Genomic DNA, 72,089 nt, shown 5'->3' with positions numbered 1-72,089 from the left:
CCGTACGATATGGGCTATAGCCCATGGTCCAAAATGATGAGAAACGAGGCTAACTTTTTTTTTCAAAATTTCAAAAAACTTGGGCTATAACCCATCGTGTTTGTCATTTCGTCATTTTTTTCAAATCCTCAAAAATGATGAAACACGGCGCGCTATAGTATGCCGTACGATATGGGCTATAGCCCATTGTCCAAAATGATGAGAAACGAGGCTAACTTTTTTTTTCAAAATTTCAAAAAACATGGGCTATAACCCATCGTTTTTGTCATTTCGTCATTTTTTTCAAATCCTCAAAAATGATGAAAAACGGCGCGCTATAGTATGCCGTACGATATGGGCTATAGCCCATTATCCAAAATGATCAGAAACGAGGCTAACTTTTTTTTTCAAAATTTCAAAAAACATGGGCTATAACCCATCGTTTTTGTCATTTTGTCATTTTTTTCAAATCCTCAAAAATGATGAAAAACGGCGCGCTATAGTACGCCGTACGATATGGGCTATAGCCCATGGTCCAAAATGATGAGAAACGAGGCTAACTTTTTTTTTGAAATTTCAAAAAACATGGGCTATAACCCATCGTTTTTGTCATTTCGTCATTTTTTTCAAATCCTCAAAAATGATGAAAAACGGCGCGCTATAGTACGCCGTACGATATGGGCTATAGCCCATGGTCCAAAATGATGAGAAACGAGGCTAACTTTTTTTTTGAAATTTCAAAAAACATGGGCTATAACCCATCGTTTTTGTCATTTCGTCATTTTTTTCAAATCCTCAAAAATGATGAAAAACGGCGCGCTATAGTATGCCGTACGATATGGGCTATAGCCCATGGTCCAAAATGATGAGAAACGAGGCTAACTTTTTTTTTCAAAATTTCAAAAAACATGGGCTATAACCCATCGTTTTTGTCATTTCGTCATTTTTTTAAAATCCTCAAAAATGATGAAAAACGGCGCGCTATAGTATGCCGTACGATATGGGCTATAGCCCATGGTCCAAAATGATGAGAAACGAGGCTAACTTTTTTTTTCAAAATTTCAAAAAACATGGGCTATAACCCATCGTTTTTGTTATTTCGTCATTTTTTTCAAATCCTCAAAAATGATGAAAAATGGCGCGCTATAGTATGCCGTACGATATGGGCTATAGCCCATGGTCCAAAATGATGAGAAACGAGGCTAACTTTTTTTTTCAAAATTTCAAAAAACTTGGGCTATAACCCATCGTGTTTGTCATTTCGTCATTTTTTTCAAATCCTCAAAAATGATGAAACACGGCGCGCTATAGTATGCCGTACGATATGGGCTATAGCCCATGGTCCAAAATGATGAGAAACGAGGCTAACTTTTTTTTTCAAAATTTCAAAAAACATGGGCTATAACCCATCGTTTTTGTCATTTCGTCATTTTTTTCAAATCCTCAAAAATGATGAAAAACGGCGCGCTATAGTATGCCGTACGATATGGGCTATAGCCCATTATCCAAAATGATGAGAAACGAGGCTAACTTTTTTTTTCAAAATTTCAAAAAACATGGGCTATAACCCATCGTTTTTGTCATTTTGTCATTTTTTTCAAATCCTCAAAAATGATGAAAAACGGCGCGCTATAGTACGCCGTACGATATGGGCTATAGCCCATTATCCAAAATGATGAGAAACGAGGCTAACTTTTTTTTTCAAAATTTCAAAAAACATGGGCTATAACCCATCGTTTTTGTCATTTTGTCATTTTTTCAAATCCTCAAAAATGATGAAAAACGGCGCGCTATAGTACGCCGTACGATATGGGCTATAGCCCATGGTCCAAAATGATGAGAAACGAGGCTAACTTTTTTTTTGAAATTTCAAAAAACATGGGCTATAACCCATCGTTTTTGTCATTTCGTAATTTTTTTCAAATCCTCAAAAATGATGAAAAACGGCGCGCTATAGTACGCCGTACGATATGGGCTATAGCCCATGGTCCAAAATGATGAGAAACGAGGCTAACTTTTTTTTTGAAATTTCAAAAAACATGGGCTATAACCCATCGTTTTTGTCATTTCGTCATTTTTTTCAAATCCTCAAAAATGATGAAAAACGGCGCGCTATAGTATGCCGTACGATATGGGCTATAGCCCATGGTCCAAAATGATGAGAAACGAGGCTAACTTTTTTTTTCAAAATTTCAAAAAACATGGGCTATAACCCATCGTTTTTGTCATTTCGTCATTTTTTTAAAATCCTCAAAAATGATGAAAAACGGCGCGCTATAGTATGCCGTACGATATGGGCTATAGCCCATGGTCCAAAATGATGAGAAACGAGGCTAACTTTTTTTTTCAAAATAAAAAAAAACATGGGCTATAACCCATCGTTTTTGTCATTTCGTCATTTTTTTCAAATCCTCAAAAATGATGAAAAACGGCGCGCTGTAGTACGCCGTACGATATGGGCTATAGCCCATGATCCAAAATGATGAGAAACGAGGCTAACTTTTTTTTTTGAAATTTCAAAAAACATGGGCTATAACCCATCGTTTTTGTCATTTCGTCATTTTTTTCAAATCCTCAAAAATGATGAAAAACGGCGCGCTATAGTATGCCGTACGATATGGGCTATAGCCCATGGTCCAAAATGATGAGAAACGAGGCTAACTTTTTTTTTCAAAATTTCAAAAAACATGGGCTATAACCCATCGTTTTTGTCATTTCGTCATTTTTTTCAAATCCTCAAAAATGATGAAAAACGGCGTGCTATAGTATGCCGTACGATATGGGCTATAGCCCATGGTCCATAATGATGAGAAACGAGGCTAACTTTTTTTTTCAAAATTTCAAAAAACATGGGCTATAACCCATCGTTTTTGTCATTTCGTCATTTTTTTCAAATCCTCAAAAATGATGAAAAACGGCGCGCTATAGTATGCCGTACGATATGGGATATAGCCCATGGTCCAAAATGATGAGAAACGAGGCTAACTTTTTTTTTCAAAATTTCAAAAAACATGGGCTATAACCCATCGTTTTTGTCATTTCGTCATTTTTTTCAAATCCTCAAAAATGATGAAAAACGGCGCGCTATAGTATGCCGTACGATATGGGCTATAGCCCATGGTCCAAAATGATGAGAAACGAGGCTAACTTTTTTTTCCAAAATTTCAAAAAACATGGGCTATAACCCATCGTTTTTGTCATTTCGTCATTTCTTTTTTAATTCTCAAAAATGATGAAAAACGGCGCGCTATAGTATGCCGTACGATATGGGCTATAGCCCATGGTCCAAAATGATGAGAAACGAGGCTAACTTTTTTTTTCAAAATTTCAAAAAACATGGGCTATAACCCATCGTTTTTGTCATTTCGTCATTTTTTTCAAATCCTCAAAAATGATGAAAAACGGCGCGCTATAGTATGCCGTACGATATGGGCTATAGCCCATGGTCCAAAATGATGAGAAACGAGGCTAACTATTTTTTTCTAAATTTCAAAAAACATGGGCTATAACCCATGGTTTTTGTCATTTCGTCATTTTTTTCAAATCCTCAAAAATAATGAAAAACGGCGCGCTATAGTATGCCGTACGATATGGGCTATAGCCCATGGTCCAAAATGATGAGAAACGAGGCTAACTTTTTTTTTCAAAATTTCAAAAAACATGGGCTATAACCCATCGTTTTTGTCATTTCGTAAAAAAAATTAAATCCTCAAAAATGATGAAAAACGGCGCGCTATAGTATGCAGTACGATATGGGCTATAGCCCATGGTCCAAAATGATGAGAAACGAGGCTAACTTTTTTTTTTTCAAAATTTCAAAAAACATGGGCTATAACCCATCGTTTTTGTCATTTCGTCATTTTTTCAAATCCTCAAAAATGATGAAACACGGCGCGCTATAGTATGCCGTACGATATGGGCTATAGCCCATGGTCCAAAATGATGAGAAACGAGGCTAACTTTTTTTTTCAAAATTTAAAAAAACTTGGGCTATAACCCATCGTTTTTGTCATTTCGTCATTTTTTCCAAATCCTCAAAAATGATGAAAAACGGCGCGCTATAGTATGCCGTACGATATGGGCTATAGCCCATGGTCCAAAATGATGAGAAACGAGGCTAACTTTTTTTTTCAAAATTTCAAAAAACATGGGCTATAACCCATCGTTTTTGTCATTTCGTCATTTTTTTCAAATCCTCAAAAATGATGAAAAACGGCGTGCTATAGTACGCCGTACGATATGGGCTATAGCCCATGGTCCAAAATGATGAGAAACGAGGCTAACTTTTTTTTTCAAAATTTCAAAAAACTTGGGCTATAACCCATCGTGTTTGTCATTTCGTCATTTTTTTCAAATCCTCAAAAATGATGAAACACGGCGCGCTATAGTATGCCGTACGATATGGGCTATAGCCCATGGTCCAAAATGATGAGAAACGAGGCTAACTTTTTTTTTCAAAATTTCAAAAAACATGGGCTATAACCCATCGTTTTTGTCATTTCGTCATTTTTTTCAAATCCTCAAAAATGATGAAAAACGGCGCGCTATAGTATGCCGTACGATATGGGCTATAGCCCATTATCCAAAATGATGAGAAACGAGGCTAACTTTTTTTTTCAAAATTTCAAAAAACATGGGCTATAACCCATCGTTTTTGTCATTTTGTCATTTTTTTCAAATCCTCAAAAATGATGAAAAACGGCGCGCTATAGTACGCCGTACGATATGGGCTATAGCCCATTATCCAAAATGATGAGAAACGAGGCTAACTTTTTTTTTCAAAATTTCAAAAAACATGGGCTATAACCCATCGTTTTTGTCATTTTGTCATTTTTTCAAATCCTCAAAAATGATGAAAAACGGCGCGCTATAGTACGCCGTACGATATGGGCTATAGCCCATGGTCCAAAATGATGAGAAACGAGGCTAACTTTTTTTTTGAAATTTCAAAAAACATGGGCTATAACCCATCGTTTTTGTCATTTCGTCATTTTTTTCAAATCCTCAAAAATGATGAAAAACGGCGCGCTATAGTACGCCGTACGATATGGGCTATAGCCCATGGTCCAAAATGATGAGAAACGAGGCTAACTTTTTTTTTGAAATTTCAAAAAACATGGGCTATAACCCATCGTTTTTGTCATTTCGTAATTTTTTTCAAATCCTCAAAAATGATGAAAAACGGCGCGCTATAGTACGCCGTACGATATGGGCTATAGCCCATGGTCCAAAATGATGAGAAACGAGGCTAACTTTTTTTTTGAAATTTCAAAAAACATGGGCTATAACCCATCGTTTTTGTCATTTCGTCATTTTTTTCAAATCCTCAAAAATGATGAAAAACGGCGCGCTATAGTATGCCGTACGATATGGGCTATAGCCCATGGTCCAAAATGATGAGAAACGAGGCTAACTTTTTTTTTCAAAATTTCAAAAAACATGGGCTATAACCCATCGTTTTTGTCATTTCGTCATTTTTTTTAAATCCTCAAAAATGATGAAAAACGGCGCGCTATAGTATGCCGTACGATATGGGCTATAGCCCATGGTCCAAAATGATGAGAAACGAGGCTAACTTTTTTTTTCAAAATAAAAAAAAACATGGGCTATAACCCATCGTTTTTGTCATTTCGTCATTTTTTTCAAATCCTCAAAAATGATGAAAAACGGCGCGCTGTAGTACGCCGTACGATATGGGCTATAGCCCATGATCCAAAATGATGAGAAACGAGGCTAACTTTTTTTTTTGAAATTTCAAAAAACATGGGCTATAACCCATCGTTTTTGTCATTTCGTCATTTTTTTCAAATCCTCAAAAATGATGAAAAACGGCGCGCTATAGTATGCCGTACGATATGGGCTATAGCCCATGGTCCAAAATGATGAGAAACGAGGCTAACTTTTTTTTTCAAAATTTCAAAAAACATGGGCTATAACCCATCGTTTTTGTCATTTCGTCATTTTTTTCAAATCCTCAAAAATGATGAAAAACGGCGTGCTATAGTATGCCGTACGATATGGGCTATAGCCCATGGTCCATAATGATGAGAAACGAGGCTAACTTTTTTTTTCAAAATTTCAAAAAACATGGGCTATAACCCATCGTTTTTGTCATTTCGTCATTTTTTTCAAATCCTCAAAAATGATGAAAAACGGCGCGCTATAGTATGCCGTACGATATGGGATATAGCCCATGGTCCAAAATGATGAGAAACGAGGCTAACTTTTTTTTTCAAAATTTCAAAAAACATGGGCTATAACCCATCGTTTTTGTCATTTCGTCATTTTTTTCAAATCCTCAAAAATGATGAAAAACGGCGCGCTATAGTATGCCGTACGATATGGGCTATAGCCCATGGTCCAAAATGATGAGAAACGAGGCTAACTTTTTTTTCCAAAATTTCAAAAAACATGGGCTATAACCCATCGTTTTTGTCATTTCGTCATTTTTTTTTAATTCTCAAAAATGATGAAAAACGGCGCGCTATAGTATGCCGTACGATATGGGCTATAGCCCATGGTCCAAAATGATGAGAAACGAGGCTAACTTTTTTTTTCAAAATTTCAAAAAACATGGGCTATAACCCATCGTTTTTGTCATTTCGTCATTTTTTTCAAATCCTCAAAAATGATGAAAAACGGCGCGCTATAGTATGCCGTACGATATGGGCTATAGCCCATGGTCCAAAATGATGAGAAACGAGGCTAACTATTTTTTTCTAAATTTCAAAAAACATGGGCTATAACCCATGGTTTTTGTCATTTCGTCATTTTTTTCAAATCCTCAAAAATAATGAAAAACGGCGCGCTATAGTATGCCGTACGATATGGGCTATAGCCCATGGTCCAAAATGATGAGAAACGAGGCTAACTTTTTTTTTCAAAATTTCAAAAAACATGGGCTATAACCCATCGTTTTTGTCATTTCGTAAAAAAAATTAAATCCTCAAAAATGATGAAAAACGGCGCGCTATAGTATGCAGTACGATATGGGCTATAGCCCATGGTCCAAAATGATGAGAAACGAGGCTAACTTTTTTTTTTTCAAAATTTCAAAAAACATGGGCTATAACCCATCGTTTTTGTCATTTCGTCATTTTTTCAAATCCTCAAAAATGATGAAACACGGCGCGCTATAGTATGCCGTACGATATGGGCTATAGCCCATGGTCCAAAATGATGAGAAACGAGGCTAACTTTTTTTTTCAAAATTTCAAAAAACTTGGGCTATAACCCATCGTTTTTGTCATTTCGTCATTTTTTCCAAATCCTCAAAAATGATGAAAAACGGCGCGCTATAGTATGCCGTACGATATGGGCTATAGCCCATGGTCCAAAATGATGAGAAACGAGGCTAACTTTTTTTTTCAAAATTTCAAAAAACATGGGCTATAACCCATCGTTTTTGTCATTTCGTCATTTTTTTAAAATCCTCAAAAATGATGAAAAACGGCGCGCTATAGTATGCCGTACGATATGGGCTATAGCCCATGGTCCAAAATGATGAGAAACGAGGATAACTTTTTTTTTCAAAATTTCAAAAAACATGGGCTATAACCCATCGTTTTTGTCATTTCGTCATTTTTTTCAAATCCTCAAAAATGATGAAAAACGGCGCGCTATAGTATGCCGTACGATATGGGCTATAGCCCATGGTCCAAAATGATGAGAAACGAGGCTAACTTTTTTTTCCAAAATTTCAAAAAACATGGGCTATAACCCATCGTTTTTGTCATTTCGTCATTTTTTTTTAATTCTCAAAAATGATGAAAAACGGCGCGCTATAGTATGCCGTACGATATGGGCTATAGCCCATGGTCCAAAATGATGAGAAACGAGGCTAACTTTTTTTTTCAAAATTTCAAAAAACATGGGCTATAACCCATCGTTTTTGTCATTTCGTCATTTTTTTCAAATCCTCAAAAATGATGAAAAACGGCGCGCTATAGTATGCCGTACGATATGGGCTATAGCCCATGGTCCAAAATGATGAGAAACGAGGCTAACTATTTTTTTCTAAATTTCAAAAAACATGGGCTATAACCCATGGTTTTTGTCATTTCGTCATTTTTTTCAAATCCTCAAAAATAATGAAAAACGGCGCGCTATAGTATGCCGTACGATATGGGCTATAGCCCATGGTCCAAAATGATGAGAAACGAGGCTAACTTTTTTTTTCAAAATTTCAAAAAACATGGGCTATAACCCATCGTTTTTGTCATTTCGTAAAAAAAATTAAATCCTCAAAAATGATGAAAAACGGCGCGCTATAGTATGCAGTACGATATGGGCTATAGCCCATGGTCCAAAATGATGAGAAACGAGGCTAACTTTTTTTTTTTCAAAATTTCAAAAAACATGGGCTATAACCCATCGTTTTTGTCATTTCGTCATTTTTTCAAATCCTCAAAAATGATGAAACACGGCGCGCTATAGTATGCCGTACGATATGGGCTATAGCCCATGGTCCAAAATGATGAGAAACGAGGCTAACTTTTTTTTTCAAAATTTCAAAAAACTTGGGCTATAACCCATCGTTTTTGTCATTTCGTCATTTTTTCCAAATCCTCAAAAATGATGAAAAACGGCGCGCTATAGTATGCCGTACGATATGGGCTATAGCCCATGGTCCAAAATGATGAGAAACGAGGCTAACTTTTTTTTTCAAAATTTCAAAAAACATGGGCTATAACCCATCGTTTTTGTCATTTCGTCATTTTTTTAAAATCCTCAAAAATGATGAAAAACGGCGCGCTATAGTATGCCGTACGATATGGGCTATAGCCCATGGTCCAAAATGATGAGAAACGAGGATAACTTTTTTTTTCAAAATTTCAAAAAACATGGGCTATAACCCATCGTTTTTGTCATTTCGTCATTTTTTTCAAATCCTCAAAAATGATGAAAAACGGCGCGCTATAGTATGCCGTACGATATGGGCTATAGCCCATGGTCCAAAATGATGAGAAACGAGGCTAACTGTTTTTTTTTTTTAATTTCAAAAAACATGGGCTATAACCCATCGTTTTTGTCATTTCGTCATTTTTTTCAAATCCTCAAAAATGATGAAAAACGGCGCGCTATAGTATGCCGTACGATATGGGCTATAGCCCATGGTCCAAAATGATGAGAAACGAGGCTAACTTTTTTTTTCAAAATTTCAAAAAACATGGGCTATAACCCATCGTTTTTGTCATTTCGTCATTTTTTTTAAATCCTCAAAAATGATGAAAAACGGCGCGCTATAGTATGCCGTACGATATGGGCTATAGCCCATGGTCCAAAATGATGAGAAACGAGGCTAACTTTTTTTTTCAAAATTTCAAAAAACATGGGCTATAACCCATCGTTTTTGTCATTTCGTAATTTTTTTCAAATCCTCAAAAATGATGAAAAACGGCGCGCTATAGTATGCCGTACGATATGGGCTATAGCCCATGGTCCAAAATGATGAGAAACGAGGCTAACTATTTTTTTCTAAATTTCAAAAAACATGGGCTATAACCCATCGTTTTTGTCATTTCGTCATTTTTTTAAAATCGTCAAAAATGATGAAAAACGGCGCGCTATAGTATGCCGTACGATATGGGCTATAGCCCATGGTCCAAAATGATGAGAAACGAGGCTAACTTTTTTTTTCAAAATTTCAAAAAACATGGGCTATAACCCATCGTTTTTGTCATTTCGTCATTTTTTTCAAATCCTCAAAAATGATGAAAAACGGCGCGCTATAGTATGCCGTACGATATGGGCTATAGCCCATGGTCCAAAATGATGAGAAACGAGGCTAACTTTTTTTTTCAAAATTTCAAAAAACATGGGCTATAACCCATCGTTTTTGTCATTTCGTCATTTTTTTCAAATCCTCAAAAATGATGAAAAACGGCGCGCTATAGTATGCCGTACGATATGGGCTATAGCCCATGGTCCAAAATGATGAGAAACGAGGCTAACTTTTTTTTTCAAAATTTCAAAAAACATGGGCTATAACCCATCGTTTTTGTCATTTCGTCATTTTTTTCAAATCCTCAAAAATGATGAAAAACGGCGCGCTATAGTACGCCGTACGATATGGGCTATAGCCCATGGTCCAAAATGATGAGAAACGAGGCTAACTTTTTTTTTTGAAATTTCAAAAAACATGGGCTATAACCCATCGTTTTTGTCATTTCGTCATTTTTTTCAAATCCTCAAAAATGATGAAAAACGGCGCGCTATAGTATGCCGTACGATATGGGCTATAGCCCATGGTCCAAAATGATGAGAAACGAGGCTAACTTTTTTTTTCAAAATTTCAAAAAACATGGGCTATAACCCATCGTTTTTGTCATTTCGTCATTTTTTTAAAATCCTCAAAAATGATGAAAAACGGCGCGCTATAGCATGCCGTACGATATGGGCTATAGCCCATGGTCCAAAATGATGAGAAACGAGGATAACTTTTTTTTTCAAAATTTCAAAAAACATGGGCTATAACCCATCGTTTTTGTCATTTCGTCATTTTTTTCAAATCCTCAAAAATGATGAAAAACGGCGCGCTATAGTATGCCGTACGATATGGGCTATAGCCCATGGTCCAAAATGATGAGAAACGAGGCTAACTTTTTTTTTCAAAATTTCAAAAAACATGGGCTATAACCCATCGTTTTTGTCATTTCGTAATTTTTTTTAAATCCTCAAAAATGATGAAAAACGGCGCGCTATAGTATGCCGTACGATATGGGCTATAGCCCATGGTCCAAAATGATGAGAAACGAGGCTAACTTTTTTTTTCAAAATTTCAAAAAACATGGGCTATAACCCATCGTTTTTGTCATTTCGTCATTTTTTTCAAATCCTCAAAAATGATGAAAAACGGCGCGCTATAGTATGCCGTACGATATGGGCTATAGCCCATGGTCCAAAATGATGAGAAACGAGGCTAACTTTTTTTTTTGAAATTTCAAAAAACATGGGCTATAACCCATCGTTTTTGTCATTTCGTCATTTTTTTCAAATCCTCAAAAATGATGAAAAACGGCGCGCTATAGTATGCCGTACGATATGGGCTATAGCCCATGGTCCAAAATGATGAGAAACGAGGCTAACTTTTTTTTTCAAAATTTCAAAAAACATGGGCTATAACCCATCGTTTTTGTCATTTCGTCATTTTTTTAAAATCCTCAAAAATGATGAAAAACGGCGCGCTATAGTATGCCGTACGATATGGGCTATAGCCCATGGTCCAAAATGATGAGAAACGAGGCTAACTTTTTTTTTCAAAATTTCAAAAAACATGGGCTATAACCCATCGTTTGTCATTTCGTCATTTTTTTCAAATCCTCAAAAATGATGAAAAACGGCGCGCTATAGTATGCCGTACGATATGGGCTATAGCCCATTATCCAAAATGATGAGAAACAAGGCTAACTTTTTTTTTCAAAATTTCAAAAAACATGGGCTATAACCCATCGTTTTTGTCATTTTGTCATTTTTTTCAAATCCTCAAAAATGATGAAAAACGGCGCGCTATAGTATGCCGTACGATATGGGCTATAGCCCGTGGTCCAAAATGATGAGAAACGAGGCTAACCTTTTTTTTCAAAATTTCAAAAAACATGGGCTATAACCCATCGTTTTTGTCATTTCGTCATTTTTTTTTAATCCTCAAAAATGATGAAAAACGGCGGCTATAGTATGCCGTACGATATGGGCTATATCCCATGGTCCAAAATGATGAGAAACGAGGCTAACTTTTTTTTTCAAAATTTCAAAAAACATGGGCTATAACCCATCGTTTTTGTCATTTCGTCATTTTTTTAAAATCCTCAAAAATGATGAAAAACGGCGCGCTATAGTATGCCGTACGATATGGGCTATAGCCCATGGTCCAAAATGATGAGAAACGAGGCTAACTTTTTTTTTTTCAAAATTTCAAAAAACATGGGCTATAATACCCCATCGTTTTTGTCATTTCGTCATTTTTTTCAAATCCTCAAAAATGATGAAAAACGGCGCGCTATAGTATGCCGTACGATATGGGCTATAGCCCATGGTCCAAAATGATGAGAAACGAGGCTAACTGTTTTTTTTTTTTAATTTAAAAAAACATGGGCTATAACCCATCGTTTTTGTCATTTCGTCATTTTTTTCAAATCCTCAAAAATGATGAAAAACGGCGCGCTATAGTATGCCGTACGATATGGGCTATAGCCCATGGTCCAAAATGATGAGAAACGAGGCTAACTTTTTTTTTCAAAATTTCAAAAAACATGGGCTATAACCCATCGTTTTTGTCATTTCGTCATTTTTTTTAAATCCTCAAAAATGATGAAAAACCGCGCGCTATAGTATGCCGTACGATATGGGCTATAGCCCATGGTCCAAAATGATGAGAAACGAGGCTAACTTTTTTTTTCAAAATTTCAAAAAACATGGGCTATAACCCATCGTTTTTGTCATTTCGTAATTTTTTTCAAATCCTCAAAAATGATGAAAAACGGCGCGCTATAGTATGCCGTACGATATGGGCTATAGCCCATGGTCCAAAATGATGAGAAACGAGGCTAACTATTTTTTTCTAAATTTCAAAAAACATGGGCTATAACCCATCGTTTTTGTCATTTCGTCATTTTTTTAAAATCGTCAAAAATGATGAAAAACGGCGCGCTATAGTATGCCGTACGATATGGGCTATAGCCCATGGTCCAAAATGATGAGAAACGAGGCTAACTTTTTTTTTCAAAATTTCAAAAAACATGGGCTATAACCCATCGTTTTTGTCATTTCGTCATTTTTTTCAAATCCTCAAAAATGATGAAAAACGGCGCGCTATAGTATGCCGTACGATATGGGCTATAGCCCATGGTCCAAAATGATGAGAAACGAGGCTAACTTTTTTTTTCAAAATTTCAAAAAACATGGGCTATAACCCATCGTTTTTGTCATTTCGTCATTTTTTTAAAATCCTCAAAAATGATGAAAAACGGCGCGCTATAGTATGCCGTACGATATGGGCTATAGCCCATGGTCCAAAATGATGAGAAACGAGGCTAACTTTTTTTTTCAAAATTTCAAAAAACATGGGCTATAACCCATCGTTTTTGTCATTTCGTCATTTTTTTCAAATCCTCAAAAATGATGAAAAACGGCGCGCTATAGTACGCCGTACGATATGGGCTATAGCCCATGGTCCAAAATGATGAGAAACGAGGCTAACTTTTTTTTTTGAAATTTCAAAAAACATGGGCTATAACCCATCGTTTTTGTCATTTCGTCATTTTTTTCAAATCCTCAAAAATGATGAAAAACGGCGCGCTATAGTATGCCGTACGATATGGGCTATAGCCCATGGTCCAAAATGATGAGAAACGAGGCTAACTTTTTTTTTTTTAATTTCAAAAAACATGGGCTATAACCCATCGTTTTTGTCATTTCGTCATTTTTTTAAAATCCTCAAAAATGATGAAAAACGGCGCGCTATAGCATGCCGTACGATATGGGCTATAGCCCATGGTCCAAAATGATGAGAAACGAGGATAACTTTTTTTTTCAAAATTTCAAAAAACATGGGCTATAACCCATCGTTTTTGTCATTTCGTCATTTTTTTCAAATCCTCAAAAATGATGAAAAACGGCGCGCTATAGTATGCCGTACGATATGGGCTATAGCCCATGGTCCAAAATGATGAGAAACGAGGCTAACTTTTTTTTTCAAAATTTCAAAAAACATGGGCTATAACCCATCGTTTTTGTCATTTCGTCATTTTTTTAAAATCCTCAAAAATGATGAAAAACGGCGCGCTATAGTATGCCGTACGATATGGGCTATAGCCCATGGTCCAAAATGATGAGAAACGAGGCTAACTTTTTTTTTCAAAATTTCAAAAAACATGGGCTATAACCCATCGTTTGTCATTTCGTCATTTTTTTCAAATCCTCAAAAATGATGAAAAACGGCGCGCTATAGTATGCCGTACGATATGGGCTATAGCCCATTATCCAAAATGATGAGAAACAAGGCTAACTTTTTTTTTCAAAATTTCAAAAAACATGGGCTATAACCCATCGTTTTTGTCATTTTGTCATTTTTTTCAAATCCTCAAAAATGATGAAAAACGGCGCGCTATAGTATGCCGTACGATATGGGCTATAGCCCGTGGTCCAAAATGATGAGAAACGAGGCTAACTTTTTTTTCCAAAATTTCAAAAAACATGGGCTATAACCCATCGTTTTTGTCATTTCGTCATTTTTTTAAAATCCTCAAAAATGATGAAAAACGGCACGCTATAGTATGCCGTACGATATGGGCTATAGCCCATGGTCCAAAATGATGAGAAACGAGGCTAACCTTTTTTTTCAAAATTTCAAAAAACATGGGCTATAACCCATCGTTTTTGTCATTTCGTCATTTTTTTTTAATCCTCAAAAATGATGAAAAACGGCGCGCTATAGTATGCCGTACGATATGGGCTATATCCCATGGTCCAAAATGATGAGAAACGAGGCTAACTTTTTTTTTCAAAATTTCAAAAAACATGGGCTATAACCCATCGTTTTTGTCATTTCGTCATTTTTTTAAAATCCTCAAAAATGATGAAAAACGGCGCGCTATAGTATGCCGTACGATATGGGCTATAGCCCATGGTCCAAAATGATGAGAAACGAGGCTAACTTTTTTTTTTGAAATTTCAAAAAACATGGGCTATAACCCATCGTTTTTGTCATTTCGTCATTTTTTTCAAATCCTCAAAAATGATGAAAAACGGCGCGCTATAGTATGCCGTACGATATGGGCTATAGCCCATGGTCCAAAATGATGAGAAACGAGGCTAACTTTTTTTTTTTAAATTTCAAAAAACATGGGCTATAACCCATCGTTTTTGTCATTTCGTCATTTTTTTAAAATCCTCAAAAATGATGAAAAACGGCGCGCTATAGCATGCCGTACGATATGGGCTATAGCCCATGGTCCAAAATGATGAGAAACGAGGATAACTTTTTTTTTCAAAATTTCAAAAAACATGGGCTATAACCCATCGTTTTTGTCATTTCGTCATTTTTTTCAAATCCTCAAAAATGATGAAAAACGGCGCGCTATAGTATGCCGTACGATATGGGCTATAGCCCATGGTCCAAAATGATGAGAAACGAGGCTAACTTTTTTTTTCAAAATTTCAAAAAACATGGGCTATAACCCATCGTTTTTGTCATTTCGTCATTTTTTTAAAATCCTCAAAAATGATGAAAAACGGCGCGCTATAGTATGCCGTACGATATGGGCTATAGCCCATGGTCCAAAATGATGAGAAACGAGGCTAACTTTTTTTTTCAAAATTTCAAAAAACATGGGCTATAACCCATCGTTTGTCATTTCGTCATTTTTTTCAAATCCTCAAAAATGATGAAAAACGGCGCGCTATAGTATGCCGTACGATATGGGCTATAGCCCATTATCCAAAATGATGAGAAACAAGGCTAACTTTTTTTTTCAAAATTTCAAAAAACATGGGCTATAACCCATCGTTTTTGTCATTTTGTCATTTTTTTCAAATCCTCAAAAATGATGAAAAACGGCGCGCTATAGTATGCCGTACGATATGGGCTATAGCCCGTGGTCCAAAATGATGAGAAACGAGGCTAACTTTTTTTTCCAAAATTTCAAAAAACATGGGCTATAACCCATCGTTTTTGTCATTTCGTCATTTTTTTAAAATCCTCAAAAATGATGAAAAACGGCACGCTATAGTATGCCGTACGATATGGGCTATAGCCCATGGTCCAAAATGATGAGAAACGAGGCTAACCTTTTTTTTCAAAATTTCAAAAAACATGGGCTATAACCCATCGTTTTTGTCATTTCGTCATTTTTTTTTAATCCTCAAAAATGATGAAAAACGGCGCGCTATAGTATGCCGTACGATATGGGCTATATCCCATGGTCCAAAATGATGAGAAACGAGGCTAACTTTTTTTTTCAAAATTTCAAAAAACATGGGCTATAACCCATCGTTTTTGTCATTTCGTCATTTTTTTAAAATCCTCAAAAATGATGAAAAACGGCGCGCTATAGTATGCCGTACGATATGGGCTATAGCCCATGGTCCAAAATGATGAGAAACGAGGCTAACTTTTTTTTTTTCAAAATTTCAAAAAACATGGGCTATAATACCCCATCGTTTGTCATTTCGTCATTTTTTTCAAATCCTCAAAAATGATGAAAAACGGCGCGCTATAGTATGCCGTACGATATGGGCTATAGCCCATGGTCCAAAATGATGAGAAACGAGGCTAACTTTTTTTTTTTAAATTTCAAAAAACATGGGCTATAACCCATCGTTTGTCATTTCGTCATTTTTTTTAAATCCTCAAAAATGATGAAAAACGGCGCGCTATAGTATGCCGTACGATATGGGCTATAGCCTATGGTCAAAAATGATGAGAAACGAGGCTAACTTTTTTTTTCAAAATTTCAAACAACATGCCGTACGATATGGGCTATAGCCCATGGTCCAAAATGATGAGAAACGAGGCTAACTTTTTTTTTCAAAATTTCAAAAAACATGGCGCGCCGTTTTTCATCATTTTTGAGGATTTGAAAAAAATGACGAAATGACAAAAACGATGGGTTATAGCCCATGTTTTTTTAAATTTCAAAAAAAAAAGTTATCCTCGTTTCTCATCATTTTGGACCATGGGCTATAGCCCATATTGTACGGCATACTATAGCACGCCGTTTTTCATCATTTTTGAGGATTTGAAAAAAATGAAAAAAACGATGGGTTACAGCCCATGTTTTTTGAAATTTTGAAAAAAAAAGTTAGCCTCGTTTCTCATCATTTTGGACCGTGGGCTATAGCCCATATCGTACGGCATACTATAGCGCGCCGTTTTTCATCATTTTTGAAAAAAAATGAGGAAATTACAAAAACGATGGGTTATAGCCCATGTTTTTTGAAATTTTGGAAAAAAAAAGTTAGCCTCGTTTCTCATCATTTTGGGCTATAGCCTATATCGTACGGCATACTATAGCGCGCCATTTTTCATCATTTTTGATGATTTGACAAAAATGAAAAAAAACGATGGGTTATAGCCCATGTTTTTTGAAAAAATAAGTTATCCTCGTTTCTCATCATTTTGGACCATGGGCTATAGCCTATATCGTACGGCATACTATAGCGCGCCGTTTTTCATCATGAAAACAAAATTTGTATGTCTACTTCGAAGTTATGCATATTTTATGATAGGCCACTCCCATTGCATCTCCCCCACCCCTTTTAGCCAATTGGTCTGAAAGCACATGACCTTCATGCAACATTTCAGTCTTCTACAGCAAATATTGTAGCTGCTAGAGGGACGTTTAGGAAGATTTGACAAAACCGCTGGCGGCCATTTTGAAAAATGGCTGCCACACCCACCAGAATAAGAATTTGGGATGGCCCAATATCCAGTTTCGTTACCAATATATCTGTCAAAACTTCTGCCAAATTTGGCGCTTACGTCATAAAATGAACGATAGGTTAGCTATGCCGCCTCACTATGGAACGAAAATCATTCCGAGACCATGGGCTATAGTCCATGATCTTGGAATGATTAGTCTATTTTTTCAAATCCTCCAAAATGAAAAACGGCATACTGAAAAACGAGGATTTGAAAAAAAGTTCCATGACTTCTAATATGGACCCCCAACCCCCAACTGACTGCCGAGTGTGACCGTGGACTGCCATTTTTGGTGGAAGGAGAAGAGAAAACCAAGAGTACCTTCGGGCTTGTCCCTGAATAGACTTGTAACCCAAATGTAGAGAGTACAAACGCAGTAAAGAACCTGGGGGTTATCATCTCTGAAAAGGCAACAATGAGCAGAAAATGAACCATGTAAATACAACAAATTGAGGGCACCGCAGGGAGTTGAACCCCATTCTGGTAAACCAGTAGTACCACACCAGTGCCTTAGTTTGTTTTGTTGTAATTTACAGGTCCAAAAGCAATCACATTCATAATAATTTGAATCATAATGGACTATAAATGATAGCCATGATTATGTCTTACAATTGAAATCGAGAAGAAGACTAAGGAAAACTCCTCAGACATAAACTAAGAAAATATTTTATTTTTCCGTGCTCATAAAGAGCTGCAAAGTGCTAAAAGTGAAAAGTGCAGCAGAAAACCTTTGGGTCATAGGCCCATCGTCAATGCCTCGCCTACTGACCGGCATGAATTAAGTTTTAGCTGCAAATGGCAGCATAAATAAATCACATCAATACACACCACATAAAGTGATGTGAACTGACACGATGAAGCTTCACTCGCACATTATAAAAGACATACATCACATCAATCCACATCACATACCTAACCCTAGCCCTAACCCTAAATTCATCATGTGATGTGGGGATGACGTGATGAAGCCTTACTCACCAATGTGAAATGATACGAGACATAAACACACATCACATACCGGGCCTGTGTTCATATGTGATGTGGGCTTAGATGAAGCTTTATACTCACAAATTGGATCTGATAATATAGCACAAACAATGCTCTTATGACCTAGAGGTTTGCTGCTGGACTTCTCACTTAAAGCACTTTGAGCGCTTTATGAACATGAACAAAACAAAAAGATTCTTGGTCTCCGCCCAAGCAGTTGGCCGTAGGTTTGTGGCCAGTCTTTCTAGCCAGTTGTCCCACATTTCTATTTTAAAATCTACATGTTTTCAAAAGAATTGCCCACATTTAAATATACATTACAATTTATGCCATTTGTGGACGATTGACAAATTATACGAGGTGCAAATTATGCAATGGCAGAAGCATTCTTTGGACCCCAGTATTTGTCAGCAATACTATGAACATGAGAACACAACATACATACAACACTGAGGATGACATTAGAACACAAGAGCAATGAACAGAGTGCATGGCGTGCAACGAGCTATCCGCAATTTGTGAAATAATCACATAAAAATATCACATAAATGCACATCACATACCGGCCTGTGTTCATATCTGATGTGAACTGACGTGATGGCGCTTTACCAGCAAATGACACAACGCAAATGACGTGAAACGATACAGCTCCAATCAAATGATTAGAAACTGTATGAGAGACACGACCCGACACACGCACCACATACACTAGTGAAGAACTAGTGATAGATAGGAAAGAAAGAAATTACTTATGAAAAATAAAGCAAAATGCGATTAAAAACTCTGACCAGAAAAAACAATAACTTTATTAAAGCAAAGAATAGAAGAGAAGATGAAAGGTCGGGGTAGAAACCGTGCATGTTCGATACCAATAGGTTATCAATAATGGATGATCTTTGCATCGTGAGCTTGTAGATCAGCTATTTGCTACTTTAGTGTGTGACACTGTAGCATGACCAAGTAAGGAAATTAATTTACAAAAGGTTGAACTATGGAGATACAAGGTTTCTGCCCGACATCAAAAGATAATAAACTACGCCCACTTACCTTCAATATCAGCACTAAACAAAACAAACTAACCAACGAAGAAAATCTGCCATAATTTTCTTCCTGTTAGTTTGGACAGATCTACAGCATAGAAGGCTGTAAACAGTGTTAAGCAGGCTACATGCTACCATAATGATACCGGAAATAAGTCGCATGACGCCAAATCACATTTTGTACACACAGTCCACTAGTGAAGAACTAGGGCAATGGGCAAGGAGAAAAAAAAAATACTTTTTTTTATTAAAAGAGAAAGGAAATAGAAATTCTAATAACTCGACACAGAAAACAGCACAGAAAGACTACAACAGAACATACATAATGTGATGTGACGTGACGCGACAGCTTTACCCGTAAATTATGTTAAACAATACATAAATCACATTGCGGCATGTGATGTAGAGTGGCATTATACACAGATTACGTGAAACGATACACGGTGCGAATGACAACCTATGGTATGGTAGCATGTAGCATGTAGCCCACTTACACAAGCATCAGGAATCAAAAGGTTCATTACTAACCTTCACTGCCAACAGCACCCAGGAGTGGCAACAGCACTGTACCTTCAATACCGACGTCGCCTTGTCAGCTTCACGTTCTGAAATGACAAGAAAAAAATATATCTATTTAGTTGTCGGCCTACAGGATGACATTTTGTAAGTCATAACAGTCACTGAAAGCTGTGTCACCAATATCTTACTTTATTATTGTCACAAATTGTGATTAAAGCTCCTATAAGCAATAATGTCAATTTTAATGATTTTTATTTCATTCAGCAATGAGTAAAACACACATGATTTAGTCTCTGCGATACATCTAGGGGCCACAATCTGCAGTCAAAGATATTCCTAGAAGCTTTGTCATTGGTCAGAGAAAAAAAAAGAACCCGGTCAAAATGACTGACCAATCAGGAAGTAGACAGGCAACTCGACCAATGACAAAGCTAGGAACATCTTTGAATGCAGATTGTGGCCCCAAGATGTGTCAGAGACAATATTGTGTTACCCATTGCTGGCAGTCTGAATACCAATTTTTTTTTAAGTAATTACATTTGACATATTGCTTATAGCAGCTTTAATGATTCAACCCATTAAACGGCGACTTCACCCCTTTTGCAACCAGAGCTTATTTTAATGATGTTTGGGAGACAAGAAACACTTTCCTGGGTTTTTTATGTGGGTAATCGTCGTTTTTATATATGTAGTATTTCAAAAGTGTCCATGGGCTCCATGATGTCATGGACAATGGGCTCACTTCCTCCCTAGACTACATGTTGTCTCAGTAAGACAGCCCTCCCCTATGCACAAGGAGAAGTGCACCAAAGCATTATGGGAATTGTAGTCTGGGTAGGAAGTGTCCATGAAATCATAGACACATTGAAATACTAAAAACACATAAAAACCTCAGTAAGGCAATGTATGACAATGAATGGTCAACTTGACATGTAATGGTGACACTGCCCTTGTTTCTACTACAGCCACATGTAATCCAGGTACATACCATGGGGGGGCTTCCGTCGCTCAGTTGAAGATAGCCGGTATTAATAGAGCCGCGTAGGTTGTATGGCACAATACGTCCCGAGCACCGTACGCCTCGTAATCTCAGGGAGCGTTCGTTGACACCGTTATACGTTTCAGCTCAGCCGAGTAGACACTCTATTATCAATACCAGCCATCTCCTGATGACCCCATCCAAGGTCACACATGACACCAAGGTCACATGATTAACCTGCAAGACATAAATAAAAACAACATTACTCTTTATCCAGATTTCATACATTGTAAAATTCATATAATATTTCACTTTATCGTCTACTCAGGCTTATGTGAACACTGCAGACAGCTTTTAAGTTGCTTGATTCAGTATTTAAATATTCATTTTAGCATTTTAACTTAAAAACTGTCTGTAGTGTTCACATAAACCCGAGTAGATAATACAATGACAAAAAGTTAGTTTTTTAAAGTGAATTGTCCCTTTAGTTGGTAAAAAAAAATCTAAACTTCAAAATCTACATTATATAACTTGAGTCAAAGTTAAAAGGTTTTGGCATCAAAATGTACTTAAACATTTCAAATGGGACAATCTGCATACTTGGTCATTTTGAACAGAAAAAAACCTTTTGAAAATAGCAGATCTAAAAGCTCACAATGTGTCACATCACATTCACAATGCATTGTGAGCTTGTAGATCAGCCATTTTCACAGACAAGACAATGCTTTTGTTGCGATCAAGGCCCAAGGCCTCAGTCACACATAAGCATATGTTCTGGGCTCTGCCTGCATGTGTTTGATTGCCCCCCAAAATCAAACACAAATGTTTGGTCAAAGCATGTGCCTCCCATTGGAAATGCATTGGGGCGGCCATTAAACAGACAAGACAAATGTTTTTTTTGTGTGATCGAGGCCCAAGGCCAAAGAACGAGTCCTATAAAAGGACAAACATTGCTGACATTGTTGTCCATTTAGTGTCACAATAAACAACAGTCTTATAAATACTCTGTTTAAACAATAAACAGTCCTATAAATCATCTTAATGTCTAAACAACAACAGTGCTCAAGGATAAAACCGTGTTTCTCAAACAAACGCTTCTTACCTTGGAACAAACAGCTCTGCTCACAGACAGCATGAAGTGGATCCCAAACCAAACAGCATGCTGGGAAAAAACATGGCCGCTCCTATTTAAATCCAAAGCCCCGCCCACTGGATCCGGTCACCTGTTCAACTAGTCCGTCCGTCATTGGTCCGTTAGTCAGAGTGATTTGTGTTTGAATCATCCACTGTTGATGTAACTGCTGTGTGCACCACACACACACACACACACACACACACACACACACACACACACACACACACACGCACTCATGCACTCACGCACGCACGCACGTGCATTATTTCACCCTTTGGTTGGTTATAAAGGCTTATATTAATAAACACAAGGACGTGTGTGTCTGTGGCTGTCTGTATCAGCCTTTATAGGTTTGTTTATTCCGCCATCTTGTTTGATATTTGTTTGAGTGTCACCACCATCAGCCTTTAACAGGTGTTCAATCAGGCAAATGAGCACCAGCAGCCATCTAGCAGCTGATGCACTCTGGGAGATGTAGTTGTTGAGACTGTAGAAGTTGTCTGAGGTGTCTTGTAGAAGATCCATGCTCCATTTATGAGTTTTAACTCAACAATAACGATTCATTATGAACTAATAACCTATAAGCTCATCAAGTGTGGTAGGACAAGGTGTCAAATCTTGAGGTCCTGCAGAAGTGTGGTCTACCCAGTGTTGAAAGCCTGATCATCAAGGCCCAGTTCCGGGCAGTAATGATACTGCCTGTGATACTGACATGATACTGATACGATGTAAAACTTTTCTCAACAATATGACCCGTAATTACATTATTAACTGTGAATTGAGCGGCTACATGTAACACATTATTACATGATTACATTATGCAAAAATCCATTATTATGTTATGCTCTCATGATGTATTACATTGTGACCTTATTAGCCTACATTATGGGCCTTTACTACATTTAGGTTATCACATTATGAACTGTTATTACATTATGTGCCGTTATTACATTATGAGTTGCTATATTAGACTCAGTATAATTATGATATTCTAACTACCATAACATCCCTGAAACTGGCACTGCTGGGAAGGCAATTCCCAGCTGCCTTTGGTCTAGACCTCTGGGTTTAAGTAGAAGCGTTTATGACTGATTGGACTTGATGGCTCGTGCTGTTCTTTGGTCAAGAACTGGGGGAACCACCTGGAACTCTGTCCTGTAGTGTGAATGCAGTGATAAAATCTTCCCCGTGTCAGGCTAGTTCAGGATAAAATGCAATTATTTCACATAGCCATCTTTGTGTTTCTTTTAATACTCTAACCCAGGGATACTCAAATAGATTTACCTGTGGGCCACATTACAAAAATGGCAAGGGGCCAGGGGCCAGTAGATAAAATTACGACATTAATGATACTTGATAACTTCTCTCTTTCAATTGCTGTCTGTCTGCCTGTCTATGAGTAGCTGTCTGCCTGCCTGCCTAATTGTCCATGAGTAGCTGTCTGTCTGCCTGTCTATGAGTAGCTGTCTGCCTTCCTGCCTGTCCAATTGTCCATGAGTAGCTGTCTGTCTGTCTATGAGTAGCTGTCTGCCTGCCTGCCCAATTGTCTATGAGTAGCTGTCTGTCTGTCTGTCTATGAGTAGCTGTCTGCCTTCCTGCCTGTCCAATTGTCCATGAGTAGCTGTCTGTCTGTCTATGAGTAGCTGTCTGCCTTCCTGCCTGTCCAATTGTCCATGAGTAGCTGTCTGCCTGCCTGTCCAATTCTCAATGAGTAGCTGTCTGTCTGCCTGTCTATGAGTAGCTGTCTGACTGCCTGCCTGTCCAATTCTCCATGAGTAGCTGTCTGTCTGTCTGCCTGTCTATGAGTAGCTGTCTGCCTGCCTGCCAGCCAGCAAGTTGGTTAACAGAAAATAAATTGTTATGGCTGAGTAAAATAAAATACAATAAACACAATTTGCCTGAAAATAGATTACCCAGCTATGACCTTTTTCATGAAAAAAAATGAGTAGTGATATGGCTGACTGAGTAAAATAAAACAATCTACCTGAAAATAGATAGCTATAAGTGAAGAGCAATTTCCGCAATTACCATTTCCGCAATTTCCTCAATTTCCATTTCCGCAATTTCCACCATTTCCGCAATTTCCATTTCCACCATTTCCGCAATTACAATTTCCGCAATTTCCATTTCCAACTATTAATGGCAGCTGGGTTTCATCATTCAAATAAAATAGAATTCTGTCCGTTTAGCTATAAAATTATGTCAGGGAATGGGGATACACAGTATGTCTTTCATTTGCATTGCATTATTTTCGTTCGAGTAATAGTAAAACTCTAATAGTATTACTTATAATAATGTAATTAAAGATAACTTCATTCAGATTTATTTATTTTTATTTCATTTTCCAGATTTTTTTTTCTTCTTTTTTTTAGATTTTCATTGGTGGGCCAGTCATAATGGTCCCGCGGGCCTGATGTGGCCCTCGGGCCTGAGGTTGAGTATCACTGCACTAGGCTACTGCAATGTTACAGCCGTAACGCTGCCCAAAACAAAAGTATACGCCGAGTTTAACTTATGCATTTACATTTTCGTAACACTATATCTTCCAGCACTGTAAAATCTAAATGTTGAAAGTCATGCAACAAACATCCAATTTACACAAGAAAGAACAAACACAAATACAAAGAATATAAAATGTAGCCTACAGTCAAGTTTAATATAATACAAAGATGTTGGCATATGACACTGATGTGAACCTGTACTTTATGAACAAAAGCACAACATGTCATAATATACAATGGCTGAAAATGAGATAAGATTACATATTTATATAAAGTGCAATAAAAATAAATGCAACACAGTGAAGACCTGAACACTTACTAGACCCCAACGTACAGGGGTCTTCAACAGGGGGCGTCCTCAGGGTGTCAGAAATTCTGGGGGATGGAGTTTTAGACCAACCATCCCGATTCTCGGGGGAACATTGGCAGGGAATAGCAGATCTATAAGAGCAGATTTCAACGTGCGGCGCCATCCATGTTTTGGCTATGTCGTGACGTCATTTATGCATCCTACCTGGGTCAGTCCCCCTCCCCCATTCTGAATTCCCAAAGACAATAATTTAATAAATAAGAACTGTATTCCAAATTAAACCAAAGAGCATGGCGGTTTGATTAATATGGATATGAAGTATCAACTGACTGCGAAAAAACACTAACACTAATATTACACACCGACAAATTAGTAAACATTTCGCCAGAAACGGACTGTATCAAAAATGAATGACTATCGTAAACGATACAGAGCCACGTACCTGACAATATCGCCAGGACAGTTTATTTTTGGATTTCTTTTGGATTTTTTGATTCTGAGATGATCCAATTTTATTGACGTCTGGACTTCGGTACTCTATTGGCGTAGCAGAATTGGCTCAAGAGACTAAAAGCCCAATATCTCACCAGACCCATGGCGGAAATTACCCTTTAGGCTAGTGGATAAGATGCTTCCCAGCGTACGTGGGAGACCTGGGGTTCGAATGCCGGGTGTTGCATAGAAGAAAATGGTGTCCAGGCTACTGTGCAACATAGGTACAGAACACACCTCTTCTGCCTACACCAAACTATCAGCTATGCCCTTCCTAAAAAGGTCTGCATATAAAAATAGTAATAAAACCAGTCACCCTTCAGTCTGATTTGTGACAACACCTCTGGATCCCTGTAGATTCTTTCTACAGAAATGTCTTCTTGCGCACACACAACAAAGTCACACCAATGCAAGCCTGACATTAGGAGCTGGCCTTGAACTTGCCAGTAGTAGGCATGCTGTTTCTTCAAGACCGGTGAGCCATTTTTCATGGTCATGTACTTGCAGTCTACATAGCTAGATAAATTGGGACACTTGAACTCTACCAAACCGAAAGGTGGGTACTCAGAAGGATCGAAAACCTTGCCATCAGGAGAGGCTGCCAGCCAGGGAGCATCAGGGTGAATCACAAGGCCACACGGGTGATAATTGATGTTCTTCCTCTTGGCATACTCCATTGCTGCCTCCATCTCCATCGCCAGGCCCCTCTTCATGTCAGCTGTTTGTACGGTGCCCCTCAGAATTCTTGTAGCCAAATTAGTAGCTGAAGTCTGCCCCCTAACATGGCACGCCTCTCGAAACCTGTAGGTAGTGCAACAGTTCATATAATCACAGGGTCATCTTATGAGCTTGTAGATCAGCTGTTTTTGGTATTGTTGTGTAACGCGTGATTTCTTTATACGTCCGTGATTAGACATGGTAACGCCCCGCCTGCCTCTGAGGTGGTGGAAAGCCTGGGTGAGGCGATATTATATAATACAAGAGAATGACAGCTTGGCACGCGCAACAGTAACTTTTATTTTTTTTAGAAGAGGCAAACATTATTGTACTGTAAAAAGGTATCTTTTCCCTTGATCTTTATCTTTTTAGTATTAGTACTATTAGACAGAAATCATTATGATTATTATGATCATCCAAATCAAATCATAGTTGTTCAATCAATTATTAAATCAAAGCAAACTGTACAAACAATACTGGTTTGCCTCTTAGTTAAAGTTACTGTCGCGTAAGTTACTGTCGCGTGGCAGGCAGGCGTTACCATGTCTAATCACGGACGTAGAAAGAAATCACACTTGATTGAGAAAGTATTAAATAGGGCTTAGAAAGAAATATAGTTCTTGGTATTCTAATTTAAAGTAAAAAAACGTTAAGCGTTAATAAAATATTCAATAGTTTCCATACCTGGAAGAGGTCAGTCTTTGCTTGCGCAGCGTCTTCCACTCCAAACTGGCACTCTGCTCCGTTGTTGCTTCCTCAATTTTCTGAGCTGTAGGAAACGTGACCTGAAGAGACTTGATGTGAAGTTCTTCATGTTGCAAACTGTTAATAAATAATTCAATCAATCAATCAATGGTCATAGTCCATAGCCCGGACGGTATGTTCAGGGCAGTGCCAGCATGTTGTGAGCCTCCAGAATGTGGTGTGTGTGTGCATGCACGCGCCTCAGTATGTGTGTGTGTGTGTGTGTGTGTGTGCACATGTTCAGGGCAGCTCCAGCATGCTGTTGGCCTCCAGAATGCAGTGCGTGTGCGCGTGCACGAACTCCTCTTGGCCGCGCGCACACACGATGTCCAGGAAGACCTTCCGCTCTGGCAGAGTGATGAAGACCACCTCGGCCATCTGACGAATCAGCCAGGGATGGTGAGGGGCCAAGGCTACGAGATATGCCTCTCTGAAATACACACACACACACACACACACACACACACACACACACACACACACACACACACAGTCAGTCACACACACACACACACACACAGGAGTGGTTGCACCGCTCAAAAAGACCAAACACCATACAGATATGAACATGAACACGCCCTCCTCCACAGTGCTTTGGCACCTTGCTAATCAACAGGATTACCAACACTGCAGATCAGACAGGACGGTGACCCACACATAATCTAGCTTCCGCACAGTGTCAATAAATTAACACATTTAACCCATTTTGGGGCGGGAACCCCTTTTGGTGTTTCATTATGTATAAATAGCAGATCTAGAAGCTACAATAGCAGATCTACAAGCTCATAGCTTGTAAATTTTCAATTTTTTGAAAGATCGTGAAATTGTAGTGAAAATCTTTTAATATTTATATATTCTTTCAAAGCGAACGTTTTTTAACTGATATCTTTGCTTCTGGGAGGTCACTGGAACAACATATTTTCAGATGGGGGTCAGCGGCCAATTACATAATAATCTTGGGGGTCGTTGACATGAAAGTGTTTGAGAAGGACTGACATAGAAACATATGGTTTTTCAGAAAACTGTCAGGATTTAGAAGACATGTAGAATCGTTCCCAGGTCAAAATGGGTTAAACATTGATCTATATGTTGTACACAAGGAAACTATAAAATATCCAACACAACAGTCACTTCCAATCCAGCTGGTGATGTCAATTAGCCTATAGTCTGTCCCAAATCACAATGTTGCACATTTAGCAACATCAACTGTGGACCCAGGGGGAAGATTTGTATGAAATGTATACAAATAGCAGATCTGCAAGCTCACGTGTCCAAGTAGCCAAACTAACACACACACACACACACACACACACACACACACACACACTAGTGCATGGTAACCAAATGGACCCTTATTAGATATTTAACTCTTGAGATAGTAGAATGAAACCAAATGGACCCTTATTAGATCTTTAAGAATGAAACCAATGGACCGCAGTCGGGCTAATTAATTTAATACCAGAAGTCTACACAATTAGATGTAAAATGATTGTCATTTTAATCAATGTTTGCCTGTTATCTCTAATTGTACATTTGTACCTTAATTAACATCAATAGCCTACACTGCAGCATGGATGGAATTGTGGACAAAATAATTTATAGAAGTGTATATTTGTTCATCTCAGAATGTTCTGATGAATTGAACATGGTGGACCCTGTTGTAAACAAGTGTAATACTTTATCAACGTACCGTCCACAAACAGTCTTTGTATTGAGTTGTGCTTTCATGTGAAATTAACCCTCTGCAAACTGTTAATAAATACTTCAATCAATCTTATCCAACGTCAACAACATATTCTAAATATCATGGTGGTCCGTGGCTCAGATGCCGAACCATAGAAACACAATTTAAATAAATGTTAGCTTGCCAGGCCCAAGTCTGTGCAACATTTGAGCCACGGACCACCATTTGACGACATTGGACCCTGTGACGGTCCATTTGGTTACATGTAGGCCTATATACTATCAGAGTTACAGAGCTTTAAGGGTCCATTTGGTTCCATGTGTCACATTCTTTCTCAGAGGTACAGAGAGAAGAGTTACAGAGTTACAGGTTGAAAACCACTGAGCTAAATAAGCGAACACCTGAAAACACTCACTGAGTTTGATAGACTGAAGACTTCTGTTTCCACAGCTTACTGTAGAAGCTTTTTGTTGTTTTTCACCAGCCTGGTAATAAAAACACTGACAATTCTATACTCTACTCGATGTCCATGTTGTCTACAATATGTTACATTACGAGTTATTTATGAGAACAAACGGCTCGTTGTAACAAACAAACACGTGTGTTGTGTGTTGGCGTTTTTTTCTACCAAAAGCTGGCGTGGTGAGTCCTGATGACTTAAATACATGCACATGCGTATGGATGGTAAAACCACTCTCCCTGCTGGACAACATTTTCATCACCTCAGGCAGAATGAAAAATCTGGCGAGGGGACGCCAGGCAGTATCCAGCACGCACCTCACGCACAAACGCACGCGCACACACACACACACACACACACACACACACACACACACACACACACACACACACACACACACACACACACACACACACACACACACTTTATGTATGTCATTTCATGACAGTGTCTGGCTACCTTGAAGTGTATGATTCAGCTTCATGGTATCAAACAAATTGTTTTAAAATGTTAGTGTTAATGTTAATGTTAGTGTTAAATAGTGTAGTCATTTTTTAACTTAAGTCATTTGTAACTTAATACGTCTTCTTTCTAAAAAAGAAAAAGTATAAACTTTTTCAAAACAACTTTTTCACCAATGAAAGTTGGAAGATGAAAGAGTAATAAGAGCTCAAAAAAGTTAAATGTGAAAAATGGGACCTTTCTTCCATCGACTCTCATTATAAAGAATGTAAAAAAAGTTAAAAAGTATAAAACTTTGTAAAAAATTAAAATACAAGCACACATCACTGCAAAGAGCTGAACAGTTTGAAGTTTGAACAAAATTTCTAGCATAAAGTATGTGGAAGTAGTTAGATGACGAAAAAAGTGGCGGAATAAATAAAGAATAAATATAAACTGGCAGTAACAATAGTGTGCTCGCTGAGGCGAGCCCACAATAATAATAATAATAATAATTTATTGTATGGATGTTGTCTTGAGGGTTTTTTTAAACACCCAGTACAATTTACGTCTTGTCCACTAGATGGAGACTCTTGACCATAATTATGTGAATACCATCGCTCCATGTGATTATCTCAGCACAGGTTCAAGGGGTGCATAAATGTACTTGTTATTGTTAAGGCCACTCTGAGTCCCGTAGATTATAGAGTAATACATCAGGATTAATCCACACAGTTTTTGGTTGTTTTTTTTGTTTTGTTTTTTAATGACAGGATCATTTCCCGGCCAGCAGATGCAAATCATCGAACGGCAGAGATGAGTGTCTGCGGCGCGTATCTTTTGTCCCCGGTCAGTTTCCGTAGTAGTCGGTACTCGCTCGACTGTGTACAAGGAAAGTTTGATCATAGAGAGGTGTTTTATCAACCATGATCTGCGATAAATCATACTGTGGCATCGGATGGACATAAACAGGAGGCTCGTGACATTAGCCTACACAAGGTAAATATTGCTACTATAGCTCGCTAGCGGAAGACATTACAACAGCAACTTGGTATTCCGTTGCCATGACAACGTATGCTGGAACAAACTTCAAATTAATTAAGTCAATTACAATCGGGCCTCATGTCTACCCTGTATGTCCCTGGGGTGTTTAGCATTTTTTTTATTTAGGCTGCTAGAATTGCAAAAAATGACAAATCAATGTAGCACAATACTTTTAGTTACACAGTTACCACTTTTTCATTTGCTGCACTGCAGCATGCTACCTTGAATTTAAAATGTCAGAAAGTTAAACACGTTCTATTAACATGGCACGTATAAATTACATTGGGGTTCAGGGAAATTAAAGTTTTTTGTGTAGTCTACTTCAGTCAGTTGATGACATTGCATGTGATTACTGTAATGTTTGTAATGTATATGGTATCCTACATTGTTCAAGCAGTCTTTCTTCTTCCTAACAGTGATCATCTCATTCTCATGTGTGAAACTTTCTGTTAAGTGTAGCTCTTTCATGCATTGCATTTTCAGGTGGTTTACAAATGTCATCCTATATCAGGAAAGAGAAAGCATGTAGGTCTACAGGATACAGAACGTGGAATTTGGAATGATGAAACAAAAAATAGAGCAGAAAAGATTGGAACAACACATAAATGGTTATATCTTGGATTGGTGTCCCTTGGATGAAATTGGTGTCCCGACTGAAAATGTATTTCCCTTCAATTATAGGCTATTCATTCAAGGTATTTGACTCATGCAATTTTAATGAACAGTTGGCTACCTATTGATTAGGGTTTGAGGATTTGTTAACAAATCATCTAACGTTCAAGTCTGAATACAGCTGTGTATAATTGTAGATTTTATCCTTTATCCTTGTCGGCAAGCTTCCACCATGGGTCAGGGTGTTGTTTCGTTTCTAATGGCACATATTTTTCCAGACGTGTCTTGTAGGATTCAAGCTCAGCCAAGCTAGGGCAGAGATTATCTTGTACCATGATTAAGTCCATTTGACACCTACTGGTCTCCTAGCAACATGTGCCCTAAGCAAGTGGGGCAATTTGATATTTAGCATGTTTTTCCTGCTCATGGACACTTAAAGAAGACAAAAGGAACGGACAGATACTTCAACAAGACAAACGGATACTTGGAGGGTTTGTTTAGGTTAGGCTAGGGCAACAGGCTTGATAGCTGAGGAATGAAGGAACTAAAATAACTAAAGACATGTGCAAATAGAGCCCAATTGACATTTTGCTTTAGCTGTCAGGTAGTTTAAATAGTTTCCAAAATCATCATCATTATTGGTTTAAGGTCCACTTTCCAGGCACCACTGGGTTGCACGCATCCGCCTGGGTGACAGCAGACTGCGGGGCAAGCGCTGCATGGTGCTTTGTAATGGGGGGTCAGATCCACATATGGAATGAAATGTATTGGCCATATATGGAGCGTGTCTTGACTCTTGAGTGTACAGGGTTTGATGAGGTCAGATCAACATATGGAATGTCAGAACAGGTCAGCTCCATATATGAAGATCTAAGGGTGGCATGGGGGCAGTGTCTTGAATGTACAGGGTTTGATGAGGGCCCAGGTAGGGCCGGGCCTTAATTTTCGGGCCTGTTGAGAACTCTAGTTTTCGCCGGCTGCTGCATTAATACGGTAACTTTGGGGCAGGCCCGTCTAGAGTTTAAATGGACAGGTATCAGTCAAAAGGGAAGATTAAGGATGGATGGGGAAGGATCAACATAATGGAATGTCATATATTCATATATTTGGATATATAGGGTTTGAGGTTTGAGGCCAGATGTAGAGTTGCTGGCCAATATTGATGATCTCCATAATATGGGCTTACATTGCGACAGCAAGTCGCATTTACTATCTCCATCCCTGATGATGTCACGAGACCTGGGCACCATATATGGGGGCTTTCCCATGTATGGGGATTTTGAGTGATACACTGACTGACTGACGGACAAAAATGTACGATTTCATAGTAAATGCGACCTGCAATCGCAATAAAGATCATTTTGGACAGCGAATGTTAAAATAATTGAACCAAGGTTGCTGTGTCACTTACACAGCACACATCTGTCAAATGAATTTCTCTTTGTAAGATTAGGATTTATTTATCCCGTAAGTTAGTGAAGTAGTCTGTCTCAATATTTGCATTCTAAACATGCAATTTCTTGCCTCATCAGGTAATGTAATTCCATGCTTCATTAGGAGTGTGAAGTTTATCATTTGTCATCAAAGCCAAGCTGTCAATAAGTGATTACGTTTCAGATGAGGAAAATTACATTTCGGTTCACAGCAAGCAAGACTGACTGCAGTCTTTATTTTAATTTTAATTGCAGCAGGTAAACCTGTAAGGCTTAGTTATGTTAATGATGTCTTGTTGAAGAAAAACACAGTCAAGTCTTATTAGCCTATCATTTGTTACACTAGTACTATATGTAAGTCAACAAATATACTGTTAGACACGCTGGGCACAATATGCGCTGTAGAGTGCATTGCTGGAATTTGGCGGAAGTACCGCTCAAGGAAGTGATGTCGATGCTTTACAAATCTGTTTACATTCTCTGTGTATGAAACAAGTGTTGTTATTGGTCGACAAATATTGTATCCGGGGGAAATAAATCTGACGGATGTTCCGGACTGACATTGCCGGCTATGCACTCTATGCCTTACATTATGTGACCAGGTTTTTCTCTTCGCAGATGAGTAAACCTGGGACCGAGGCTAACTGTTAGATTAGACTAGACTGTGTCTAACTGAACTGGAGAGTGTACTGGTTGTCTCCACCAGGCCGAAGGCATGGGGAGAGAGTATGTTCTTTTATCTCCGGCACCGTTAACCCGATCGATGCCAAACTTTGCACACACACTCCCTAGATGACATCGATGAACCTCTGCTCCACAATTTCCAGAACGGCCTGTTATAGCGCCACCAGGAGGCCGACCTTTGTAAAACACATGTTTTTATATTACTCCTCCATATTTTCTCCAACAATACCGCAAATTGTTACACACTATCTCTATAGTCATGTGCTCAAGACAGATCTGTCCGATATTTCATATTCCATCCTAATTAGCTAACATTGGCTTTCAAAGTTTGCAGGATTGGCCCATTTTTAACAAAAAGCCTCAAATCATAAACACAGCGTGCAATTTACATGAAATCTTTCACAGACGTTCCTACTAGGCTGAGGAATATATCCCAACCTTTTCACATTGGCCTATTATAGCGCCACCAACAGGTGGATTTTTGCAAAACACATTTTTGGAACAAAATGCCTCAAATTATCCAATTGCCATCCAAGGCCTAAGAAGAAATTGCACCCTTTTCACATTGGCTTATTATAGCGCCACCAGGAGGCCACAACCTGACCTGCCCTGGTGAAGACCTGTGCCCCGAGGGGCACCTTTTCTAGTTAAGGCTTGAAACACTCTAAGAAGTTTGGAGCCCACCTGAGAAATGGATTTTAATCGCATCTTTGAACGTGGCTTTGCAGAGAATGCCCCCCCCCCCCCCCATTGTCTCCACCAAGACGAAGGCAGTTTTGCACTCCGTCCGTGTGTGTCAGTGTGTCTGTCCGTCTGTCTGTGTACAGCTAATCTCCGGCACCGTTAACCCGGTCGATGCCAAATTTTGCACACACACTCCCTGGATGCCAAAGATGAACCTTTGCTCCACAATTTCCAGAACGGCCTGTTATAGTGCCACCAGGAGGCCGACCTCCAGATTCTGTCCAAAACTCCCGCAAATCGCTATCGCTATAGTCATGTGTTCAAGACGGATCTGTCCGATATTTCATATTCCATCCTAATTGGCTAACATTGGCTTTCAAAGTTTGCAACAGCTGGATTTTTTTCTTTCTTTTCTTTCTTTTTTATATATATCTGAAGGGTACATTGATATGAATGAATATCAATAAAATAACTGGGCCAAACCAACCTAGTAATAATTCAGTATGGCTGTGTGATGAGAATATCTGAAAACTTTGTTCTGTCATACTGTAGCCTAAACAAAGGTTATATTTTTGATTATTTTGATATAGCCAAACTGCCCTTGGTAGCGAATGGGATGCATATATATTCTGTAACTTGTTACTGAATATGCATCCCATTCGCTACCATTGTTTTATCTTAAATACTGAAAGTAAACGACGAGTTATGTACCGTAAAAGCTTGTGTGACTGTGTGTCCAAACAACAGACATAATTTAGGCACAGGAGGTAACTCCTGCCAAGTGGCTGCGATCCTTATCATGTAAAAGACAAGTGTGAAATTCAATTACCGGTAGTATTTCAATCTTAAACCTCCCCACAAACTTTAACACTTATGTCACAATCTAGGGACTCAGGTTTTAGGAGGCTAAGCAAACATGTGCTTCTCACAGAAAGATAGAGAACTCTTATTACTTGATTGGTGACATTCAATCTGTCAGAATTGCTTCCTCTTGAAATCTGATAAAGTGTGTATGTATGAAGGCAGTGGCTCCTGACGAGGCTGGATGTGTATTTGATGCTGGTTCATCTTTCAGCACCACTGTGCATGACCATGAAGTGAAAAAAGACCATAATGTGAATTGGCATTATGACTTTATGCTATCTACTGCACATTCGCAAGATCAGGGTTAGGGTTGGTCAATTCCATATTGTTAATTGAGCGGACTAGAAAATAAATCCCTAACTATAGATTGTAAGTGACCCTTGTAGGGTCAGAACCTGACTTTGGATGTGCACCTCTTTTGATCCTCATCAGTGCTTGCGTGCAGGCAGACAGACAGACAGACACAGACATCTTCTGAGTCTGTTTAGGCTGATTTAGCCTTTAGTGTTTCTTGATGTACTGTAGTATATAATGCTCTAGGCACAGACAGATTATGTCTGTCTATAACTGGCTCTCAATGATGACGTAATAAGGATTTGTTTCAGTGTCGGGTGGATTTTAATGGAAATGCCTCTATGTCGAGATATATATATGTCTATGTATATATGTACTTTGTGAGTTGATTAGTGGTATACTGTGGTTACTCGGGTGGTTTGATGCGTATGTCCCTTTAATCCACCCGACACTGAAACATATCATTACGTCACCATCGTAAACCAATAATACCCTGGCATTCATTGGTACATATCTTCATCACGTCATGGGACATACGTAGCATGAATTATTATTGAATTATTAGGTTTAGCTATTTGCTATGTAAAAAGTAGTATTTTGAAGTATGGTAATGATTACTTACTGTATGCCTGTTATGGCAGTGGTGTCAGATTACATACATGTAGATACATGGGGCATTACCTTTAGTCCACCAGACACTGAAACATGTCATCGTTACGTCACCATCGATAACCAATTATACCCTGGCATTGGTACATATATTCAACATGTCATACATGTATGCTCATATGTCTATGTATATGTCTATATGTATGTATATGTAATTTGTGAGTTGATTAGTGGTATACTGTGGTTACTCGGTTGGTTTGATGCATATGTCCCTTTAATCCACCCGACACTGAAACATATCATCATTACGTCACCATCGTAAACCAATTATACCCTGGCATTGGTACATATCTTCATCACGTCATGGGACATACACTTCGTAGCATGACGGAAAACATACCTGCACGGTCTGCTTCCATATGTCCCGTGCCAGCAGCATATGACGTCATATCATATGCTGCTAAAAACAGCTCAGGCACAACACTATTGTAAATGAAAAAGATGAAGTATACAAAGACATGGCAAGAATTATGAACCATAATGACAATAAATGGCTATTGATAGACTCCCATTAAGGAAATAATTGAATAGACAGACATGTCTAATGAAGCAGAAATGTGACTCTTAAAAACTCTCAAAATGTTATGAAAGTCTGCAAAGATATGGGTCCCCAAACTCTATACTTTTAGGAAACAGATCGGCCTCGACTTGAGTAAACTGAGAGAACTCCATGCAGGCTACAAGGCAAGCTATTCAAGACATGTTGTTATCCATTTTAAGGTCAGACTTGTCGCCCTGACCTGACCGTGATATCTTATTTCCTCTGTGTTGGGGTTATGGACTATCTCTGAGGCATCTGCAGTGCAAAGACACCCCACCAGCTGGCCCCCAAGTCCCCAATGATACACTCGTCACATGCTTCTGTCTCCTACAAATGAGCTGTGATTGAGGTGATTGGGATTTCCAGAGGCTGTCACAATCGTTTTTATTAGAAACTAGACAGGAGATAATGGGAGAGACAGGCTTGTTATGAGAGTCCTGTCAGGGATCAGATAATGCACCAAGTGAAGAGGTTAAAGACACCGCTTCCTTGTTAATAATTAATTGCTGTCCGTGTGGTAGATCCACTTCACTGCTCCCAGTCATCACTTGATAATTGCTTTACATTTAATTTGGCTTTAGAGTGTTTTTCAAGCTGGGTAAATTGTGTTTAAAGTTAATATATCAGACTTATAGCAGTTATATCCTTGCAGCTGTGTCACAAACTAGTGGTGGCAAGATAACAATAAGGTGAGCTAGGGACCTGAACAGAGACTACTTCATGATTTATTGATTCGATGGAAGTAAACATCTATTATATTCAAAGCATTGTGTTGATAAAATGTTCTGCCAATGTCCTTGTCCTGTGTTTGAGAATAACAGTGCTACATGGAGTACATTTATGCATTATCCCAGACCAGTAGGCAACACTGTATTTAAAAATGGTGTATAGGCAGAGTGGAAAGAATGCATATACACACAGATACAGCACCGCTACTGTTAAGAGGATAAAAAGGCATGGAGATATTCGGTAGGCTAGGTTATATCAGCTCTTTTGTTTTTGTCCAGCTTTTGGTGTATGTGCAAAATTTTACGTCATAGTGTCCGTGTCCGATGATGTCATGTCATGATGATGTACAATACTGTGAACTGTGAAGTGAGGAGCGCTCTTATCATTGTCAATGATAAGAGCGCTCCTTACTTCACAGTTCACACGGGTATGATGTTTAACTATGCATGTACACACAGCGTCCTTGAGTCTGAGAAAGGTGCACTTAAAAGATCACTTCACCCAAATTGGTCCTCACTAATCAATGCTCTTTAGGATGGCACCATTTCTGTCTACTCACTCTGTGTCTCAGAGCAGATCTATGGACAGTTCAGAAACCTGCCTATCAGTGACATAATTGGTTGGCAAGTCTGTTCATTTCTAATCTGTCAGCATCACTGCCTTAAACATATATAGTATTTTTGTTAGTAGTAATAAACACAGAAGCACCTGACAGGAAGTGGACTAAGGTCACATTCTCACCTAATACTTCGGTAGACTCGATGTGAATGGGCGCTCTCTCTCTCTCTCTCTCTCTCTCTCTCACTATACGCACGCAGCCACGCACTGTTCTTTTGGGCATGGAGGCACAGCGCCGAGCGCATTGAGAACAGACAAAATGTTTATCGAGATGAAAGTCACTACTCCCCAGTCCCCACACAGTGACAGCACACATGTTTACGCACAGACAGACACAAATATTCTGTAGGCTACACTGCAGTGTTTTTATGCGTTTCCTTAAGCAATTGATAAATGTACTCGTCCTCATTTCGACCAGGGCTTCAGTCTCCTCATTCGACCACGTCTATCCTTTATAGCTCCATGGTCTATCCACGGTAACAGGACATATTTGCTTGCTGCGTAAAATATGCCTTCTCCGTCTCCAACTGTGTTTAGCTCCTTACCCGCCACATTGTTTGCTTCATTTCCTTTATTTGCTGCGGATTGCATTCACACCTGCACCAAATTGTAATCAAGTGCGATAAAAAATAAGAGAATACAATTTAATTGCAGCTAAGCACAAGAGAAAATACAACATTTCAGTAAAACACAGCAGCAAACATAGAAGTATTTAGCTTTGATTTGTTGTAGCAGACCTGCAGTTTTCTGGGAGTTTTTCCCAGATAAGAGGTGCATAAAAACTGAACGCTGCTTCTCCATATTTAGTTTAGACTTTGGTACAGATAATTACTACTTTAAGTTGTATGAGTATTCCTGGTAAACGGTTCTGTGATTTCAGAACAATGTAATTGGTGGTTTATTTAATATTGTAGTTAGGCTGTAGGCTCAACTTAATATCAGGCTGTCCCCCCCCCCCCCCCTGTGTGTGATTCTACTAGCTGAATAGCCCACATCATCTCTGGTGAGACAGCCAGATGATTGTGGAAGAGGCATGAAAATGGCTTCAAAGCTGTCCCGAGGGAAGAGTCCAGAGAGGAAGGTGCCTCACACCCGCATGGAGAAGGAGGCTGACCTCCAGGTATGAAGAACTCGTATGCATTAGTTTCCTTAACAATCTCCTCTACTGCCCCAGGGGCACTTCTGGGGCAACCATACTGACTCACTGGTGGTGACCTCTAATAGTGTACTCCATATGCACTTGTGGATCACACTCCACTTTACTCCTCAATACGCCCACTTCTCAAGGGAGTTTGACTGCTCTCTTTGCCAAATCCAAAGCAGGCAGTGCTCAGCCTTGCATGTGCAGAGATAATGATCAAGTTAATTAGACCTGAGATTGAATGAACTGTGGCAGCAACTTAATCATTTGTAACTTGATTAGAAATACTATATTCTGCAGCTCTAGAGACCGGAAAACTTCAATTTCTTTCCAAAGTGCTGGAAAATTAAGATCTACTTCAGGATTTAGGTCTTGAGTTAATGTGGCAATACACCAAACTCATAAACGGAAATATTCGCATACACTGAAAGTAAATTGTGTTATTTCGCAGACTGTTTTACTTTGCAGATCTATTAATGGTTTCCTCCATTACCCCTCTAGAAAATATACACATTTGGAAGGAAATTGGGTCAAGGTAGGTTTGGGGTCGTCTGTGAAGCCACTCATATTGAGACACAGCAGAAATGGGCTATTAAGAAGGTGAACAAAGAGAAGGTTAGTACACGTGACTATTCCTCTGGGAATTCTGTGGTGTTTGATGTGGTGAAAGAATACCTTTAAAGCCAGCTTAAACATTTGAAAACACCTTTTCCATGATTAAGACTCCTTTACCAGTGAACTGACTTCCTACCACTGCAGGCAGGGAGCTCGGGGGTGAGATTGCTGGAACAGGAAGTAAGCATTCTCAAACATGTGAATCACGCTCACATAATACATCTCAAGGAGGTCTTTGAAACACCCAAGGTAAGTCTGCTATTTTCAATATGAAAATCTGATGCAAAGCTAATGAAGGGAACAGTGTTGTGGTGTGTGAGAAATATCTTAATCCCACAGGAATGGGGTGCTGTGGTTATGCATAAACGACATGGATGAGCACACATATAGTGACATGCATTATTTGCCACTTTGTTTTAGCGGATGTATCTAGTCACTGAACTCTGTGATGGAGGTGAACTGAAGGAGCTATTGAAGAAGAAGAAAAGCTTCACAGAGGAGGAGACAAGGCATGTCATCCGTAGCTTAGCTCAGGCCATTGTCTACCTGCACAAGAAAGGTAGTGATTTCCCATTGTTTGACAGTCTGACAGTACAAAAGATGACTTCACACATTTACCCTAACCATTAACAATATGACAACTAAAATGTAGATCTGGGGATACAGAATGTTACCACTCTTTAACAAAAGCATTCAGATGCCGTTGCCGTCTGATTTGTGTAAATATCGTACTACATGTTTTATTATAATATAGCTATAATGAGGATTGTAAATATAGGATGACATGATGCTAGCAGAGGATGATTTAGGGTAACAAGTTAGATTTGTCACTTAAAAGCCTCTTGGAGAACACCTCTGTGAATGTGAAGTTGTGGAGGTGGATTGGATGGGGATTGTTTTCCTCGTTCCCCAGAGAATGACGTGGTTTGTAACTTAAGTGCGGCAATTCCACTGTCTACTTGACCAGAACCCGTAGAATGAGGTATAATTATTGCTGTTGGTGACATAGACCATTTCAGGAATGCTCATTTTGAATGAGCCTTCCTGAAGATATACTACTGTAGTATAGCGTATGTTTGCATAGCACTTGTTACTATGTAATCTCCTCAGCATTAAAGTGCATCTCACACAGCCCACAGTCATCCTGCCCACACACTTTACATATGATTCGGACCAGCTACTATTTTGTGATCACGTCTGCGTTAACTGTGATTTCTTTGGGTTTGAAATGAGTCTGCATGTGTAGATAGATCCAGATGTATGTTGCATGTTATTTAGACAAATGCGTTTTATTTTTTAAATGGGATTCAAGAGGTTAATGCTACAAATGTTGCTCAGGGGGGCATGCCATATTCCTTCATCAGGCTGATGTATTGTTTGTTGACTACACACTACAATACAATATAGTATGTACTGTAGTACAATATAGTATGGCTATAGTTATTTAGGGCGGCTGTGGCTCAGGAGGTAGAACAGGTCGTCCAATGATCCCTGGGTCGGCGGTTCGAATCCTGGCTTCTCCTGTCCACATGTCGACGTGTCCTTGGGCAAGGCCACCATTGGTGTGTGAATGTGGGAAGTGAGGACGCTGGCGCTGACGCTGTTCGCCGCTTCACCTCCCAATGTATGAAAGAAAGAACCATTGTAAAGCGCTTTGAGCACTTATATTTGAGCACTATAAAAATGCAATTCATTGTAAAAATTCATTATGGCTGTATTTCTGAAGACAGTATTATATCAGTTTTGAAGATTACGTCATATGACAGCCAAGTCTATGGGAAGCTCAGAGCACTTATGACGTAAATAGTTTGCCAGCCAAGTCTATGGACTTTAATGTTTAATTAGGGCACTAAATGATGACGTAAGACTTCATGTGGCCGATAAAAATAAAGTGGGTATTCACTTCACACAAGTGTGATTCTTTTATGACATAGTTTAGTATAGTAAAACATATTTAAATAACTATTTAAGAGCGTCTAAAGCTTTCCTTGGGAAATTTGCTTTTAGGGCTTGGACTCACAAAAGTATCAAGCCCAAACCTGCATAAATTGCATGCTTGTATTTATTTGTTTTCAGATTTGTTTGTGTTTTGTGAAATGTATTTGTGTGTTGCACTTGCGGACCACGTGGAAGTGAGGAAGTGAAGCAAATATGAGCAGACAAAATTGGAACCGGTCCGGAACACAAGTTGATAAATGAGCTTAGATCTCTCCTGATTGGATGAAATTGGTGACGTCCCACGTGAACATGTATTTTCTGTTTATTAAAGAGCTGGAGAGATAGGGAGACCCCTGTTACTGAACACAGTCTATAGCAATCATTACTAACAGAATATTATAGAGATGTTAAGATTATCCTTAATAATGAGATAATAATGGACAACTGTCTGGGAGAAGGTTGGACAAATATTTATTCAGTCTCAGGAGTTTATTTGAAAATGCTGTTTTTCTCCTCACAGTGAAATGTGTAGTTAGAGGTAATTTAGGACATTGCTTGGCAACGAGACACCATTACATGTAGCTAATGATTCATTTACAACGAGCTGGGGTGGAATACTCAGTGTATTATTAGAGTCCCTCTGTGCTGCTATACTTTACTTGCATAGTGACTAATGATGCCAATGGGAATATATTAACTTTAACTTTCCAAATTGGGTAGCAAGCCACTTGATGTTATAGTGTTAACAGTCTGCACGTAGTCCTATGAACCGGAAGTGAATTTTTTCCCCCCCATTCATGCAGAAAATAAGGGCTTTTGGTTCAAATCCACCAAAACAGCCCGTGGATCCTTAGGTTCACAGATCTGAGTGCTCCTCCTCAGATGTGAAGCGGTGAACACTGGTGTTTTGGGGCGCTACCCACACGTTTAGCTGTGTTGCTCATTCCACGCTCCTTACAAGTTATAAAATACCTCGTTGTAATCAACAATAATGATTATGAAATAATACCAATTGGTATTATTGAAGGGGAGAAATAATCAACCGAAATTAGTTTCTGAATTTTTTGTGTGCCGTTTACTTCAGCTCGTTTATACGCAATATTGATTACCTACCTACACATGACATGTACACCAACTACTAGTTTAAAATGGTATTTTCAATATTCTGCAAGTTTCACAGAGTTATACTGAAATCTGTTTCAGTCAATCGTGCGCCTTAATAAAAGGCGACTTGTGATTCAGATTAATTGCATTGACTTGGCTTTCCTTTTGGTGAGTTATATTAACTTCTTCATTCAGGGAAGGCCCTAGTGTGAGTAATGTACATAGACCACTGAGTATGAAGTCATACCTACTTCATAGGACAGAGTATTTCCATTGGTTCCTCAAAATGTGTGTGCTGTCAGACTTTTGGCTGGCAAGCGGCACATACGGAGACCCCTGAATGGAATGTTTCCATGAATTAATTTGATGGGATGTTTGTGTTCCAGCTGTTGCATTGATACCAGCACTATGTCTTTGTCATCATGCCTCCGCCACCGTACATGGTGGCTAATGGTCCTGACTTCACAACGGACACACTTTAGTTTCCAGACGATCTTGATTTTTTAAGTTGTCACCTTTCTTGACCTCTTACCACTAACTGATTTAATCAATTATATAAAAGAACTAGAACTGCACTCTGTCGAGTGCATACTTGCTTGTTGCACACTAGTAGGCTATAAATGGCCAACTAGTGCGCAAGCAGAGCGCGCAAGTACTTTCGACCGCTGTAAACTGTCAAATCTCAGTATCTCTGAAGGAACGTTTGAAATGTCTAATTATTAGGTGTAACTATTTGCCTGCTTACCTACTTTATGCATATAAACACCTAGTATTATTAAGTATGGTTCAAGTTTCTATCTATATAAGTAATACAGTTTTATCGATGTAGATATATTCTGGATCCCTTTTTAGTTTTTTAAAGAAAAATATGAAAGATATGTGATGAAAAAAAGGTATATAAACTGAATTAAAATATGTTATACAGTATAATTATTCTATTATTACTTGCGCAAGCAGAGCGCGCAAGTAATCGTTTCGCTTGGTGTCTTCGAAGTGAAGCCAAGTTTTCTTCAACGGTAAATCTGTGCCTGGTTTGCTGGGACTAGTTACAACATTACGTCATCCTTGAGAGAGTACATGGTGTGTATATGACGTAATGTTACAAGTTACAAGTTACAAGTTACAACATTACGTCATATACACACCATGTACTCTCTCAAGGATGACGTAATGTTGTAACTAGTCCCAGCAAACCAGGCACAGATTTACCGTTGAAGAAAACTTGTCTTCACTTTTCGGAACCAAGTAACCAGAGTATACTGCTAATCAAATTACAACTACATACTCTGTATGTAGTTGTAATGTGATTTTTAATTTGTAAATCTGTGCCTGGTCTGCTGGGAACAGACTACACAGATGACCATATCTCTTACGTCATCACTGAGAGCTAGTCATACATATACACACACCATGTACTCTGGTCCCAGTTTTCAACGATGACGTAATGTTGTAACTGGTCCCAGCAAACCAGGCACAGACTTACGGTTGAAAAAAACTAGGCTTCACTTTTTGGAACCAAGTAACCACGGTATACTGCTAATCAAATTACAACTACAGATTTCGGAAGTATTTTAGATCATGTATATTTCAACAAATTTGAAAGTATTATTACAGAAATTGAAGTTAGAGACACATATTACTCTGATCATGATTTAGTATTAATATCACTATAGTACAAAATGAAATACATTTAAAACAATTGACAATTTACAATAAGTAATAAAATAATTATACTGTATAATATATTTTAATTCAGTTTATATACCTTTTCATCACATATCAATGATTCATTTTTCTGTAAAAAAGTAGTTAGGTAGCAAATAGTTACACGTAATGATTATACATTTCAAACGTTCCTTCACAGAGATACTGAGATGTGATACTTTCCAGCGGTCGAAAGTACTTGCGCGCTCTGCTTGCGCACTAGTAGGCCATTTATGGCCTACTAGTGTGCAACAAGCAAGTATGCACTCGGCAGAGTGCAGTTCTAGTTTATTCTAAATTGTCAATTGTTTTAAATGTATTTAATCTTGGAATATAGTGATATTAATACTACATCATGATCAGAGTAATAGGTGTCTCTAACTTCACATTTTTTTCACATTTGTTAAAATATACATTACTTCCGTAATCTGTAGTTGGATTTGTATTTAATTGTTTAAAGCCTAATCTTGACATGAAGGTCTTTATACTTCTACCTTTCTCACTATATTGGTCTTCATTGAAATCTCCTATTATCATAATTGCAGAAGTCGGAGATGATAGATACTTTACCATGTTTTCGAGAAATGATGACGTAAGACATATGGTCATGTATGTAATCTGGTCCCAGCAAATCAGGCACAATTTGCTATTTTATTTTACAAATTACATATATGTATGAAATCCATATACATATGGTCATGTATGTAATCTGGTCCCAGCAAATCAGGCACAGATATATTACATACATGACCATATGTCTTACGTCATCATTGAGAGCTAGTCATACGTAATTTGTAAGTTGATTAGCGGTATACTGTGGTTACTTTGCGCCAAAAACCGTCCCAGCCAACCCGCCACTTTTGATGCGTATGCAAATAAAACAGCAAAATTGTGCCTGATTTGCTGGGACCAGATTACATAAATGACCATATGTCTTACGTCATCATTGAGAGCTAGTCATACATATACACACCATGTACTCTGGTCCCAGCAAATCAGGCACAATTTGCTATTTTATTTTTCAAATTACATATATATGTATGACTAGCTCTCAATGATGACGTAAGACATATGCTCATTTACCCGCCACTTTTGATGCGTATGCAAATAAAACAGCAAATTGTGCCTGATTTGCTGGGACCAGATTACATACATGACCATATTTCTTACATCATCATTGAGAGCTAGTCATACATATGTATATGTAATTTGTAAGTTGATTAGCGGTATACTGTGGTTACTTTGCGCCAAAAACAGTCCCAGCCAACCCGCCACTTGATGCGTATGCAAATAAAACAGCAAATTTGTGCCTGGTTTGCTGGGACCAGATTACATAAATGACCATATTTCTTACGTCATCATTGAGAGCTAGTCATACATATATACACACCATGTACTCTGGTCCCAGCAAATCAGGCACAATTTGCTATTTTATTTTACTGATTATATATAGTATATGTATGACTAGCTCTAAATGATGACATAAGACATATGGTCATTTATGTAATCTGGTCCCAGCAAACCAGGCACAAATTTGCTGTTTTATTTGCATACGCATCAAGTGGCGGGTTGGCTGGGACGGTGCACACGGACCGGGCAAAACTATTACTTGCGCGCTCTGCTTGCGCAAGTAATTAATTCAGGGGAAAATAAAAATCATATTCATAGTCCAGTTTTCGGTGAAGAAATGGTGGTTAGTAACTAATGGTGGTTAGTTGTGTGAGCGGTGACCACTGTGGCGTGACGTCATGTTGTAGTTTTCAGTGGTCACCTCTTCACCGAAAACTGGACTATGAATAGGCCTTTAGCCTATAAGAAATAAGAATATGTTTAGAAATATGGTTAGGCATAGTTACTATTACTATTTTGCCACCGTTTTACTGAGGTTAAAGTTAGGATTAAGGTTAGGTTTAACGGTTTAGTCAGTTTACTGAGGTTATGTTTAGGAATACCAGGTAGAGAGACCGTTCCGCCGGATTAACACCAGAGGCCACTGTGTTTTGAGGCGAGCATTCTGGTATTCATCCATCCAGCACTAACCGTCTTTTGAGCCATGATGACTCACATTTCCTCTTTTAAAGAACTTATATACAGACTTATCTTTTCATAGGCCTTATTTCAGTTCAACACTTTTCACATTGTTTATCCAGTTATTTATCCAGTAATTAAGTGGTTGGTTGAGGGTACAACTATTACTTGCCTCTATGTGAAAAATCACTCCTGTGTGAAGTGACGGGTGCTCTTCAGTTATCATCATACTGTACATCATCTCATTCTGTCCAATTACAATTTGCGTCCTCACTTTTGTCATCAATGTTTGTGTTTACACTGGCCTAATGTGCAACACTCAAAACTAGTCATGGGAAACGGTAGCAAAAATTGTTTGTGTTTACACTCTAGTTTTTGAGGGGCGCTAGTCCCTCCTATGTCCAGCTTTGAGGGTTTGTGCAAACACAAACATTGCATAAACACAAACTGTCAAGGCAGACAGGGAACCCAGATCAGACAAGGAAACTTGGTATGATGCAAAAAATCCAGAGTATTTCACTCCAAAAACACAGAAGTTCTTCAAAACATTTAAGGTAAAAATTAACTCAAGTCCAAAAAATATAAAGTCCCAGTTTCCAAAGCAGAAAATATACTTACCGGTAGGTCTTCAGTTGCATGGAGAGGTGGTCAGGCTGGCAGGCAGGCACTGAGGAAGGAGACCAACAATTAGGAGCAGGCCAGTAGAGGAGTGGAATATGTTCTTAAGTCTTATTTATTTATCTTAGAATACAACTGACCTAGTACAAAAGCACAGAGGTGTGCACTGGCCGAAGAGGAACTATCACTGAGCACTATGTACCGTCACAGCCAGATATAAGTAGCCAGCCAGGTGATTGCCAGATGGGGACCAGCCAGGTAATCGCCAGGACACACCAACCTAAAGGACATAGAAATGTAAAGTTAGAGAACAGACAGACATTCAAGCTGCCATGATGACACAAACATTGAAGACAAAGGTGAGGACGCAAATTCTGATTGGCCAGAATGAGATGATGGGAGATGTGAAATTGTGATTGTTCGGAATGAGACGATGTACAATGACGTATGATGAGAAGACACTTCACACTCAAAAATAGCCATAGGCGGTGGTAGCAAAACAATGTTTGTGTTTACACAAACCCTCAAAGCTGGACATAAGAGGGGCTAGCGCCCCTCAAAAATAGCAATTTGCATGTGCACTCCACTGAGCCATTGATGGACACTTGAGTAGTAAAATAGATGTGTGATATAAGTGGCACACAGTGTACATTTATAAATCATTTTTAAGAGTAACTCATTTGTGAATAATGAAATGGATTTGTTTACATTTGTACGCGGGAAGTTAAATTTACATGCAGCATTCTTTGTGTACCTTGCTGAAAATCAGTGTTTCTATCCATAATGTATGTGTGATTGTAAAAGTAACCCCATATCTTTCAGATATAGTGCACCGTGACTTGAAATTGGAGAACATTCTAGTAAAAAGCTATCTCCGTGCAGACGTTGACAATATGATCAACATCAAGGTGGGACGATGACACAAACGTAGAAACTTTACATGCTGTTGCTCATCCTTAAGGCCGATTCATACTTTGTGTTGAAAATGGACAACCTACAAGCTTGTAAGTTGGCTATTCTCCACGTGCGACAAAGTATCAATCTGTCTTTTGTAAATGCATGGAATCGTTTTTTCTCTCTCTTCCAAAATCTCTCTAAATTCTACCTCATTATGACAGACCCCCCTCTGGGCCTTCCTTCATAGTATTCTTTATAAAGAGAGTCAACAGCATCTTTTAAAAAGATGACTGAGTGATCCCAGCATGCTGTTTGCATTGATAAAGAGCCAGTAGAAGCAGATACCTGGTGTGCAAGACGGCAGAAAGAAATCTCTCTCGTCTCTCTCTCGCACATTGCATGCAAACTAGACAGAACAGAACCACAAAGCCTTATTAGTGCATGTTAAATGTTTGACAGGTAAAAGACTAGTGTTTGTTCCTATGCTCGACAAACATTGTTTCATTTTAACAAAATGCACCTTAAAACTTTCGATTTTGTAGAAACTGAATAGTGCATATTCTTGCTGTGTATTATCTCCGTATAGGTGACAGATTTTGGTTTGTCAGTGATGATTCTGAAAGGTGGGGTCGGGATTGAGAGCATGCTAAAGGCTACCTGTGGAACTCCTATCTATATGGGTATGACACCTGTACACTACCCCTCAAACAACATGCCCAAATTTGGCAAGGGCTGCAATATTTCAAGTAGTCTCAGTAGTATGCTACAGGATTGCAGTCTGGTACAGCAATTTTATTTCAGAATGAATAGCTATATGCATCACACCTGGGGTTCTATAAAGATGCTGGCCCAGAACAGACAGGAATGGAAATCCTTTGTTGCTGCCCTACATGCCAGCCGGCTTAAAGGACAGTAATAGCTATATTTTCCTTCCATTTGTTGCTATGAACTATTTACATTGCTTTTTGCTTCTTGGTTATTTTGAATCTTCTTATTGTATATTTATGTTTTAATCCATACTGCCAGGGAAGCTTTAAGTATAAACTATCACTGCTTGCAGTGATAGTTTATTGTGCATGCGTGTGATAATAGAACACCTGGAGAACCTTCAAGAGTTATTCCGTACTGCAGTGGTCCTCAAACAATTGGTTAATGTAGCATAAAACCATATATACATTATACATTAAACAACCCAATACATATACATTTGGGAGGTCCTTGACCTTGACAATGTTTGAGAACCAGACTACTAAGCTGAGAACAAATGTGTTTCAGCTCCTGAAGTGATCAGTGCATATGAGTACAGTCAACAGTGTGACATGTGGAGTATAGGAGTCATCATGTATATGCTGTGAGTACTGTATTCCCAGCTCTACATGTACACAACATGTACTGTATATATCTTTGAAACCTTGTATGTCCAACACTGTTACTTTTCAGAAAACGGAAATAAGAGCATGTGTTCCAATTGATCCAATGTAGTTATTAATTTGTCACAAGCTGTTGTTAATACTTTCCATTGGTTAAATATCTATAAAACCCACAGACACACTTAACCACTTTCACTCAAAAATAGCGGATCTACAATCTCACAATGCGTCATGTTGCATCGCGACATGTTGTGAGCTTGTTGATCCACTACTTTTGCTATGGTTGTCTGACACACTGTAATATGACAAAGCAGGTCATCAATTTAACAATAAACATAAAATGTTATAACATTGGAGACATGAGGTTGTATGTACATACTGCACATACTCAATACATCAATTTGTTATAGTCTCAGTGTTAAATGAACCCTGACTTTGTATTGTACATAAAGAAATACGAAAGAATGCAATGCCCCAACAGGTTGTGTGGAGAGCCTCCCTTCATGTCCAGTTCAGAGGAAAGACTCTTTGAGATGATTAAGAATGGAGAGATCCACTTCATTGGGCCCACATGGGACACCATCAGTAATGCAGGTGATATTCTTTTACACCACTATTTTAATTTCAAGTTGGCCTTCACACTCACAGGCCTTTCCTGTCTCTTATCTTCTTTTTGAGTGGATGCCTTGTGTTTTGACTCATTAGTGTAGTGAATATAATATAGTGAATGTTGCGTTTCTCCCAACAGCGAAAAAAGTATTGAGTTGTCTTCTGAAAGTAGACCCTGCCCACCGCATCACAGCCAATGAGCTACTGGATAATCCTTGGATGACAGTAAGAAAAGGATTTTGTCCAGCCGTGTAACACAGTGAAATCCTTGTAATTTATCCATTTTGTGTGTGTGTGCGTGTGTGTGTGTGCGTGTGCGTGCGTGCGTGCGTGTTGGAGAATTACGGTATCACAACTCAATACAAAACTGTTAACTGTGGACGACACCAAAAAGCTTGTTTACAATAGGGTCCACCATGTTCAACATTAAGAGACGTACAAATATATACACTTCTATATAGCCAAAAACAGGAAATCATCATAGAGGAGGTAAAAAGAGAGGAAAAACATATACATTGAGGGGAAAAAGGGGTGGGTGGGGGATTCAGATTTTATGGGGGTCAGTTTCGAATTGCAGTCGTCCGTAGGTGCCCTTTGAGAGCGGTTTTGAAGGAGTCAAGGTCTCATGTCTTAATGACTGTTGGTAGGGCGTTCCACATTTTGGTGGCATAGGAACGAAAATAATTTAGTCCCTTGTTTGTGCCGAATCTGGGTTGCACATGGTTTGTTGAACTCCCTCTGGGGTTGTGGGTGTGGACTTTGTTGACATTAAGGAAGTATTTAGATAGGTACATGGGTATCTTCAGGTGCTGTATCGAATCTTGTGGATCAGACACATTGCAAGATGCTGTACTCTGTCGTCAACCCTAAGCCATTCCAGCATATCAAAGTGGGCAGGGGTGAGGTGGATTTGGGGACTGAGGCCAAGTAAGAGCCTGACCAGTTTGTTTTGGGAAGTCTGGAGCCTTGTTTTAAGGGCCTTTGAGGTGCTGTGGTAAGCATAGTCAAAGAAGCCTTTGACTATGCGTGCACGGGGGCTCCTGTTAGGGTCTTCAAGGTGTTTTTGTTGACCAGTGAGGAGATCCTGTATATGAAACTTGTTCTTTGCCACGTTGTTGGCCATTTTATCACCGGAAGGATTTGCCTCCAGGATGGAACCACTCTAACAAAGAAGCCATCTGCCTTGCTGAGATTATTATTTGATCCAAAGAGAATGGATTCAGTTTTTCCCAGGTGTAAAGATAGTTTGTTATCAGCGAGTGTGTGTGTGGCGGGGGGCGGGGGGGATGCAAGGGAGGGCAAGTACGCAGGTGGCCCAGGTTACAAAAAATAACCCAAACAACGGCTCGTCGGCAATCGCCACCACGGCCCCCGATGACGCGTTTCGACCTGGGGGTCATTTTGTCTCCCTTGGGGGGGCTCGGCCTCAAAGGAACCCGGCCAAAGCCTCCTGTGCCGGAAAGACGGGCACCCCCATTCTGTTTTCACTTGTACTGTAACGTATTTGATTTGAACATGCACAGTACATCATTATCAGACCTAAGTTTATGCCCAAAATCACTGGCTATATCCACATGTTTTGTAGCAATTCGTTGCAATTATAGAAATATTGGCCTAGAGATGTTATTAATCGCTGAATTCTTCAATTAAACGTAATAGTTAATAATTAATCGAAAATCCTGCGGTTCTATCATTGGGAGGTTTTCTTTTAATGTAATGCTGTCTGTGCGCGCTCGTGGCCGAGGCATGCACCTGTGGGCCGGTTAAAAAAATCCACCCATCAACTAACCCGGATAATCGAACGATTACGTATCACTTATCAATTAATGAATTCATCGATAATTCCCATCCCGAATTAGGCCTTAAATGTCATTATCAATATATTTTATGTAGGTAGTTGGCTCCCATTTATAAAATCAATGTAAATGAAATATTAAATAAATAAATATAAAAAAAAATGGTGCCCATAGTTCTCAGGTGCCCACTGTACCCTTTGTTCAACAGGGAGACACTAACACACCTGCCACACCCACCAACGTGCTGGAGATGATGCGTCAGTTCCGGGAGGACCCGGACGGGGCCGAGGGACAAGACATGGACTGTGAAGGGCTTGTTGTAGACAACCTGATGGAGCTCTGTCCCGGTTCCTCCTCAGACCAAGGTTATTAGAGCTTTTTTCATTTGTTTTATTTGTTTTTAGTTAAAAAAAAAAAAGAATAGAAAACATTGCACATCCACAAGCTCAAAACGAGCTTCTAAATTGTCTTTGATGATTATTGACTAAGACTAAAACGTTCAGTTAGTTTTGTAAACGCATAAAACCGTTTTAGTTATAATTCTTCTGTAAAGCCTAGGTTTTTTAGTTTTTTTAATTTTAGTAAACAAAATGTTTGTCCAATTGTAGTTTCAGTTAACTATAATAAGCCTGCCCCGGACGGCCTAGCACCACAGCCCAGAGTGGCCTCCGCACACAGCGACTGTCGCAATGCTGCCGATACCAGTCAGGACGGACACACGGACAGCACCGGAAAGCCCATTTCTCTGACGAAACAGGTATGGCTGCATAATCCGGCTATCGCATCACAGAGCTGTTTGTAACTTGGTTGTTGGCAGAGGCTGAAAACTCATGCCTAAACAGTGGAGCTTGTAGATCGGCTATATTCATTATTAAGAGACCAAGCCCGAAGGGACTTCTTGGTCCACCCAAAGGGTAGCACTCAATCATGTCGTGAGACATGGCCAAAGCATTTCCAAGGGTCCCCAGCATTATTTAAATACTGGAGTTGAGAAATAATAAGTGGTGGCATTAACAGCTTCTCTTAATAAACCCCACAAGTATAATGTAGATCACCCACCATTTTGAATAAAGTGTATGCGTGTGACACAAGGGGCCAGCTATGCACTCCAATGTTGAAGCGCTGGGCGCTGGTAAGAGGAAAGACTGCAGGCGGACCCGTGGATTCTTGACAAGGAAACCCCGTGCAACTGAGCGCCCAATGTTAAAGCCCAGCTGCACTTCCGCATTTGGTGTCCAAATGCTGAATCAGCGAAAAAATTCGGAAATAGACGGTCCTTCCGGCAGCCTTCCGAGTGCTTCAAAACGCCACTGAGCAACTTCCACTGACATGAATAGCGGAGGGGGCGGAGCTTCGCGCCAGTTCAGTCTCTATCCTTTTAATACTCTATGGTGTGACATCATCATCCAAACAGAAAAGTAAAAAAACTACTTTCTGGCCTTGACATACATTGACATACATGACATACATCCAAACGTGGCACTGCTGAGCAGCCTAAAAGGGCTTATTGCTTGGTCCCGTCTTATCGCTGCTTACAGCTATATTTGTATTTGAAATAGGGCTTAAGTGGCTAATTCATGATATATTTTGGGTCCCAAGAGTCACTTCCAAGATGTAGTGGACTCAAAAGTACAGTATATTTACAGTATATTTGTAATATAGTGGAGTGAAGGTCATGTGCTTACATACTTAAGTATAGTGCTTAAATATCTGTACCTTGTTACTGTCCACTACTGGCCCTAAACAGTGGTGGAAAAAGTAGGCTACTCAATTTTGTAAGTAAGTAAAAGTATCAATATTGCAATATAGAAATACTCTGTTTAAAGTAAAAGTCCTGAATTCAAAATGTAAAACTATTGGCATCAACATGTACTTACTTAAAGTACCAAAAGTAAAAGTACTCATTATGCAGAATGTCTAATTTCAAGTTTTAAAATGTCTACAAATATTTTGAAAATAGCAGATCTACAAGAGCTTGTAGAAATGTATAGCGCTGAAGTGGTTACTGTATGTAGCCTACGTCTAGCTACAAAGTAACTACTTGTAACTCAAGTTTTAAAATAAATGCAGTGGAGTAAAAGTTCAATATTTGCCTCTGAGATGTAGTGGTGTAGAAGTAAAAGTACTCGAAATTGGAAATACAGTACAGTACTTAAGTAAATGTACTTAGTTACTTTACACCAAGTCCCTACTAAGTCTCACTATTTCAGTTACAGTCTGGTGGTAAATGATCTGACCTTACTTGCACCTCAATTAGCTCATGGATGGTAATGATCTTAACTTTGACTAAAACTAAGACTCACTGCATCTTAGATAACTCGGCATGCACTTGAAGTAAAGGTATCAGCACCCAAGGTTCAACTCTTATCCATTATTTAGTGTCATTTGAAGCTAGGTGTGCTTCTCTCATGTTCTCCTTCTGCTTATCTCTGTAATCTCGGAGTAGAGACAGAAGAAGATGTCACCGACTGCCAGTTGCATGAAAATGAACAGTTCAACTGTAAAAAACAGTCAGTCCCATTGCAACCCCAACTCACAGGTCAGTCATAATCATATGTTGAGCTTTTTAGACTACTATGAAATGTCCTTGGTTTTATTGTGTATACACACTATAGTAAATTACACTTTGGATATACCCAGAATTAGTCTATGACATTATGTTAAAGAGTGATTGATTACCTCATATTTTGTTTGGATGGAACCTCTTTGTAATACCATGTTTGGCGGCGATTGGCATGTAATCACCACTAGATGGCGCCAGATTAAGCTACTATAGAAGATGGTGACAATAGTAGATTGTTGTTTTGAGATGAGGTTTGTGTGCGATGAATGAAAAATGGTATCCCTGCAGTCCCACACAGGTGTGAAATCCTCTGGGCAGCCATGTGCAAAGCATCTCAGCACTCAGGACAAGAGTAAAGTCAGTCCTTGCACCTCCACAGTTGAATTTACCATCAAACCAGCCTGTAACCAAGGGAAGGCGGGAGCACAGAGACCTTCCACCAGCAGTGGTTTGAGGTCCAGTAGCACCTGTCTACAACAGCAATAAGATGTACTACTGCAACACTCCAGCAGCCTCTTCGACACTGCGTGCCAAAGGAGAGTGAAATCCAGTGTTCCAAAGGGTGTTCAAGGCTGCGACACAGTAGTCAAATTGATTTAAATAATGCCAAATCACAACAAAGGTTATCTCATGACACTTTACATGTAGACCCGGTCAAGCCCATACTCTTTAATTTACAGTCAAATCTTCAGTGTTAACGTAACACTGTTCTCTATTATTATTGTAAATGTTTACACTGTAAATGGGTCAATTTGTATACTATACTGTGTACTGTGAGATAGTACTGTACAGCAGGGGTTCCCAAACCTTTTCATGTCAAGGACCCCCAAATTGACACTAATTAGCCCGCGGACCCCTATTTGAAGGACCCTCAGTTTGACATGCATTAGTCTACGGACCCCCATTTAATGGCATTTCTATCTCTGGGACCCCCAATTTATATTGTAAAATTAATGTTAATTTAACTCTGACAGAGTTACAGACCCATAAGGGTCCATTTGGCTCCTAACTATCATTTAGCTGGGGACCCCCTGGAAGTCCCTCAAGGACCCCTAGGGGTCCCCGGACCCCACTTTGGGAACCACTGCAGTACAGTACAGTACATACTCCTACACAGCCACCTCTTCAACAAACGAAACCAGACTTGCATCACGGCAACCAGAGAATTATGATGAACATATGAGAAGATAACCGGTAAGCGGTATCACTGGTGGCATAGACCTGAATGTATTTATTGTGAAACAGCATGCCTCACATGAGAGTGGAGAATTGCTCATGAGGTTTGAGCATCTCACGTCTCCTTTGCTTGTTTCACTGCTTAGCGCTATTCAAAATTCTTCAAAATAAATAACTGATCTAAAAGCTCATAACATGTCATGTCGCAGCATGTGGTTCTTTTTTTGAACAATTCAGAAAATATTTAAAGAAAATTGCGGACCATTTTTTGAGATTTTTGGAATATATTTTCCAACCTATAATGACATGGGGGGACGCCAGGTTCAAGGTTCTTTATTGTTATGCCTTGTGTGCAGCTGCAGTACAAACGAATACAGTATAATGTACTTCTTGAAAGTGGTTAATTTGCCTCTACCCTGCAGTATGTCATTATACAGTATGTTCATTAGACTCATCACTGAATGTATGTACAGTAATATGTATGCCTTTTGCACATCATAAACTAAGAGTGCCTTAAAATATTACAATTAAAACATATGGGAAAATAATAGGCACAGTTTATTTGTTATTTATTCCACTGTGCTATTTACAAGAGGCATACAGGGTGGCAGTTATTTAGTTAATATGGTACCGAATGGACTTTTATTTAATAGTTTTGTTATTGTTTCTTTTTTTTCACAGAAGCATTATTTAAATACTGGAGTTGAAAAATAATAAATGGTGGCGTTTTGTTTTTGTTTCCAACAGAAGTTGGATTTTTCAAAAAAGGTAATTGAAGTCAGTGCAATTGGGTTATCAGTTATATAGTCATATTACTGAGTTATCTGTATGTTCTATTTAGCTGTGTTAAGATTATGCCAAATACCATAAAACAATGTGTGTACAGAATATGTTAATGTAATACTTTTGCATTCAATAAACATTTCAGTTTATAATATTATCGACAAAAATACAAATCGGTGAAAACACAGTAGACAGAGTATGATTTCACAACACTAGATTGAGCTAAAGGGATTTTCAGTATAATGGCTTATTCTTCCTGCTCTGACCTCTCTATCTGCACTGACTGTACCCGGTTGGTGTCAAAACAGAAACACTGTCACACAGACTCGTTACGCTTCATCTGAATGCAGGGGATTGGCTCTGAGGGCAGGCTATGGCTCTAATCTCGTTGGGAAGGCCATTGAAAGCATTTGGAGCTATACTTTTGAGGGCACTGCCATTGAAGCACAGGTTTTTTTCTGCTGTGAGAGAATAATCCCTAGCATAGATACAACATTAAAGTAGTCAAGCAGAACACACACAGGCTGAATTTCAAATCCAGACATTTGCATCTCGACGTGAATGTGTGCTGACAGCAGGAAGCTGTGTGTGTGTGTGTGTGTGTGTGTGTGTGTGTGTGTGTTGCAAGTACGATTCTCTTCGGTGAATAGTTCATCTTGGCCTTAAAACTGAAAATGTTTTATTTTATTTCGCTCATGTGTGGTGCCACTTTACATGGGTGAGTGTGTAGCCTACATGAAATAGACACTTTTTCACCATCTCTGGCATGACTAATGGCCAATAAATCTATACTTGATGTGATGTGTCACATTTGTCAGTTGAAAAGCAGTTACTTTTGGCAGGTGTCATGGTCATAATGAAGTTGCAATTAGGCTCACATTTTTGGGAGATAAATTGTTGATGACAATATCCATGTCGGTGCATTTGAGTCATTGATTCCTATTAGCATCTTCAAGAACTTAATTTTGTCATGCTGTGATGCATTGTGTGCTTGTAGATCGGTTATTTTCAGTATGCGACACTGGTGCACAACTGTACTGTATATCGGGCTTCAGGTGAATGTTATGCTTATCATGATATATGTTTGATATTTTATAGAATTGTAGAACAGCAGATGGAGCTGAATAGGTTGCCAAACTTGCCATATTAATTTTATGTAATATATTTTTGGTTGGAGAACACTTGACTAGGTCCCAGAAGGTCTCAAGCTAAATTAGTTAATCTAACGTCAAAATTCAAATTTGTATATTTGAAAAAAGCTCACAATGTGATGCATTTTGAGCTTTTTGCAATTATAGCAAAATCATGAAACATTTTTTTTATTTTTTATATATATATATTTTGAAACTATATTTGTAAACATTATAACAACACAAATCTTGTATGGGGATCTCTGGCACAAAATATTTTCTGACGGGGTTCTCGGCCAAAATACTATGAATTTGGGGGTTCTTGAGAACCCCCAAATTGTCTAGTTCTTTGTGAAGGTATTTCGAAGTTCATGTGGTGGGAACGGGGAAACATTCACCAAAAATAGCAGTTCTGCAAGCTCAGCTCACGCACTATTTTCGGTCAACAGAATTGGTATTGGGGGGAAAAAGAGGGCACCAAGTACAGAGCTAACCCCGGTCAAATATGCATTAGTTTACTAAGTAAAAACGGTTTGAGATGCTTAAAATTCAGAGGTATGTGTAATATGTCATTGATGAATGCACTGCATGTGTGGGCTGTGTCTTAGTGATTCTGTCAAGGAGCAAAGAAATGAGAAATGCATTTCAACGGTGGCCTTATTCAAATAATACAAATGTGATTTGTTTGGTAAAAAACTAGAGAATGGAAAAGAAAAGTAAAAGAAATAGACAGCAATGATTGATTTAGTTTAGGGGGGGAAAAGCCTTCTCCCTTTGGACTTGTGCACTGAATTTGCATAAGGTCTGTTTAGACAACCCCCTGTATGGCTAATGTGTTGTCAGAGGAAGAAATGGGATTTCAACATATGGTCCTCATTTTCTTGTGCCAGACTTTTAATTAATTATAAGAAAGGGAAAAAAATCTCCAAATTGAATTGTGCAAGTGGAATGTGACCTGCAGCAAATTATAGTAGGGGTTCTACATGCCTTGGGTTGGAGATTTTAAAAAAAGGAAAGAAAAAATGATGAATGGAAATTGAATGATTTGATGTCTTCATATGTACTGACAGTAGGTCGTGAGGCTAACGGCAGTGTAGGCCTACTAATAAAGCCAATAAAAGGCTCCAGTTTTAGCCTCTTGACTTTTGACAAACCTAGAGAGGGAGCCGGGAGGAAAAGGAGGGGATATCAGAAACGGGAACATAGTGGTATGGTAGATAGGTTAGGGGCGTGAGTTTGGGACAAGGCATGGAAGCAAAGGAAATTAGAAAATTCGCCGAGATGGAACCGGGATATGGCCTCTGTCCCCCCTCTCCAGCAATGCATCTGACAGATGGGCGTGAGGGTGGATGGGTTTGACGGGGCTGGAGGGATTAAAACTATGCAGTCTCGTTTTGGAACCTAGAGAGTGTCACTCCTGCAAGGTGGGGTGGGGAGATGGCACTTGTGGCGAGACTCTCAGGGTGCGCGAAGTGGGTGCAGGCCGGGGCTAATGTCAAAAGAGGCAAGGATGCCTCCCCCTCCCGTCGGCCCCCCTCTGCTAGATCCACTTTTATTCACTGCCAGAGAGGGACGCGGATGGGGCCTGTTTGGGGAGGAGGAGGAGGGGTGCATCTCAATAACCTTAATAGAGCTCCCTTTAATTAATCAGCTCATCTGCAGAGGCCCGATACCTGCAGCTGAGCCCCCCCATCCGCTCCCCAAACACCACATCCTCACACGGCTGCCGTGACATTGTGGTAATGAGGGAACACAGCTACAATGTCATAGAAACGTGCAGACCTTATCTGTGGGAGCTGATCACACATGCTGATGTTCCTGATCCCCTTGCGATGTTTGCATTACGCTGTGTGTTTGTGTGTGTGTGTGTGTGTGTGTTCCTTTCTGTACCACAAATCTTCTATTTCACCACAAAGAGAGCCATGAGGGTATTTCATACTTAGTTGCGATCCGGTGTCGCACACCCCAAAATAGTCGATCTACAAGCTCACAACACGTTGCGATGCCGCACACTGTGAGCTTATAGATCGATTGCATCTGTTTGGGTTCGCGACATGGGCCTGCAACTAAATATAATCAGGCTTTAAATGATGGAGGAAACGACAGTGCCTCAATTTTCACAGAAGAAGAAAGGTGGGGGGACGGGGGATGGGGTGGCGCCTCAAGTAAACATTTGAAACAGATGGCAATTTCAAAGCAAGCCTCATCAATCTTTGTTGACACTATCCCTTTTTAAAACTACACTTATTTGGGATATTTGCAATTATAATACATAAGCTCATTTGAATATCAAATTAATTACCAAACACACTAGAGTAAATGCCTTTTTTATAAGTCCTTGTTAAAAGTGAAAAGTTCTTGACTACGGTTGGATGGAGTGTTAATTTACAGTGATATCTAATCCCAAGTTACTTCACATAAAAGGCATTACTATACATATTTTAATGGGGAGGTGGTTGTTTTCCAAGCAATTTTCTGCTAGAGTACATTTTTAATTTATTCATATTTAATTTATTGGTCTCTGCATACCCACTCAGTAAAACTAATCAACAGACCACGTATGGGCCTCTTAAAGTCACATCTCTCCATAGCAGGCAGACAGGCAGTGTCTGCAATAGGATAAGCTGTTCCTCTTTTCGGCACAGAGCTTTGGGTGAAATGCCATGCATTCAGCCAACCAGGAGCACTCCACCTCCAAGGAGACCGTGTTTGATTCTCACTGACAACCTTTAATAATAGGGGGGGAAAAGACAGAAATGAAAAATGTTCCCAGCCTTGAGTGATCCGAAACATTTCAATTTCTGTGGTTAGTGACCATCGTTGCCACCAACAGAGTATCATCCGCTAAGGACGCTGCCTTCCCAGCTCTCCTTTGCTCCCTATCCTCAAACTCCTCTGCCCTTGAGTTGGCTTTATGGAGCTCCAGCAATCATTTAGCACAGTATGACTGGAGTTCTTATCACCTGAGTCCACTGTGCTCACCAAATACCTATCGACCCACTGGCACACCTTGGAGTGGGACCTACACAACCTCATTGGAACTTATTGCACTTTCCAAAATCCTATATTCAAATGTAATACTAGGAGGACATAAACAAACCACAGCCACATCACTATGACATAACCATAAACAAAACAAAAGTAACATAACTTTAAGTAATATTATTTTATTACCTTTTTCCAGTAGTAATATAAAAATCACCCCCGTATGAAGTGAGGGTCGCTAATATATTAAAGTCTAAACTCATGTTGATTAGGTGATTACGCAATGTTTGTGTTTACCCAAACACTGAAAATTGTCCATTCATTGTCAATTGCATTTCATGTTGGGTTAGGAGTAGGACAAAATTTGGGTTACACACACCAAAAGCTGGACATTGGAGAGGCTATCGCCCCTCAATAATATAACTTGTCGTTTTTGTCTTTTCCAACATAATCATAATGGCCACGTCACTGACGCATTGTAACATTATTATGCAAACTCAATGACAATGACTCATTGTGACGACAGGGGTAAACACAGCGGAGCCTAGGCTAAATAAAAGCCATATTTCGGTCAGGTGGACCGCCCGGCGCGCCACGTGGCACGCTTATCAGCCATTACCATATAAGGAGTTCCCAATGCAGCTACGCCCAAATATGGAGTGTGTTGTCGAACCTCAATGTGTCATCATGTTGCAAACAAACCAGAACCGCCGATCCAACCAATATTCCCATATTCGATCTAGAAGCTCATCATAGATAGATTCTTTGGTGCATTAATTCGAGTGGTTAATTGTCATTCCCCCTTGAGGAGCCAGAGAGGAGGGGGAAACAAAGGGGCCCAAACAACAGGATCTCTGCCGAAATGTGCACCACGTGTAATGAGCAGCGGAAAGGTCATTTGACACATTTCTGCCCGTATGTCGTATGAATTCACTTATTTCGAGCACTTAATTCTGTAGTCACCTCAGTGGCGTATTGCTTCACAGTGCATTGAGAGGGTGCATTACCAGAAGTGGAGCTTTAGAATCCTCCCCGAAGGCTGTTGCTGACTGCAGGTCTATGGGAGAGAGTCTGCAAGACTAGTATAGAGAGAATGGTGTGGGAGATCCAATCAGCCTCTCTATCATAGGAAAATCGCCTCCAACACTTTCACTGTAATTGGAACATTCATTACAGTTCAGTAAAAATGCAAGGTTCCATTAGATGGACGGTTTCAAATTGGGCTCCTAGAAAATGACAGACTTGCAGGGTCATGATGTGGGGTCACAGTCAAGTAAATAACCCATTCTGACCTGAGATCAGATTCTAAAAATGCATCCTGACAGTTTTCTGAAAAAGCTATGTTTCTATGTCAGTCGTTCTTCAAACGATTTTTCAAAAATAGCAGACCTACAAGCTCGTAGCGCGCCAAAAGTGGCGCGCTACGAGCTTGTAGATCTGCTATTTTTCAATAGCTAAAGCATAACGTAATGCTAACACCAAAAGGGGTTCCCGCCAAAAATGAGATAATGGGAATTGGTCCCATGAGGCTTTATATACTGTAGAACCACTCGGCCAACAGTTACGCACCGAAATATTACTTGGAACAGAAGAGGTGGAAGAAATTCAATCAGACAGAGAATAAATGCCCCCTGAAAATAAATGCCCCCTGTGCCTCCTCAATGGTACAAATACCATTACAAAGTCAGAACACAGTCTCCCATCAAATGTTTGGTACAAGGTGATGGCCTTGCACATTGCAGCTTGGGTGTAAGAAAGAAAGAATGAAAGGACACAGTAATGAATAGAATGTCTACTTATCAGGAGGATATCAATCGATTAAGGGCACTCATGCTTTTTAAACCTGAGGTTGCACTCACACATAGGCCTACAGTATCAGAAAGACAGTCTTGTTTGACGGCTGTGTTCTGCGCCCCTCCCCCATCAAACCACCAGACAGACACAAGACAGATGTCTGATGTGTGAGTGCAGCCTCAGAGTTTTTTGTGATGTTTGGACGAAATCTGTAGACAATTATGAGGTTGAACCTCATACACATCTCCACAGAGAAGATGTCAATAGACTCAATGTGCAATACTCGCAATAATCAAGTGTAGATTGGAACTGTGTTGGAGTATTTGAGAAAAGCACCTGCATCATAAACTCATTGTTTGTTGTCAGTTGCTTCCATCTGCCACTAGAGGCCTCAGCCTGTCAGAAAGTTGCCTCAGTTAGTTACAAAATGTATTATTTTCTATTGCTTGTATGCATTGCTTGCATATTATCTATCTGCAATGTTCCAGAGGGAGATTTATCAGTATCACTACACCATAACAAAACTAAACCAAAAACATTTTGTCGACCAAAGGAGGAATATTTAATATGTTTAGCTTTGAAAACAGTTATTATTATTCTTGTTCTGAGGGTTGTTTTATAAAACTTTGTTCTAGCCACACAAAGAAAGCCAAAAGCAACAGTGCATGTGAATGTAGTTGAGTTCTTCACTAACTCTAAACAAGCCTGGAGACATTGCAGATAACATGATTTTAGATTCTCTTTGAAAGAGTTTAACAATGTTGTAAGAAATATACACATTTATTTATTTCCGAAGCTCTCACTAATGACTATATTTTTGCAGGAGAAAATGCATAAACATTAAATATGAATAAATACATTATGATGAAACAATTAAGCAATGGCAAGTGCACTGCACAGACTTGAATGGGTTTGGAATAGCGGTAAACAAATTAGAAACAAAATACAATGCTGTAGCACTGTATATGAATGTAACAATATTGTCCTCCCTTCACACTGGACCTGAAGGTAATTACTGGGTTTTTCATTTAGAAACCTATAGAATGATATATTAATAAACCAGATAATTTTAAAGGCCACCTCTTTGGTAGATCATCCTTAGAGACCCTATGGCCTTACAGTCAGAGCTCTATCTATATGTGTACAACCTGAGCACTCTCACCACTCAAGAGCCAGATTGGACTTCTCACTCAACTATTGTCCATTATCACACTCTGGTCCATGTGTAAGGTGACACTGGTGCTCTGATGGAGACGCGACAGGGGGACCCAGACTGCAATAACTTATTATTACCTTTCTTGCCACACACGGCTCCACTGGGCTGGATTTACTCTGGATATCCAGAGACCTTTGAGGGCAGTCCACTGTCACAACAGCACTGTCCAGCAGTACAGTAACATGGAGACTGCTGTGTGGCCCAACACACAACATACACTCGCAAAGGATCCTCAGCTTTCTGTCTATAATCAGTGATTAGGCTCAGTGTGCTGTCATTCCTAAGTGGGATTGTACTTCACTAGAAGCTCGCTCACGTCTAGAGAGCACGCCACGCGTCTATGTGTAAGTGCAATCTGAATGAGACACACACACACACACACACAAAACGTACATTTTGAACAAAGGCAGACAGCGGAAGTTACATAAACTGTAAGTACATTTCGCCTTGTTGTTGTGGTCTGTAAGAGTCATTCCTCAAAAAATCACACTTGTGTGAACTAAGTGAGGGGTGCAGCAAGGGCAGTATTTATATCAGCCAAATGACGTATTTGTCATTTACTGCCCTAAAGAAATTAAAGGAGAAATCCAGACCAAAACACATGTACCTTGAATCAGCCTATAATCCTGTCCCAACATACAATCCTTGGTCTGACAAGAGCCATAGCCACTTGCCCAAATGTGATAACCATCATATTTGTGATGATGGCTGTGTAGGATTGTTTTCGTGCAAAACAAATGCTTGCAATGGATTTAGAATCATGAAAACCCCCTAGTTTGACATGTCACATGCTACGTAAATCAGAATTACATTTAGAGAATTTTGCCTTACATACTGCCAAGTCCATATAATAGACTTGGCTGGCAAAAAAATACATAATTACTCCCTAAATAAACATTAAAGTCCATAGGCTGGCAAAAACTTGCATCATAACTATACCATAAACAAATATTAAAAGTCCATAGACTAATTTCGGAAAGCCATGCATTGGAGGGGCTAGCACACCTCAAAAAGAAACGAGGACGAACACGTATTGCCAGTCACAGCACACTGGCAGACGTTCTGAGCAACACTCCATTCTATCAAAGTGCATTCAAATTCCATAAGAGAGTGTGCAGCACATCTGCTGTGTCTGTTTGATGTCTGATGTTCTTGTCCTTGGTGATGTTAACAGTCTCCCTTGTGACTGATGCCTTGCGTCCCAGCCCTGTTTATAAAACAGTCAGAACTTCCTTAAGGGACAATAACATCAGCCGAGCTCAATTATAGTGACATTTTGCTGACATGCAGATTGCCTCTCCTCAATCTTTTTATGTAAAACACTGATGTGCCAGTCACCTATGGATGGATGAACTTTGGGAGAATCAATGGTATTGATGAATCATAGATCATACAAGTCAACAAGACTGACATCAGGAGAATGAATGCATCGCATAGTGAAAGTCAATATTAAATTGTAATCATAATCGGACAAAATGAGTTATGTATAATCAATAGCACAATTATGATAATAGAACTTGTCCTTGCAATACAAAAAACAAGTTCATTTAATCAGGCTGGATTGTGTCTCTCTGTGTTGAGTGTATGAATATGCATTTAGTTCACCTCTTTGCTGTCATTTGCAGAACAATAGTGCATGTACTGCATGAGTAGAGCCATGTCCACACTGTCCCAGACCTAGCTATAGCTCTCATACTGTACATGTCTCTTGTGTACAGTATGTTTAGCATGACTATCAAATTCTAATGTGACAGGTCGTAATATAGTCTTATCATAAACATTTTTATTTTGACTTGGAGACACTTATCACCATGCTCCTGATATTGTCAAATAAGGAGAGGATAGACAGGCTCAACAACCAAGTTTGTATTCTGCCCAATATGCCCATGTCTGAGTGCGTTCACATGTGCAGATGCGAAGATACACAGCATATGTTTTGCTTTGTATCTGTGTGGCTCACACGGTCGTTGACATCATCAGGTGTGTCAAAGGAAGCCAAGTTTCACAAGCGTCACTGAAGTGCCAATAATCACGGTAACACTTGAGTGTTATATTGCAATTATACAACAGTTGAATTTAATTTGTATTTTTGTATCTTGCAGCTACAAATGTCGGATTTGCTTTGTTGATTCACGTCGCTGGCTTGGTAGACTGTATCTTTGCATCTGTCTGTCTGTACGCAGCATAACTGAACTAGAAAAAGTGCACAGGTCTCCACCAGGATAGGATCATTTGTGATCAGATTATGAACAGATTCATAATGCTTACTAAAGATGAATGCATGTTGTGTTTTCAATACATGGGCATACATTATACATGACAGATCCGTCTTCATTACATGACTATAAAGATCATGTGTACAGACTTGCGTGATATTTTGATAAAATCTGAAGACTAATCACACCCGTGTGAACTGAGTGGTGCAATCCCCCCCGCCCCCCCCCCCCCACACCTCTCTCTCTCTCTCTCTCTCTCTCTCATTAGCAGGCAACAGAGCATGCACTATCCCTCTCTGTTTCTGGCGCCCCCTACTGGTACTAATAAGTCATATACTCGTGCTCATGGCCAATGCCACATAGGTGTACACGGACATTGCTGGTTGTAGAAAAAACAGTGTTGCACATACCGGTAAGTCGCCCTCCTGCTGACGCTCTAAAAGGCAGAGTTGACAAATGCAGGCCGGACATTTTCCCTTGGCCTGTAGGGAGTGTGCATACAAAGTTTTACGCAGATCGGTGCAGTTATATGTATGGCCTGTTATAGCGCCACCATGAGGCTGATTTGACAAGTGGCATTTCTTCCTCAGCCTAGTGGGAATAGGCATGCAGTTTATGATTTGCTGCATTTTGTACGAAACGGGCCACACAAAACTTTGGAATGCAATCATAGCCAAGTGGGGTGGAATCTAAAATATGGAATATGATAAATCAAGGAAGGCAAAGGTTTGTCCTTGGCCTCTTGGGAGTGCGCATACAAAGTTGTACACAGATCCACGCACACACACACGCACACGCACACACACACACACACACACACACACACACACACACAACATACTATTCCCCATGCCTTTGGCCTGATGGAGAGTTGGAGACAATAAAATATAGTGCTGGTGATTCGTCTTCTGCTTGAAGTTTGAATTGTACCCGTATTCTCTTAAATGACGGGGTTATGGGTGGCTCAGGGGTAAAGACAGTGGCCGGTAGAGCAGCTGGATCCCGGGCTCCCCCATACAGAGTTATGTGCATACAGGGCTGTATTTTGCGTGTCTTAAGAACCAGGTCTTATTACCTAACTTGAGTAAACTAAAGACCTGGAGGCGTGATCAATGCCATTTGGCTATTCTGAGTGGCCAAAGAGCATTGATCACGCCTCCAGGTCTTTAGTTTACTCAAGTTAGGTAATAAGACCTAGTACTTAAGACACGCAAAATACAGCCCTGTCAGAGTTGAAGTGTCCTTGAGCATAACGCTGAACCCCTAATTGCTCCCGATGTGCAGGTTGATGCCTTGCATGGTTTCCCCCAGCATCAGTTTATGAATGTGTGTGAATGGGTGAATATAATGCACAATCTATGTAAAGCGCTTTAGCCTACAAACAGCCGGAGACATCAGTGATATACATAATTTATGACATCTATTTCTCCAAATTCACGTTTCAGCACACTCACAGACACATTATGGAAAATATAAATATAAAAAATATATAAAACATGTGAAAACGAATTAGTGGAGGCACGTCTGTGAGCTACTGGCAGTGTGCTGTGTGCATATAAAGTTTGGCTATATATATATTGAGTAGTAATAAGGTACAGTGTTGGTTTTAGGATGTTGATAATCCATTATTAGTGCAGAATATATATTTTTAGTTTTAGTTTAGTTTAAAAGTCCTGGATTGTTTTGGTGTCTTGGTAACGCCAGATATGACTATAGCTTGAAGGAAAGAAGCTCGTCATTTATAAGGGTGTATGTGCACTGCATGTGATTGGCCTTTAAGCAGTAACAGAAGGGGCCAGGCAAGAGACAACTGCTCTAAAAAGCTTTTGAACTCTACTATCATGGGGATGGGGTTACCATTAGGGAGTTCCACTGAGTAAGGTTGAAATGCTTCTGACATTCATCATCTTTGCAAAGAGATGAATCAGAATCAGTTTTATTTGTCACATCAGTATATTTTTGTGCACGCTCCATCATTTTGTAGTTTTCTGTGAGAAGAGAGAGGACAGAGATAGAAAGATGCCTCCAATCTGACAAGAAAGGTTTGATTTCTCCACCCACAAAATATCCCCATCCCAGATACTGTAGCAAAAGATAGTCGACAAGCATGATTTTCATCATTTTTTCTTATAGTCTTATAGTCAAGAACTAGATAGCTGAAATGTTAAAAAATAAAGCCCATCGTGCAAAATACAGTGAGCCGGATCAGTTTTACACATGTGGACCGGATTTTGGCATACATCTGACCTGGATCCGGTCCAGTTAAATTTAGCTATCTGTGATGTTGATGGTACTACTTCCATTTTTACAACCTCATGCTAATAATCTCAGTATGGTGCACATGGTGTTAAATTGTGAGCCAGAGTGAGAAAAGGGTCAATCGTCACAGCCTGCACACTTTACACTACAGGAGAGCTTGGACGGCCTATTTGGGGCCATACATACTGCTATGCAGCACAAACTTTATGCAAAGCTCGGCCCGACACACAGTGAATTTCTGCCTCTTTCTCAGACCCAGTATTTTCACATACGTGCAAAATCATGTGCGTGTGTAGCTGTCCTTTGCATATCTCAACAACTGTTCAAACTCTGTGTTCAGTAATCAGTTGAATCAGCTGTGCTCAAAAAGTATGTATAGGCTACATCCACAAATCTGAATGAAACACAGGAGAGGTACCACTAAGCCATAAGAGTCAATAACCAAACCAAGATTTTAAAAAAATCTGGAAATAATAGGCTTAAAGGCGCAGTGAAATGAAAAATAAGTTTTTCACACTTTTAGACCATATCCGTGGTCATCATATGGGCATACCTAACAATGGATGCCAAAACAATGGGAAAATTCTAATTTCTGTGTGTTTTTATATCAAAGGTCCATAAAAACGATTGTATTATTTATTTATTAAAACGAAAACGTGCTGCGTGATGACGTGTAGAGGTACACATCGATAAAAGCCAATAAAAATGAAGCTCACATGTTTAATTCCCCATGTCTGCGCATCCATGCAACACAGCTGCTTCTGATTACAGATTTCTCCGTTTTTATTTCCATTCAAGATAACATTCAGACAGTGTATTACTCGGTTTCAACTTAATCATCACGCTAAAATATGTTTCTGAAAACATTATAGGGTAGAAATAAGCCACATAACAGTAAACTGGTTGTGCTGGGCGACCGTCTGATTTATAAACAAACAACACCACGCTGTTGCGCATAGCATTAGCCACCGTCCCTAGCTACCGTCCCATCGCCTGAAGGGATGCGACACTCTGATTGGTTCAGAAACTTCAGACCGGTGTTTCATGTGGAAACACCATTTTCATGTTGTTCACCATTTCCGTTTCACTGCGCCTTTAAAGGTTTCATGACATTACTTTTCATTTCACATTCTTTTGGTTTTATGACCTCAATTACACCCAAAAAACCTGAACTTTGAACATTCAGTGGATTTTCTGTGGTCTGGAGTTTTCTCTGGGGTTTGTAAGCCTTTTGCTGCAATGAAAACAGGCAGTGAAACAGTGAAAACCGTGACATCTGGGATTTGCTGGCTCTTACATCACAAACAGCAGGAAAATAAGAGAGTTCAGGTTTTTTGGGTGCAATTGAGCTCAGAAAACCTAAAGAAATAAGATATTTTTTCCCTTTAAAGCTGCTATAAGCAATAATATGTAAACATTTTAATGACCTTTTTTATTTTTTATTGTTTTGGTATTCAGACAGCCAGCAAGTGGTCGAACGCTCCCAAAAAATGTTTGTCTCTGTGATACATCTAGCAATCTGCATTCAAAGATTTTCCTAGAAGCTTTGTCATTGGTCGATTTGCCTGTCTGCTTCCTGATTGGTTAGTCATTGCGACCGGGTTTTTTTTCGACCTATGACAAAGCTTCTAGGAACATCTTTGAATGCAGATTGCGGCCCACATCTAGGGGAGCGTTCTACCCATTGCTAGCTGTCTGAATACCAAAGAAAATAAAAATAAAAAGGTCAAAAAAGTTTTGACATATTATTGCTTATAGCAGCTTTAAAAAGTGTATTCTCATATAAATCCTGCATGTGTTTGCTCAGTGACATATGGATCTCCCTGTCTCTTCAGCTCATTAGTAAACAGAAAATGCATTTTCAGGTTGGGATAACAATTCTATTCAATGATGAGTGAGAATTCGTACAGAATAAGTGCAATTGGAAGTGATGATACAAAGAAGTGAACATGCAAAATTGGTACTCTTTAAATTGTCAATTCACCAGAAAATGAATGTTTATTAAATAGTCAGATGATGGATTAAGCCTGAGAATTATAGTCGATTTGGCACTTTATTTATTCTTTGAATAAATTAGTACCGTAATTTACCATCAGTTGATATGCTTCATAAACATATGAGTAAAATCATCTATTGGATTTAAAAAGGGAAAAGCTATTTTATTTGATTTAATCTAATTTTCTCCCCACTATTGAAGTTGTAGTGGTTTATTGAATACACCATTAGTTAAACCAAAGTTGAATAAACTTTATTCTATAACAACCGTATAGGCTATATGATATCCAATAGATGGGAAACTATCTCGCGTGCACACGCACGCACATATACAGACACACAGTTCTAGTGTGTGTGTTCATGTAAATGTTCATCATACATCATATAAAATACCCCTGCTGGTCAAATTGCTCACTTAAGGCCACACAATATCCGGAAGCATTAGTGAGCAGTGAAGGCAAGACTCCACAGGTGTCCATTAGAAAACTACAAAAAATGTGGAAAACATAATTGCTGCAATTAGATGAAAAACAGTAGTGTTCTCTGAAATTGCATAGTTTGACGTCAAGGCTTTGTGATAAAGCTGGATTGTTCATGTAGCACAAGATAGCATAAGATTCAAAGGAAAAGAAGAGTGGCGATGCGTACCGTAGTGAACTGGGCCTTCTATGTCTCTGCCACGACGGGGGGGGTTCCGGGGGGGGAACCCCGACCGCAGATTATTATTATTTTTTTGCAAAGGAAATGCTTCAATTTGGTGCACTTTGAGAGCAAAATCTATAAAGAACTATTAGATTATTATCATCTTTACTGTGCTATTTAAGAGGCGGATTTGAAATTTGATTTAATTTTGTATCACATAACGGCCAGCCTATTAATGAGCTGCAGACTGTGCACGAGCAGGCTGGACACACACACACACACACACACAGACACAGTGTGAGCTCCCCGTGCCCCCTGCCTATATGAGTGAGAAACCAATACCAATGCCATTGCTAAATTAATATTTGCGCTAATAACTTCATTCACAATTAAGGCACATCGGCCTAAATCGATGCCAGCTGCCACTGGTGCCACCCAATCAACCTCGTAACAGCAGTTACGGTATGCAAAGAAAGATCATGTCAAGAATTACCAAATTAAACGCACAGCAGCCCAGCCAAGCTGTGTGGCACAGCATTGTGCCACACAATCAACCTCGTAACAGCAGTTACGGTATGCAAAGAAATATCAAGTCAAGAATTACCAAATTAAACGCACAGCAGCCCAGACAATATTTCAAGATATTTGTGTGGAAATAAAATGCGCAGCGGCAGATCCATCAATATAAATTAATTTGTTTCACTCACCATTTTGACGTGGTTCACCTGAAGACAAAATCCATCCTCCTGTCCGTTTGGGTGAACTTTTCAATGGCCCGGGGCCTTTGATGCCTGGCTGATTTCCAGTCCTTCTGGGGTTGGGCGGCCTTTTTTGATAATGTCCATCTTTTCATTAAATGTTCTTCTTGAAAAGGGAACTGTTAATAAATCCGCAACAACATCGACGGTATCATTTGCTTCTGCCATGTTTCATTGGTTTGTTTACTACGGGTATGCTTGCTTGTGTTGTCTTGCTTCATTGCTTGATAGTTCGCTACGGTAGCCGAGGGGCAAGATCCCTCTAGCATACCTTGGCATCTAAAAGACTACGCCCATTGACTACAGCTCCAAATGTGATTGGCTGATCAAACTGTCACTCCACACCTGGGCTCCCGTTAAAGTGTATTGCCCGGCCATTCTAGAATACCCTCAATGGAGGAAAGTCTGCCCAGTGACTTGTGAAAAGAAATCTCCGATTGGCTGTTATTTTCTCCTGTACAAAAATGCTCTAATGCGCAGTGAATGGGGCGAACACAACTATGGCGAGTGAAACAGTGCGGTTTTAACAGATTAGCGACACAAACTATTTTAATAAATTTGATTAAAAAATATAAAAAATATAAATAAAAAAGTAATTTTTAAAATTAATATTTTCTTTCTTCTGAGGCTCACAGGGCCTTCTCTGAATACCTTGAAGGCCCTGAAAATTCGCCACTTATAACCAGTAAGACACCCTGAGGGCGAAGCGTAAAGGGTGAGGTTGCGTGCACGCATCCGCCTGGGTGGTGGCAGACGGCAGACTGCTGGGCAACCGCTGGCGCTTTGGCATGGGGGGTCAGATAAACAAAACGGAATGAATTCTGTACTGGCCATATATGGAGCGTGTCTTGACTGTATGTGATGTCACGAGGCGTGACCATATATGGAGGCGTGGGATGACTAACTAACTGACGGACGAACGGACAGGAGATGCAGGTTTTCATAGTAAATGCGATCACAATCACACACACGAAGAGAAGAAGCAGTTCTACTCCGAGTCTCTCTCGCGTGACTGAACTTCTCACCCTATCTCTAAGGGAGATGCCAGCCACACGTCTGAGAAAACTCATTTCGACTGCTTGTATCCGCGGCCTAATTCTTTCGGTCATGACCCACACTTGACCATAGGAGTAGGAATGAAGATTGCTCGGTAGACAGAGAGCTTTGCCTTCT

The 72,089-nt window shown here is 39.3% G+C and overlaps 1 protein-coding gene across 1 annotated transcript; it reads left to right on the top strand.

The window, feature by feature from the left end:
- Positions 1-30,303: 30,303 nt before the first annotated feature.
- Positions 30,304-56,005, top strand: stk33 (serine/threonine kinase 33). Its single transcript, XM_080764234.1, has 14 exons — positions 30,304-30,406; positions 38,560-38,699; positions 39,222-39,335; positions 39,480-39,584; positions 39,756-39,894; positions 47,550-47,635; positions 48,211-48,304; positions 48,900-48,975; positions 49,476-49,588; positions 49,743-49,828; positions 51,608-51,764; positions 52,008-52,156; positions 53,846-53,938; positions 54,251-56,005. Exons 2-14 carry the CDS (start codon positions 38,613-38,615, stop codon positions 54,446-54,448), a joined length of 1,497 nt encoding a protein of 498 aa, XP_080620360.1. The 5' UTR covers positions 30,304-30,406; positions 38,560-38,612; the 3' UTR covers positions 54,449-56,005.
- The last annotated feature ends 16,084 nt before the right edge of the window (positions 56,006-72,089 follow it).

The sequence above is a fragment of the Protomyctophum bolini genome (assembly GCF_963924005.1).
Source record: "Protomyctophum bolini genome assembly, chromosome: 1".
NCBI classification, from domain to species: Eukaryota; Metazoa; Chordata; class Actinopteri; order Myctophiformes; family Myctophidae; genus Protomyctophum; species Protomyctophum bolini.
This window is presented reverse-complemented; position numbering and strand designations above follow the sequence as displayed.

Excerpts from the sequence above, each read along its gene's own strand:
- stk33 (XM_080764234.1), top strand. The coding sequence starts at position 38,613 with ATGAAAATGGCTTCAAAGCTGTCCCGAGGGAAGAGTCCAGAGAGGAAG. Across the intron at positions 47,636-48,210 it reads ACAATATGATCAACATCAAG|GTGACAGATTTTGGTTTGTC; the intron begins GTGGGACGATGA and ends ATCTCCGTATAG. Across the intron at positions 53,939-54,250 it reads ATTGCAACCCCAACTCACAG|TCCCACACAGGTGTGAAATC; the intron begins GTCAGTCATAAT and ends GTATCCCTGCAG.